Consider the following 71,732-nt stretch of genomic DNA (forward strand, 5'->3'; position numbering starts at 1 on the left):
TAGCAGAGCTAGGTAGTGATATACACACAAATGCATATATACACACACGTCTGTTTTTCTAGGTGGGACAGCAGTCGGATGCACGGAGCTGTGTATCTAGAGCTATGTCTCTGGGCATGCCTAGCCCGTGTGTGCACACAGAGACATGTAGAGCTAGTGTACGCAGACACAGGTACTTGCTCACTTGCACAGAGTTCTTGTGCACTATGGTGCTTGCTAGCAGCACACACTCATGTATACTTAACTTGCTACACCAGCACATGTGCTACACAGACACTCATGTACGGTCTCTACTGATGTACATGTGCCTACAAGCATAAGACTTGTTTGCATGTAGAGTTTTGAGCACACTAATGTGTGCAGTGTTATAGATATTAATATATATACGTCTCACACATAGCTATGCTCACACTAGCAGAACCTGTGTATACTCACAAACACAGAGCTGTGCACAGACCCACTCATACTTGAGAGTGTGTGATTTAACATGTGCAAACAGCAGTGCACACATCGTGGGTATATTTTAATGCATCTGTGTGAATAGTGCTGTGCACACCAGTACACATGTATGTGGCAGCAGCTCTCTGGCCACAGAGACCAGGCACAGGCCTTCCCAGGCATTTTCCCTGGGGAAGGCTGCAAGAAGCTGTGAGAAAGCTCAGAGAAAGAATTAAAACAATTCTTATCTCCACTTTCTGCACCTGTTACTAGGCAAATGTGGAATGCATTATGGAGATTTGTTTACCAAAGGGTGGTGGTGTTTTGGTTGGTTGACCAATGAGGTCAAAGCTGTATTGGACAGGCTGGAAGGGGTTATGGGTTTCTTAAGAATATAGTTGTTGTGGTTTGTGTTTGGTTTGTTCCGTTCTCCCCTCTCCTAGCTTGGCAAGTTGGTCTGGCTCAAACCCCCAGTTATGTCAATCACGGTTTTCCCCTCCTCATTTTCCCTCATTATCCCTTATTTGTCCTTGTATCCCCTCCCCAGGCCTTCTGCCAATCACCGGCACCCCGCCCCAAGTTCCAGAATCTTCCAGCTAGGGTGTCGAGTGATTGGCTGGTAGGCCTGGGCTCCTCCCCTGACCTATCCCCATTGATTCACACCACCCATCAGTCTTCAATGTATGCAAATTTTCGTTCTATGATTGGTTTCTTGTGTACCCACCCCTTCCCTGTAAAACCCGGTCCCCGGAGGGGCTCGGGGCTCCTCCTCCGCTCGCCACCTTTGGGTGGCCACCCTGTACTTCCCCTACCCTGGATTAAACCAAGTTAATTCACCCAGCAGAGGAGGGCCGTCTCTTTTCTTCACTCCTGCGGCGTGGTTGCTTCAATATCGGTGACTGTTTCCTCTCGCCCCACCCACGGTCGGCACATGCCACTGGCTTCGTGCCAGGGGAGTGCCGGTGTAACTGAAGGTGGCTGGACTCTCTAAATCCCTTCAGCCGGGCCCCCCTTAAAAACAGCCACAGCTTCAGTTGCTGGTGCCCACGTGGGGCCCCTCTGCATCGATTGCCTGCTCCTGGTTGGCCGGATTCGGGACCAGTAGAGCCTGGACTTACAATCTTCGCAAGGACCCTACGGATTTTGGACTCCGTCCTTTGGACGCAGCAGCACCCCGAGGTGAGCAGGCCCTCTGAGGCAGCGCTCCCCGGGGACCGGACGGGACCTCGAGGACCCCGAGCCGTCCGGCCGCAGGACCCGCTTCGCCGCGCTTTCCTTTGATCGCCCACCGGACACGTGAGTGTTTCGCCGCTCTCCCTGTCGTCCTCCCCAGTCCCCAGGGTGTTCTGCCGCCCTCCCTTGATTTTACAGGCAGGGGCCGGTGGGTGGTCACCTTTTAGTTTTCGTTTTTCCTTTTGCGTGGCAGATTGGGCTCGAAGTTCGTAGTAGTGGACATTTGACTTCGTGGGAAGTCTCTACTAGCTATGGGTGCTAAGCTGTCCACTGCCCAAAAGAGACTTATTATCCAAGTTGAGGGAATCCTTGTTGGGGGGGGAATTGTTTATGAAAAACCTGTTGTTGAATAAAATGGGTCTCTTCTGAGTTCCCGGAGGTTTCGCCTGACCTGATCAAAGATCCGGTCTTTTGGCGGAGGGTCAAAACTCGACTCTCGGAGTTGTTCAGGCCAGGCGACGCTTCCCTCATACAATTGGCCAGGCTTGTTGCCCAAATTAGAAAAATATTAAAAGAAGAAGGGAGCTCAGAACAGGCCACAGTTCGAGTTAAACGTTGCCCCAGTTCGGTTTCGCACCCCAGTTTGGTTTCCTCACTCTCTGTCCCGAATACCCCTTCCCGTACGCCCAAACTTAAAACCGGGATTCTGAAGGGGGCACCCCCCCAGACCAGCCAGGCGCAGGGCGTTCCATCATCCCCTGGCCCTCTCCAGAATACCCGGTCCCCCCGCCCCGAGAGTTCTGGCCAAACTCTCGGGGGCTCCTCGACTTGTCCTGCCTCCCCTGCTCCTGTCCCCAAACCCCAGAGTTATGTACCCCAGTTCGTTGAATCCCCAGTTTGCCCCGGGTCGCCTCTGGTTTCACAAGATGGCCGCGGCGTGGCCCAAAATGGAGGCGACCGCATGGTCGAGATGGCGGGAAAACCCCCATCCTCATCCCAGAATCCTTTTCTTCCAAGTTCCAACCCCTTCCTGCCTCTCGGCCACTCCCCTTTCCCCGCCCCTTCCCTCCCGACCTCCCCCCAGCTCCACCCTCTATCTGACCCCTCCCATCTCATTTCCCCGCCTCCCTTTCCCATGATAGCTCCTCCCATCGTTCCTCCCACAATCCCGCCCCTTTCCCCGCCCACCGCTTGCCACTGTGCCCCGCCTCCTGCTCCCGCCTCCGGGGACGGCCCCTCGTCATCGGGCCACCCAGTCTCCCGCCACGCCCCCTCCTCCCCTTCTTCCGGTTTCCACGCCCCTCCCTCCGGTTCCCACGGGTCGGGGTCCGGGGGGGGGGGGGGCCAAGGGCCGGGAACCGGAGCCGGCCATAGTACCATCGGCGGCTCCGGTTGTTTACCAGCCAGAAGCGGGTGGGGGAGTGCGTCGCCAATGGGTCCCATTGAGTCATTCACAAATTAAGGAACTGGTCAAAGCCCAAAAGGAGTACGGCCGGGAGAGTGAATACTTCCGGGGAGTGTTGGAAGCAACACTCTCCGAAGCAGAGATCACCCCCTTCGATGTCCGGCGGCTTTTCACTTGCCTGCTGAATCCATCCGAGCGGGTAATGTGGGAAGCCGCCTGGAGGAGGGGGGTGACTGAAGCCCTCCCGAGCCTGTGGAGTCAACCCCAATCGGGAGTTGATTTCACAGGTCGCCCTTTGGCCATCGACCAGCTCCTGGGGACCGGGGACTGGGAAGATGGGCACTCCCAGGCGAGTACCCTTCCCCGGGAGGCTCTTAAAGCGTCGGCAGCTGCCGCAGAAAAAGCCTTTTTGTTGCTGCCGGGGGGCGCGCCCCCAACTGCCTTTTCTAGAATCTTTCAGGGTCCAGACGAGACCTTCCTCGACTTCGTGGAGAAGTTGAGGAAGGCCATTGAACATCAGGTGTCGGACGAAGGAGCTAGAAGCACCATCTTGCGGGAGGTGGCGTCCTCAAATGCCAACCAGGCATGCAGGGATGCCATCCTCAGCCTGCCCCTCCACCCGGCACCGCAGATGGCTGATATGTTGGAAGTGTGCGCGCGCAAGGTCCTGCTATTGACCACCAGGGACAGCGAAAAGAGGAGGACTCAACCTCCCCGGGTCGCCGCGGCAGAAGAGCCCTCCACCGAGCAGGGTGTTGCAGCAGCTGTTTCGTCGAAGTCCTCCGCACCCTGCCATTTGTGTGGGAGGACTGGACATTGGATGCCGGACTGCCCCCTACGGGCAGAATTTTACAAATTTAAAAGGGAGCAGGGACAGTTGGGGGCCAACCCCCCAAAAAACTAAAATCGGAGCGCAGTGCCCCCCTGCGCGCTGACAAAAATCAGGCGGGCCATTTATCATCATCGCGTAGGGGGAAGGGAGATCAGGGACCGCCGCCAACTAAATGTGACCAATACTTACTGGACTTGACTTCTGTTTTACCAATTCAAACAAGACCTGTGCTAACGACCGCTTCTGCTTTTGCACCCTATAGGTTGCGGCTCTCGGAGGCTCTCCACCTGAGGACCTCCGACTTTCAACTCGTTGCTGTCGACCCGGAGTGCCCAGGTAACTGGGGACGGATTCGCTGCAAGTATGTTGTGGTCGGTGACACTAAGCACACCCCACCGACGGTGAACATTATCCCGGGCCTCTTACCATCGGACCCGGGGGTGTTCGCCGTCGGCCTGCACTGTGTCCAGCCCCCCATCTTTTTGCCTAAGGGGCAGATTGTAGCTCAGGCAATCCCAGTGCCTGAAATAACCTGGGATTTACATCAAACACCAGGAAACTCCACGCCAACCATCGCTTGGGCCCAGGTTTTGGGGCACGAAAGACCTCGCCTCGACTGTTATATTACAAAAGGGGGGGAAGGCAAACAACTAAAAGGCTTGTTGGACACTGGGGCGGATGTCACGGTCATTCCTTCTCGGGAGTGGCCGTCGCATTGGGAGTTACAAACCGCGCCTGGACACGTCCGTGGTGTTGGGGGTTTACAATTGGCCAGACAATCTAAGAGCATCGTGCAAATCACGGGGCCGGATGGGCAATTGGCTTCTATACGCCCATTCGTTTTAGATTATACGGAGCCCCTGTGGGGGAGAGACCTCCTAGCCCAGTGGGGAGCCCGAATTGACCTTCCAGCGGCTCCCCAGGTTTTTCGGGCGGCGGCCACTGATGAGCGCCCTACCTGGAAGCTCAATTGGAAATCAGATAAGCCTGTCCAGGTAGTGCAGTGGCCGCTCAACAAACAGAAATTGGTGGCGCTCAAGGGGCTCGTTGAGGAGCAGCTACTTAAGGGCAATATCGTGGAGACCACGTCGCCGTGGAATTCTCCCGTGTTTGTCATCAAAAAGCCCAATAAGGACAAGTGGCGGCTTCTCCACGACCTCCGCCAGATCAACAACATTATAGAAGATATGGGGCCTCTCCAACCAGGGATGCCCTCCCCAACGATGCTCCCACAAAATTGGGAATTGGCTGTGATTGATATAAAGGATTGCTTTTTTCAAATTCCCCTCCACCCGGACGATGCCCCGCGTTTTGCGTTCACGGTTCCTTCCATCAACCGTGAGTCCCCAAGCAAGCGCTACCATTGGCGGGTTCTTCCGCAAGGCATGAAGTGCAGCCCAGTGATCTGCCAATGGTACGTCGCTTCCTTGCTGTCCCCAATACGTGCAGTGGTAAACGATGCCATCATTTACCATTACATGGATGACATCCTGGTGTGTGCCCCGACCGCCGACATACTTGGCCACGCCCTTGACCTGACAGTCGATGCGCTGGTTGCTGCAGGGTTTGAGCTCCAGCAGGAAAAAATTCAAAGGGTGCCGCCTTGGAAGTATCTGGGCCTGGAGATTACTAAGAGGACCATTGTTCCTCAGAAATTGGCTATCATAACAACTATTAAAACCTTGGCGGATGTCCACCAGCTGTGTGGATCTTTGAATTGGGTAAGACCTTGGCTGGGCATACCAACAGAAGACCTGGCCCCCCTTTTCAATTTATTGAAAGGGGGAGAGGAGCTAAGTTCTCCCAGGACCCTTACCCCAGAGGCGAGGATTGCACTAGAGAAAATTCAGAGACTCATCTCGGCTAGGCAGGCCCACCGTTGTCATCCGGGCCTGCCATTTAAATTCATTATTTGCGGCAAACTACCACACCTCCACGGGGTGATTTTTCAGTGGGACAACACCGTTAAAGGCAGGGACCGAGGCTCGAGCGACCCCCTCTTAATCATAGAGTGGGTGTTCCTCAGCCACCATCGGTCCAAGAGAATGACACAGCCCGCCGAACTGGTGGCAGAGTTGATCCGAAAAGCTAGGCTGAGGATCAGAGAGCTGGCAGGTGTTGATCTTGCGTGCATACATATTCCTCTTAAATTAAATTCGGGCCACCTAAAACAAAAGGTAATTGACAGCTTCCTGCAAACGAATACAGCTTTGCAGTTCGCTCTGGATAGCTACTCCGGCCAAATTAGTGTTGATCGGCCGGCCCATAAATTATTCAATCAGGAGTTCGTATTATCTATAAAATCGATCCAGAGCAGAACCCCTCTAAAGGCAATGACCATTTTTACTGACGCGTCCGGAAGATCCCACAAGTCAGTCATGACTTGGAGAAATCCCCAAACTCGGGAGTGGGAGTCTGATGTCACCGAGGTTGAAGGTTCACCTCAAATTGCCGAGTTGGACGCAGTCGTCAGAGCCTTTGAGAGGTTCCCTGGACCTTTCAATTTGGTAACAGATTCGGCTTATGTAGCGGGAGTAGTATCCAGAGCTGAAAATGCTGTGTTGCAGGAGGTGTCAAACCTGACACTGTATAACTTGCTCTCCAAATTAGTTCAATTGGTCTCCCACTGAGAGCAACCCTTTTATGTCATGCACGTGAGATCACACACCGATTTGCCGGGGTTCATAGTGGAGGGCAACCGGCGTGCCGATGCCCTTGCTGCCCCTGTTCAAGTGGCCCCGCTCCCTGATCTCTTCAGTCAAGCCAAGATCAGCCACCAGTTGTTCCATCAGAATGCGCCTGGCCTGGTTCGGCAGTTCCATCTGACGCCTGAACAGGCCAAGGCCATTGTGGCTACATGTCCTCACTGCCAGTCCCACCAGCTCCCTTCCGTCCCTCTCGGAGCTAACCCCCGTGGTTTGTCCAGCTGTGAGGTGTGGCAGATGGACGTAACCCATTATCCGTCATTCGGCCGCTTTAAGTTTGTACATGTCTCGGTGGATACTTTCTCTAGTGCTGTCTTTGCCTCTGCCCACACAGGTGAGAGGGCTGCAGATTGCAGGAAGCATATGCTTCAGGCATTCGCGGTCCTGGGCATCCCTAAGGTAATCAAAACAGATAACGGCCCAGCTTACAAATCCAAGGAACTGCGGAGCTTCCTGCAGCAATGGGGAATAGAACACAAGACCGGCATCCCCTATTCCCCGACAGGCCAAGCCGTGGTGGAGAGGACCCACCAGAGCCTTAAAAGGGTTTTGGAGCAACAGCATTCGGCAGTGAAGGTGGAGTCCCCTCACATCCGTCTCGCACGGGCGTTGTATACTATCAACTTTCTAAATTGCTCCTTTGAAAATCTCAACTCGCCCATAGTGCGACACTTCGGGAAGCACGAGGAGCTGCGACCTAGGGCCAGGCCCCCGGTCCTCATTAAGGATCCGGAGACCTGGAAAACGGAAGGGCCATTTGATCTCGTGACCTGGGGTAGGGGATACGCTTGCGTGTCCACTCCCTCAGGTCCGAGATGGATTCCATCAAAGTGGGTCAAGCCCTTCCGCCCTAAGCGGGGTGCAAGACCAGAACCGGTCCCACAGGTAGCAGAGGCGTGTTGGCGGCGGAAACGGAGGAACTGGTGGGCGAGCCACCATTGACCACGGTCCTGACCCCCCCCCCCCTCGAGCCAGACCTTCTTAATTTATATTTCTGTTTCTTTTTAGTTGATCTCCCGCCTACATGGACCCGATGACCATCATTACCCTCCTGACAGTCCTCCTTATCGAGACTCTACCACCACCTGCGAACCCCTGGATAGTTCCCCAGCCAAAGGCGAACGTGTGGAGGACCCTCGCTCAAGCCATGGGGCAGGAGCACATCTGCCTGGACCTTGGCTCTGCTGAAGACCCGATGTCGTCCTGCCTAGTGGGGATCCCTCTCCCTCCTTTTAAGTTTCCTTACCCCTTTAATGTTACTTACAATCCGCCCCTCATGGTAGACGCCCAGAACGCCTGGAGGGATGGGCTCAGGAAATTGACCCCCCTGCAGTCCGACCCCCCAGAGCTCCATCTAGTCGGCTCCGCTAGAGCATCGGCTTGTATCTGGTTTCAGTATTCCCCCCTTTTCGGTTCCTCGAGGTACTCCAACATCGGGCCGCCTAGCCCGGAGTACCAAGCAGCACAGTGGTGCAATTTCACCATCCGGTTGCCATTTGCATCTACCTCAGACACCAAACCGCTGGCGCTGCCCCGAGGAACATTTTTCATTTGCGGAGACCGGGCGTGGGCTGGCATCCCCCCTCGTCTGGCCGGAGGCGTCTGTATGTTTGGCAAGCTGACGCTGCTTAACCCCAACGTCACTCAAATTAGGGATTGGAAATATAAGAGATCGCAGTCTAAATTGGCAATATCCAAAAGAGATCTTCGTGATTTCGACCCGGACTGCGACTCCAAAATTGAACATTGGGCCAAACCAAAATCGGTCGCGCTCACTCTCTTTTTGCCGTGGGTGTCGATCGCGAAGTCTCTGGGTGAATTGGGCCGCCTGGAGTGTTGGGTGGCAAAGCAAGCAAATTTTACCTCGGCTGCCTTGACTGACCTCCTCGCAGACGAGGAAACAACTAGGAAGGCGACCTTGCAAAATCGGGCGGCCATCGACTTCCTCCTGCTACTCCACCACCACAGCTGTGAGGAATTCAAGGGCCTGTGCTGTTTAAATCTGTCATCCAAGGCAGAAGATGCGAGGGTCTCCATACGCAAGATGAAAGAGCTCGTCCACGAGGTTAAGAGTGAGACATCGGACTGGCTGGGGAACCTGTTCAAGGGCTGGGGACTGTCAGGATTGGCCGGGTCCATAGTGTGGTCTGTCTTATATTTTGTTTTGGTTATATTCATAATTGTCATCGCCTGCTCCCTACTGTGGGGATTGGTTAAGAGACTTCTGCTGAATGCCTCAGCGGCCAACATAAACCATCTGGAGCTTTCAGATGTCGAGGAGGACCCTGCCTCGACTTCAGACTCTGAAAGCGTGAGCAGTGGAAGCCTGGACTTTAAAACAGCACAAGAGACAACTGCCGCCTGATTATAAGGGACTGTTTGTTTTCTCCCTTCCTTTTCTTTTTAAAACAAAAAAGGGGGAGATGTTGTGGTTTGTGTTTGGTTTGTTCCGTTCTCCCCTCTCCTAGCTTGGCAAGTTGGTCTGGCTCAAACCCCCAGTTATGTCAATCACGGTTTTCCCCTCCTCATTTTCCCTCATTATCCCTTATTTGTCCTTGTATCCCCTCCCCAGGCCTTCTGCCAATCACCGGCACCCCGCCCCAAGTTCCAGAATCTTCCAGCTAGGGTGTCGAGTGATTGGCTGGTAGGCCTGGGTTCCTCCCCTGACCTATCCCCATTGATCCACACCACCCATCAGTCTTCAATGTATGCAAATTTTCGTTCTATGATTGGTTTCTTGTGTACCCACCCCCTTCCCTGTAAAACCCGGTCCCCGGAGGGGCTCGGGGCTCCTCCTCCGCTCGCCACCTTTGGGTGGCCACCCTGTACTTCCCCTACCCTGGATTAAACCAAGTTAATTCACCCAGCAGAGGAGGGCCGTCTCTTTTCTTCACTCCTGCGGCGTGGTTGCTTCAATATCCGTGACTGTTTCCTCTCGCCCCACCCACGGTCGGCACATGCCACTGGCTTCGTGCCAGGGGAGTGCCGGTGTAACTGAAGGTGGCTGGACTCTCTAAATCCCTTCAGCCGGGCCCCCCTTAAAAACAGCCACAGCTTCATATAGTATTAATATAGAGGAATAAAGCAATGGTTCAGCCTTCTGAATCATGGAGTCAGTGCTAATTACACCCGTGTCAGGGGGACCCCTGCCTCAACACATGTACACTGTGCAAAGCAGGATGTGTACACTCACATCTGGGCACACTAGAAAAACACGTGCACACAGAGCTGTACATACTGGTACACACGTGTACAGCACTCTGTCAGAGCTCTCCTGGCCCTGATGCCCCTGTGGGTCTCTCATATGGTGAGGATGGGGATAGGAGAGTGTGGGTGGGACATTGTGGTTCAGTTTAAAGAGCACCTCTTGTGCCTTTGGGGTGGGAGCAGAGAGGCTTGTCATCTCGGACTGAAGGAAAGAAAGGTATCATCTGTGTCTAAGCTTTTGACACTTAAGCTCTTCTCTTTGGCAACTAGGACATGAAAAGTCTGAAGACTAAGGAAAAAGAAAAGCCTAGAGGTTTAGTAGCTCAGAGGAGGGCAAGAGAAGAGGGGAGAGTGTTAGGTCGCACATGGAGGTGGGGGGGGGGTGAGGCACAAGGAGACAGAGACACAACTCACCCCCAGATGTTCATGTGGCACCAAGAGCTTTATTTTGCCAGGCTACCTTTTATAAAGACTTTTGAAAGACCCGATCTGGATATTCTCATTGGTCTGAACTCCACACCCCCTCAGGATCTGGCCAGTGAAATGCTTGCAGCTTCATAAGAGATATGACTGGGAGAAGCCCCTGTCAGTTAATCCTAGGGCTTGGTAGCTAGCTCATATATGATATCTGGTAACAGGAGAGGGTCCTCCTTTTCTCCTTGGGAAATTTTTAATTGGCAAACTACAAGTCCGTTCAGTAAATCTCACCTTCCCAATTAGCTAGAAGGAGAAAGAACAAAAACAGGTGAAGAAAGGAAGAGCTCAGGGGTTGGCTGTACTCAGCTCTGCTCTTCTACCTGCCCCACAGCAGGGTGAGGACATTGCTCAGAGACACTCAGGTGTGTCCATACTCTGGTTATGCTGAAAAATGAGGAAGATAAGGTGGAGCAGCAGGGCAAAGCTTGGGGGTTCCAGCCAGTTCCCTGACTGCCCAGGAGGGACTAGCTGTTACTTGTTCATCTTGGGTATCAAAGAGGAAATAACAGCTAAATATTGTAGTGTTAATGTTGGGGCTAAAAAACAGGGCTGGGATTTATTAGCTTCAGTTAGTATTTAGAACTAGAGTCAATATTTCTATGAGCTGCAAATATTCTGGTAGCTAAGCCTGTGTGCTCCTGTGTGGTCCTTGGCTGTCAGCCCACAGCAGGACTAGTGCTTTCAGTACAGATGGGGTCTGGTCAGAGCTCAGGAGGTTGTGTGCTGCACTGAGGCAGATCATTGCGGCAACTCTAAAGGTAGGGTCTCCCCTGGCAAACTAAGAGACTTCTAGAAAAACACTGAGCAGGTGTTGCCCAGGGAGGTTGTGGTTGCCTCATCCCTGGAATTGTTAAAGGTCAGGTTGGACAGGGCTTGGAGAACCTTGGGATAGAGGAAGGCTTCCCTGCCCATGGCTGAGTGCCCATGGCAGGGGGTGGAACAAGATAAGCTTCAAGGCCCCTTATAACCCAAACTATTCTGTGGTTCTGTGTGAAGGCATTAGCACAGAGGGGAGAGACTTCCCAGCACTATCACAGACAGACATGATTGGGTGGGGTTCCCTGTGCCTTGGGGAGTAAGAACTGGATGAAGAACAATCCTGTGATTGGGAAAGGAGCTATTCACTAGTTCTGTAATAGTTTGACTCTATGGTGCTTCTCAGTTTGGAGCAACTGCCAAAGACCACCCACACGGGCCCCTGAGACCCCCCCATTAATACAGCCTCCTGCTGGGTTCAGGGTGTCTCCAGCAGGCCCACAGGTCCGGATTGCACAGTCCTCTCCGGGACAGACTGCCCGAGTACCCTAGCAGTTCTCAGCCACTGGCAACCTTAGCAAGCTTAAGTGATATCAGCTCTTTAGTGATTATCAGCTCATTGTGATCTCAGCTCTTAGCTTGCTAGGTGCCGCAGGCAGGCAGACACAGGGGAGAGAGGAGAAGACCGTTTGGAGTTCCATAGTGATGTGTGGAGAGCTTTTTGGATAATTGGCTAGCTGAGAAAGGCCACTTCGATGTGATACCGTTGGATAAGAATAGGGGAAACAAGCTGGGGATTAAGCAACCAGTGTCCAATCACTGACAAAGGTCATAGTGACCTTCGCTGAAACAGGAAGATGGGGGAGAAAATCGCTTGCCAGAAAATGAAGATAGCCTAGGTAGAGTAGCTATAAGAATGTAAACATAGAAACAAAATAATCATTAGAGCATAGAAGTAGGTGTGGTTGATCTAAGTGTGCTTTAACCAATAATGAGCTCAGCTTTTGCAATATGTATAAGCTTCATTAACACCAATATAAATATGTGTGAGCTATCAATAAACTTTGGGATTTGCTGTTCACGCATATTGTGTGAGGCAATTCCTCCGCCGATCACGACAGTGATGTCTTTATTGAGTCTTCTGAGAAGGGTTCCAGTAACAGCTCTTCTCCCAGAACCAGGCTAAAAAAGCCCTTTATATAGGATACACGGGGATCAGAAATTGTCCAATAGCAAGGGTTAAAGGAAAGTAACCTACAGGGTTACAGAGAGATAAGCAGGGGTCCAAAGGCAGAAAAGGGTCTTTCCAGCCCATTCACCATGACTTGGCATTTCCTATCTTTAGGCTTCTGCTCGCCACGGGGCCCTTGCAGGCCCTGTGCCAGCTACAACTCCACTTTTTGTTTTTAGAAAAAAGGCGTTCCCTATAGTTCTTTTGAAACAATGAACAAGGCATGAGAACATAGCTAATACAATGACAATTAAAAGGAAAATCCACAACATTTCCTTAACCAAAGATGCAACCCATCCTGTTAATCCCCACTGACCGAAAAGGTTATTGACCCAGTCTGGGGTTTTTCTATTTTCAAGTCTTTCATGAGTTCATTCAGTTTCTGGATGTTTGGGTGGATGGATTCCGAGCGTGAAGAGAGATTGAAGCAGCACATCCCTTTGAAGACTTCACAGCCATGTCCATGGGCAAGCAGCAGGAAGTCAATCGCTGCTTGATTTTGGAGTGATGCATGTCTTGTGGTTTCTTCCTTTAAGAGATCACTCAGGGCAGCTGATGTAGCATTGGCTTGTTTACTGAGCCAGCACCTGAGGTGATTTATTTCACCGAGAGCTTTAGCTGCAGCTACCCATGGTAAGAATAGGGAGACAGCGATCTTTTTTGGCTTGTTCCAATCGTATAATTTAGGATTGCAATTTTCATCAAATTCAGTGTATGACCTTTTGTGGTGTTTTAATTTACTTTCTTTTTTCCAGTTATGTAACAAGGTGATATTTGAAGTGAGGGTAGAAAGTTTCCCAAGGGTACAGGGACCTCCCTGGAGTCGGGAGGGAATCCCAGCCCATACTCAGTCACCACAGATGAGAAACATTCCCTTGGGTAATACTTTGAGGTGGAAAGAGGACACAGAGATCACACGAGCGGTGTAATTGCACCAATCGTGATAGTTATAGGCTTTGTTAATGGGTGATATGTCTTTTCTGTATGTGTTTTTGGTCTGGTCAGTATCTGCCCAATTATTTTTTGGACATCTAAAGTAAAATTTGACACAGTATGTGGCCTTGGAGGACCTCAACAGGTCCAGTTCTTGGGGTTCCTCTAGAGCATTGGGCAGCATTTTTGTCCACTCGTCCCAAGTATCTACCAGGTTGAGTCTATTACCTGTGGTGCGGCGGAGCTCTGAGTTATAGACAGGCCAGTCATCTGCTACAAGGGGAATTCCTACTAGGCATGTGGAAAGTGGGTAGTCAATGCTTCCCATGGATAAGCACATGTTATCCTGTTTTAATGTCTTTGCTAAGGTTACCCAAACATTATGGCTAGGCTGTGGGCTAATCCAGCCGAAGGCACGCAGTACGGTGAGGAACATCCAGGCAGCAGTGAGGACAGCATCAACGGAGATATTTTTCATCTTTGGACTGGAATGGGGCTTCTGATAGGAAATACAAACAAAATTTGTTATTTTATGATGGGAGGGGAGGGTTTTCTCCCTTGTTCCTTTCCTCTGTTCCTTCCCTTCCTCCTCTCCTCCCCCCTCCCTTTTTTTTTTCTTTTTCTTCTAAGCTAACGGAGGAGGAGTGGGTATAAGGTTGAGGGATTTTGGTAAGAGTTGAGAAGAGGGGATAATAGGGTTTTTTAGGGTAAAAGGGGGTAACAACCTATAATTCAGAGAACAGTTTTGTGTTCAGGCTATCTTTGGCTTATGGTTGGATGCAGCAGAATGTTATTCAGCTTTCTATTTTGTCTGCTGTCATGTGGTGGGACGGTCTGTTCTTCTGCTTGTGGGTATTCGGCAATGTCTTCGTCTCCAGGCAGAACTGTCTTGGTTTTGAGGAGGTCTATGTGTTTGACTTAGGGGAGATCTTGTCACCGTTTGTAGGAGCGGTGTTTGCAGTGCCTAGGTATGGCTTTATGTTTTTTCCTGGGTACCATCTTCGACCAGATGGTAGTAGCACGCATGCATATCCTCTACCCCAGGTAGTCAACTGGAAAGGCCCAGAAATTTGGTGTGTTTCAGGGTCCTTCACGAGCACAGGTGGTTTCTCAGTGAGCTTTGCTTGGGTGGTATTTGCAAAGTGGCAAAGTATTGGGGGGTCAGGCTCTGATGCTGTACAGTTCAGGGAGTTGATGATGTAGAGAGCCTTGCAAGGTCTTTCCACTAGAGATGTGATTCTCGTGTCTATGTTCTGTTGATTGAGGACTCTTTTGAGGGTTTGATGTGTCTTTTCCACAATGGATTGTCCTGTGGGCTTTACAGGTATGCTGGTCTTGTGTGCTATTCCCCATTCACTGAAGAACTCCTTTAACTTGCGAGAGGCATAGGCAGGTCCATGATCTGTTTTAATCTCCTTTGGTATTCCCAGGGTGACAAAGGCGAGGAGGAAGTGTTTTATTGTGTACTGTGTGGTTTCTCCTGCATGTGCTAATGCAAATACTGCTCCTGAAAATGTGACAACCGATACATGCACGTATTTTGACCTTCCAAAAGGTGTGAAGTGAGTCACATCTGTCTGCCACAGCTGGCAGCTGTTCAGACCTCGGGGATTGACTCCCATCCCCATAGATGGTATCTGATAGTTTTGACAGTTCGGACATGTAGCAACAATGGCTTTTGCCTGATCTTTTGAAAGCTTGAACATTCTGATAAGGGCAGGTACATTTTGATGAAAAAATGCATGTGACAACTTTGCCTGGGCAAAGATGTTAGGAACATTAGCAGTTTCTGCTGCCATTGCTAATGCATCCGCTTTCCTGTTACCTTCTGCGATGATACCTGGGAGGTCAGTGTGTGACCTCACATGCCTTATATGGTAAGGTTGGTTTCTGTGGGAGATTAAGTGCATTAATTTAGAAAGTAATTGGTGTAACTTTGCATTTGAAACCTCTTTGAGAAGAGCATGTTCTGCTCTCATAGCTATACCAGCAACATAAGCTGAATCTATGACCAGATTAAAGGGTTCGTCTTTGAATTTCTCAAAGGCTCTGGCAACAGCTTCTAACTCTGCGATCTGTGGAGATCCCTGCACTATTTGGATGTCAGATTCCCATTTTTGGGTCTGAGGGTCATTCCATGTCATTACAGACTTGTGGGATGACCCTGAGCCATCTGTAAAGATGGTTAGAGCTTTGAGAGGTGTTTTACTTTGGACTAATTTTGGGGTCAAATTTGGGGTTACATCAGGGTTAAAAAGTTTGTGTTTTGGGATCTGAACTGAAATTGACCTGTATAGCTATCCAGGGCAAACTGGAGATTTTCATTGGTCTGGAGCAAATCCTCCAAGTCCCCAGTGGTCAGTGGCAAGGATATGCATGTGGACTCACACCCTGCAAGGGAGCAGAGGCGAGTTCTAGCCTTTTTTATTAGATGTGCCATGATTTCCCGGAAGGTGGTAATTGTCTTTGTAGGTTGGTTGTTTGTAAAAATCCATTCCAGTATCAGCAAAGGGTCTCAAAGCGGAGTGTCCCATTGAAAAATCAGTCCATAGAATCGAGGTGCTTTTCCCAGAATGACAAACTGGAAAGGCGGTCTGGGCTCGAAGCGATGGGCTTTGAGTGAAGACAGGGCTTCTTGGACCTTGGTGATGGCATCTCGGGCTTCTGTTGTGAGAGTGCATGGAGAGTCCAGGTCTTTGTTGCCACAAAGAAGATTGAACAGGGGAGCAAGGTCCTCTGTTGTAATTCCTAGCAGTGGACGTACCCAGTTGATGGATCCGCACAGGCTGTGTAAGTCTCTCAGGGTTTTTGGGTCGTCTTTTATGGTGAGCTGCTGGGATACAATGGTCCTTTCCCGGATCTGGACTCCAAGGTAAGTCCATGGGTTGGTGTACTGTATTTTGTCCTCATGGATCTCAAATCCTGCCTTTTCTATGGTTTACAATGGTCTTTTTAACTGCTTTGTCTAAGTAAGCTTTTTCTGATGCACAAACCAGGATATCATCCATATAGTGGTTGATGATAGCATTTGGAAATAATTTCCGAACAGGAGACAGGATGTGGGCCACATACCACTGGCATATAGTAGGACTGTTTTTTAGACCTTGGGGCAAAAAATGCCAATGATATATTTTGAGTGGGGCCTCTCTGTTAAGAGAGGGAATGGAGAAAGCAAACCGTGGAGCGTCCTGAGGGTGCAGTGGAATGCTGAAGAAACAGTCCTTAATATCTCTGATAGCAAGTTTCCAGTTCCTATGCAGCATCGATGGGGAGGGCAGGCCAGGCTGGAGGGGGCCTATGTCCTCGATGACCTCGTTGGTTTTGCAAAGGTCGTGGAGGAGCCTCCACCTGTCCGTTCCAGGCTTTGGCAGTACAAAGACTGGAGAGTTCCAAGGGCTGGTGGTCTCAACCATGTGGCTTTTGGCGAGCTGTTCTTCCACAAGGGTTTGTAGCATGTGCAACTTTACTTTAGAGAGGGGCCACTGTTCAAGCCAGATTGGGTCATGGCATTTCCAGGTGAGACAAGGTGTATCTGGCAGTGCGCGCTCCTCAGTGGCCCCGATTAGAAATCCCGAGTGGGAATATGTAGGGAAGCCCTCCACTGGGATAGAACGTCTCTGTCCCAAAGGGTGATGGGGGCCCTTACCACAAATGGGCGGATGGTTGCCAGCTTGCCTTCAGGCCCTTTGACGAGGATGTTGTTCTTGCTTTGCATGGATACTGTAGCTCCACCAATCCCAGAAATCATGCCTGCAACAGGTTGTAGATCCCCATGTGCTGACCATTCTGACCGAGCGATGATGGTCATGTCAGCACCGGTGTCCAGCATCCCCGGTAGGTGGATCTTCTATCCTCTGCAGGTAAGACCGCACTCGATGGTAGGCTTGCTTGGTCCCACAACTCGTACCCATATTGCTGTAGGGTTGAGAGGAATCTGCTCCCTGTGATTCTTTGGGAGTTGAAAGGCTTGTGCGATTGGAGTTCCCTTTGAAAGGAAAAATGGTAAGTCCATGCAGTACACCTGGAAAAAATCTCTTGTCCCAGGTGCACTGTTTGTACTTCTGGAACAACAAAGATTTTCTTTGGGCTATGGAGAGTGTCACCTATAATTAAGATGTCCAAAGGACCACCTTTTGGCCCATATTTGCCTGTGGGAGCACAATAAACATTCTCATTATTAAAGTCAGTGGACAGAGCAGTTACCAGCTGATGCCGGGTTCCCATTGGTATCGCGCCATGTGTTAAATCCTCATTTGTGGTCCGGAATCTCCTGGGATGGTGTGTGGCTGTATCTGGACGGCTTTTGGTTTGTTGTCATAGTGCAGGGCTCCAGCACGGTCCACAAAGTGTTTCCCGAACGCGGTTGGCAGTGCTGCTGACTCTGGGGTCTTTGATAGGTGTTATGGGGGTTTCAGGTAGGTGACCTGTCTGGACAGTTCCTTGTAAAATGTCCAAAATCTCGCAGTGAAAGCAGCGGCCCTGGTCTTTAGAAGCCATTACTGCATATGCACCAGAAACTCCTTCAGCAATACCCTTAGCAACTGCTTGGGCCACTTTTTTTCAGTGGACATGTGACGTGTACAGCTTTCCAGCGTTTGCTCTGTGGTACGTTCTGTATCCGAGGGTAGAGCCCTCAGAATTCTTTTGCATTGTTCGTTTGAGTTACTCATGGCAAGCTTACACCACAGTTCTTTCTTTCCTTGCCTCTGTGCTCTCTATCTGTTTTTCCAGAGCATCTTTAATTCTGTCCACAAATTTTATAAAGCTTTCATTTATACCTTGTTTAATATTAGAAAAGTGTAGGGTAGGGATAGAGTCATCTCAGGTAAGAAGTAAGGAGGTTTTTGCTGCAAGTGCCACACCTTGTAATGCTTCCTTAGGTAAGGTGTCAGCTTGGTCACAGGGTTTCTGTAAATCCCTTCCCCAGCCAGCTGTTCGACTGTAAAATCTGGCCTATCTGCATTTGTAGAATATGAGTCTGATAATGTTTTTAATTGTCTTTTCCAATGCCTTTCCCATAACATATATTCTGCTGGGGAAAGAAGGCAGTGGGCAATATTTTTAATATCGTGGGGTACTAAAACATGTGCTGAGAACATAGCTTCTAGGAAATTTCTAAAATATGTGAACTTCTGCCATGTTCTTTGGCTATATTTCTTAGTTGTATGCGTTCCTTATTTGAGTTAGGTTCCCTCGTCTTTCTAGTAGTGGCCCAACCTCTTTTTCCCTTTTTATAATCTACTGGGAAGGCATTAATTTTTTGTGCCATCTGCCAGTCTCCCGCCTTGGTTGGTTCTATCTTAATTAAAGCTCATGGATCAATGTCCTCTGTATCAGAATGAGAGTCACTGTCACTGCTGTCCTCAGAGAAGGAGTGAGATAGAGCAGTCAGTGCCCTATGCTTTTACGGCGTGTTGGAGCGACATTTGGCAGGGGTTTAGGGGGCTGAAGGGAATGTGAGGAAGCACATGGCAGAGCTTGGCCAGAGGGAGGCAGCAGTGGAGCTGGAATAGCAGCACCACGAGTGGCACAGCATGCACAGGATTGAACGCGTGGGGAAGTGGGGTGGTTCTGTGGGGGGGTCTCTGAGGTTCCATTCAGGTGACACTGAGGGTGGGTGTGTGCTGGAAAGCCTGGGGGTGGGGGTAAGGGAGAAGCGGGGAAGAGGAGGCAGTGGGATCGGCATAGGCTGACGCGGGTACAGCGTGGTGTGCTGGGGCTGTGATGTGCCGGCACTCAGGGAGACCTCCTGCTGTGGCAGGCAGGCAGAAAGGGATGGGGGTAGGGATAAACGCGGGGGTGGAGGAGGGGGGCAGCAGCAGGGGTGAGGGTTGGGATTGAGGGATTGGCGGCGGGGGGGGATGGACCGGGATGGGGGGAGCTGCGGCAGGGGTGGGGGGAGCCACAGCGGGGGGAGCCGCAGCGGGGGGGCCGCGGTAGGGATAGGAGAAGTGGCAGGTAGGGTGGGGGGGCCGACCCGACGGAAACAGGCACAGTTGCACTCGCAGATAACACACAGGATGCCACAGAATTCGTGCTTGCCATGTCCGAGAGGGGGGGCGGGGGACAGGTGGACCGCGCAAACCCCGTGGGCGCGGAGGGGTCAGGGGGGAGCGGTGCGAGCTCCGTCTCAGGGAGAGAGGCAGAGGGTAGAACAGCAGCACAGGCAGCAGTAGGACCCGGAGCCGGAGGGCTGAATTCCAGGATCGACAAGGGAAGATTGTTATCAGCGTGATTAGCATTTGAAGGGAGGTTGTCTGTCCCTGGTGGGGGAGGCTGCAGAGAATTTGAGCTATCTGTGTTGGCTTTTTCTACAGCTTTAGTTATAATGTGGAACATAGGAATAAACCGAGTTACAGAAAAATCTTGGTTAGTTTGGAGGGAATATATCATGGTCCCAACTATGTCCCAAAAGGAATCTTTAGAAATGGTGTGTGTGTTAGTATCTGGAAACTGAGAAAGAATCCATTTTATAAATTTTTTCAGGTTAGTTTTTGAAAGATTACCTTTAGAAAGGGAAAAGTTGTTAGAAGATAGGATTTCTAGGATTAGTAAATATAAATCTCTCTCGTTCTGGAATAGTTTCAATGTACTAAGTTTCGATCCCATTTTTCCCCGTTCCCTGCCAAGCAGACAAAAAAGAGAAAAAAAAGGAAAAAAAAAAACCAAAAAAGGACCCGAGGAAAATTGCACGCAGTAAGAGGCTGTTTTAAAACTTACACGTCTTCAGCCGGGTGTGGGTCAAGGGTCTGCTGGAGGTGGTCTTGCCTGTGTCAGTCTCCTCGAACGCTCATCCAGATGTCAGCTCTGAGGGTCGGTTGACACCCCTGCAGAAGAGTCCTGCTATAACATAAGGCTTTTCTTCGGGGGTCTTAGCGGTCCGAAGGCAGTAACGATTTCAAGAAGAAATGCTGCTCCAGAGTTGTATTCAGTTTGGTGCGCCAAGTAATGCGGCCTTTTCTGGGGTTCGGGGTGTCCCCAGCAGGCTGCAATGGGGTCCGGATAGCTCTGACCTGCTCAGAACAGACTGTCCGAGCTCCCAAGCAGTTCTTAGCCGCAGGCCTCCTTAGCAAGCTTAAGTGATATCAGCTCTTTAGTGATTATCAGCTCATAGTGATTTCAGCTCTCAGCTTGCTAGGCGCCTAGGCAGGCAGACGAAGAGAGAGAGAGGAGAAGGCTGTGTGGGGTTCCGCAGGAGCGTCTTTATTGAATGTTCTGCAAAGGTTCCCAGTGACAGCTCTTCTGCCTGAGCTGGGCAAAAGCAGATCTTTATATGGGGTTCAGGGGTTTTAGGAATTGTCCAATAGCAAGGGTTAAAGGAAAGTGACCTATAGTCTTACAGAGAGATAAGCAAGGGGTCCGAAGACAGAAGAAAGGGGCTTCTAAGGTTCCAGTCACCATGTCTTGGCATTTCCTATCTTTGGCTTCTGGCCACCAGGGAAGTCTTGCAGGCTCTGGGCCTGCTACAGTACCCATACTAAAGCTTGCAAAATAAATAATCTTGATTAGGAGTCAAATGTAACTTACCACCAAAATGACAATAATGTGAACAGATTCCTTTCACTTAACCTCCAGGGAAGTAACTGCAGAGCAGGTGTCCCTACTTACGGTAGAAAGTCCACACATTTCCAGGAAAATGTATAGAAACTTTCTGCTTTGTGAAAGTTTGTTGTGGGTATTATAGTTTGTAAAATGAGTATCTGTCAGTTAGAAATCCAACTTATCTTAACAGATCTCACTTCCGCAGTAAGATGTTTCTTGGCAATTGGGACATGCCAGACCACTGTTAACCCCATGGCGCCAGAGTATCTCACTACAAGAGAGCTTGTCCTCTTTGAGTTATCTGACCGGTTAACAAGCAACAGATAAACTCTTGTGGGGGGACGAGATGCCCTACTACAATGATTCTGTGATTCAAGACTCCAAATGCAATAGGTTCCATTTCAGTACTTCTTACTCCTTTAAAAATAAGGTCCAAAGGAGGACCAAGTTATTTACAGGCCCATTTTCTTACTTCAGTGCCTGGGAAAGTAGTGGAACAAGTCCTCCTGGAAACTATTACAATACAAATGGAACAGGTGATTGGGAAAAGCCAGCAAAAAAGATGTGGAAAGACAGGAATAGGTCCAAAGGAAGGCAACGATGATAATCAAATGGCTGGAAAACCTGCCCTATGAAGAAAGATTGAAGTAGTTAGGTCTTTTCCCCCTGGAGAAGGCTCAGAAGGGACCTCATCACAATGTTCCAGTACTTAAAGAGCACCCACAAAGAGGACAGAGGCTGTGTCTTCACAAGGAGCTGCGTGGAGAAGACAAGGGACGAGTTCAAGTTGTACCAGGAGAAGTTTCATCTCAATTTTGGAAAGAAATTTTTTACACTGAGAACAATCACTCACTGAAACAACCTCCCCATGGATGTGGCAGTCTTCCATCACTGGAGGTTTTCAAGATGTGATTGGACAGGACATTACATAATCTCATCTAGATCCCCTTTCCCACATCAGGTTGGATCAGATGATCTTGCAAGGTTCCTTCCAACCTGGGCTGTTTTATGACTCTATGAAATATTCTACTCAACCAACAGTGTTCAGAAAGTGGAAATAAAACTCCTTTAAAATTAAAAACTGTTATAGATACGTATTATATTGGCTTTGCAAATATTAAAATGGATTTTATATGTGTGATGTTAAAGTAACTTTGTTATAAAGATATAGTTTTTATTTCTGTTGTTAATTAAGTTTAGACATAATAGTGAAATAGCCATGCTCGTGTTAAAATGCCTGCTTGGATGGGATAACATCCACTGAACATAGGATGAGGACACCTGCTACATATATGCCAACTATCACCACTCACCGTCTGAAGAAAGTATGGACCAAGGCCCAAAGTGGAAATGATAAAGAGAAGGAGCCAAAACCACAGCCAAGAAACACGCATGTTCTAAAAAGGCTGACCCAAGGAGGGGCCATGTAAAACAGTTCCTGGAATATGTAAACTAGTTTATGGATATGCATAAGGGTCTATGAATATGCAACAGGCTGATGTAATGGAAAAGGTGTTTAAGGGGTATCCCCGAAGATAACAGTGTGGTCTTGGCTCAGTGCCAAGATGCACCCAGCCTTAATAACCTTTGTTCTATGGTCCTTGTCTCCTATTGTCCTTTATTAAATTTTTACAGGAGAGGGAATGTGTTTTTCACAAAAACCATTAAAGGGACAATAAAATAGGAAGAAAATAAATATTTGGTGGACTGAGAAAAATCGTAAAAAATGGATAAGTGTAGAGATGCTTTAAAACATGATAGTCTTTATGTGAAGCAAAAGGGTTCTCTCAGGGTTAGAGGGGCAGTTCAGGAAGACAGTTATTTGTTTGGGGTTAGGTGTTTTTTTCTTTTTTCTTCTTTTTCTCAGGGAATTTTGTTCTTCTATCTGCTACCCGAAAGAAAGATGGGGGGGGGGGGGGGGGAGGAGTTGCCAGGAACACAAGTAGAGGTAATTAGGAAACAAAAGAAATGGCCACTCCCACATACCATGGTAAATGGCCCAGCCAGAGAAACAAAAGTTTGGGAGTGAGGCCTGAGGGGAAGCAGGGTGGTTTCAGCAGTTTCTTAGCTGGGGGTAGGGCAGCCTTTGCCAGGCCTGGTCGGGAACAAAGACCGCTAGTGTGGGGCTTCTTCGCCTTGGACCTCTCATGCACAGGGATTTTTTTTCAACACTGCGGTGGAGCCCTGACTGCTGCCGGCTTTTGGGCCCATTTCTTACAAGAGAGTAGCACCAAGAGACCAACGCAGTCCATCTGGGTGACTGGGGGCATCATCCCTTCCCCCCTCCTCCCCCAGAGCCACCACCTGGAGGGCTGCCCATTGGACCTCTTCTCTGCACGGTAGTGAGACATTGATAAAACCCTTCCTCCCTTCCCAGCATGTACCAGCTGCTGTTAGCAGTGCTGAAGACCGATCACCACTCCCATGGGGGCTGTGAGAGTCAACCTTTTTTCTCTCTCATATGACCCGCCATCACCATCGGGAGGTCCTGATCTTGCATCGGTGCGCCCCTGCAGCCACAGGGCAGTCACTGCATCATATCTGCCTCAACGTGAGCCAAAAGCACCCCCTGCTGGTTGTGATTGTAACAACACTGTCCTGGGGTGACTTTATGATTCTTGTATCCCCATTTTGGTATTTAATCTGGTAAGCTTCTTTTAGATAGTCTGCAGCTTGTCTAGAATGAGGGCTGAGATGTCCAGAGGAGCTGATGAGACCCCTGACCCAGGAGTAAACCCAGGCATGGAAAATCCTGAGTGGTGTGGAGAATGGGAGAGAATGGGTCGAACCCTGAAGGAATTTTCTGATCCCCCAGCCTGGGACTTTTCACATCAACAAATTCAGAACCCAGACGAGGTGGGAAAATACCTGGAAGAGAACTGCCATGTTGACTCTAAGGAGAAAAAAAATCATTGCAATAAGCTGGGCCCTGGTCTATGCTTATCACACGCTGCTAGATACTGTAGGGCAGAAGATAGAGGCAGGGGGGCAGGGAGATCAATCAGCAGCTACCCCAGTCACTCAGGCTGCAGCCAAAATCCCAGCTACTCAGGTTGTAGCTAAATCAGACAGTAACCCAAGCCAGTAGCTAAACCAGACAGTGAGCCTGAGCCAGTAGCTAAACCAGACAGTGAGCCTGAGCCTGCAGCTAAACCAGACAGTGAACCTCAACCAATGGCTATCGCTTCTACCATGAGAGGCGGGAAACACACAGCCAAAACCGATTGGACAGTGGACAATGATGATGATCCGGGGGAAGGACCCTCAAAGCCAATTACTGACACAAAATCACAAGTCACTATTGAGTCCTTTTCCCTGAAGGACCTTCATGACCTAAGAAAGGATTACACTTGATGACCTGATGAATCTATAATTAGTTGGTTAGTCCATCAGGCGAGGCTACAATTCTGGACTGTACTGAAGCAAAGCATTTGGGATCCCTGTCACATGATCTGGTTATCGACCAAGGAATGATGAAGGGGGCTAGCCCTCACAGTCTCTGGGCACAGGTCCTGGGAAATGTGGCACAAAGATATCTGTGTGAAGATGATCTCTATATGCAGCAAACCCAGTGGAAGACCATAGAACAAAGAATTCAAAGCTTGAGAGAAATGGCAGTAGCAGAGATTGTCTTCTCAATTGACCTAAACACTAGGTATCCAGACTTGGTACCATGTCCGTGATGTGGCGAAAACTTGTACGACTTGGGCCACAAGAACACGCTTCTGCTTTAGCAATAATGAGGCAGGATGACAGGGAGGAGATCATGCTTGATACAGCAAAGAAGCTTCAAGCATATGCAGATGCTGTGCACAGCCCAACACATGCCAGAATCACAGCTTTGGAAACACATCTGCAGAAATTAGAGGACAAGACAGAGGAGAAACAAGAAACTCAGGGAGGAGATTAAAGAGGACCTTCTCCAAATCTCAGCAATGCAGATCAGAAGTTCTGGTACCAAAGGCAGACATCCCCCAGATAGGGAGAGAAGGTACACCCCACAAGCTGAGCTGTGGTTCTTCCTGCATGATTGTGGACGAAACATGAGGAGATGGGATGGAAAATCTACTGCTCTGGCACAATGGGTGCTTGAATTGAAAGACAGCAATACTCAGAGAGGAAGTTCCGCCAAGAAGAATGCAGCTCCAGCAGCCCGTAGCCGAACTGCCAGGTATGATGATGATATGTCTGATCCCCTTGAAAGAACATCCAAGACATATGCCCAGGGAAAGAAGGATAACCAAGCTTAGAGAAGCCCTGCCTCTAGTCAGGTAGAGGCTAGGGAAAACTGTGTTTTCTGGACTGTGTGGATTTGTTGGCCTGGCACATCGGAACCACAAAAATACGAGGCCTTGGTTGACACTGGTGCGCGGTGCACATTAATCCCATCAAGACGTGGGGGCACAATCTGTTTCTATTCCTGGCGTGACAAGGGGATCACAGGATTTGACTTTGGTGGAAGCTGATGTGAGCCTGACTGGAAATGAGTGGAAAAAACACCCTATTGTGACTGGCCCAGAGGCCCCATGCATTTTGGGCATAGACTTCCTCCGAAGCAGGTATTTCAAAGACCCAAAGGGACTCAGATGGGCATTTGGAATAGTGGTTGTGGAGACAAAGGGTGTCAAGCAGCTGAACACCTTGCCTGGACTATCAGAGAACCCATCTGCAGTAGGACTTCCGAGGGTGGAAGAACAACGAGTACCAATTGCCACCTTGACAGTGCACCACTGACAATACAGAACAACTCAAGATCCTGTGATTCCCATCCACATGATCCTTGAGCTGGCGAGCCAAGGGGCGGTCAGTAAAACCCACTCACCCTTCAACAGCCCCATTTGGCCTGTGCATAAATCTGAAGGAGAATGGACATTGACTATGGACTATCATGCCTTGAATGAAGTGACTCCACCATTGAGCACTGCTGTGCTGGATATGCTGGAACTCCAGTACGAGCTGGAGTCCAAGGCAGCAAAGTGGTATGCGACTATTGACATTGTCAACGCATTTTTCTCCATTCTTCTGGCAGCAGAATGCAGGCCTCAGTTTTCCTTCACCTGGAGGGGCGTGCAGTATACCTGCAACTGACTGCCCCAAGGGTGGAAGCACAGTCTTACCATCTGCAATGGACTGATCCAGGCTGCACTGGAAAAGGGTGAGGCTCCAGAACATCTGCAGTACATTGATGACATCATTGTATGGGGGAACATGGCAGCAGAAGTGTTTGAGAAAGGAGAGAAAATTATCCAGATTTTCCTGAAAGCCAGTTTCACCATCAAGAAGATCAAAGTTAAGGGACCTGTTCAAGAGATCCAGTTCCTGGGAGTGAAGTGGCAAGATGGACAGTGTCAGATTCCCACCAATGTCATAAACAAGATCACAGCCATGTGTCCACTGACAAAGAAGGAAACACAAACCTTCCTAGGCACCATAGGCTTTTAGAGAATGTATATTCCTGAGTACAGCCAGATTGTGGGCCCTCTCTACTTGGTCACCCACAAGAACACTTTTCAGTGGGGCCCTGAACAGCAGCAAGCCTTTGCCCAGATCAAGCAGAAGATCACTCATGCGGCAGCCCTTGGCGCAGTCAGGATGGAACCAGATGTGAAGAACGTGCTCTACTGTGCTACTGGGAGCCATGGTCTGTCCTGGAGCCTTTGGCAGAAGGTGCCTGGTCAGACTCGAGGTCAACCACTAAGATTTTAGAGTCAAAATTACAAAGGGTCTGAAGCCAACTATACTCCAACAGAGAAGGAAATTTTAGCAGTCTATGAAGGAGTCCAGGCTGCCTCAGAGGTAATCAGCACTGAAGCACAACTCCTCCTGGCACCCGGACTACTGGTGCTGGGGTGGATGTTCAAAGCAAAGGCTCCCTCTACCCACCATGCCACCAATGCCATTATGGAGCAAGTGGCTTGCTCTCATGATATAGCGTGCCCATATTGGAAAACGGCACCTGGCCTGCTGGAACTGGATGAGCTCCATCTCTCTGTTAAGGGCAGAAGGGCAGAAGGTTTTTATCTCATGTACTGGCAGAACATTTTGAGAGGGCTTTAAACTAGTTTTGAAGGGGGTAGGGGATGCAGCTGGGTTGTCCGGAAGCAGGCCCAAGGGTGGTAAGCCTGAGTTAGGGGTGAAATCAGTAGCCCAGCTGAGGTGCATGTATACCAATGCATGTAGCATGGGTAACAAACAAGAAGAGCTGGAAGCCATCATGCAACAGCAAAGCTGTGATGTAATTGCCATCACAGAAATTTGATGGGATAACTCACATAGCTGGAGCACTGCACTGGATGTCTACAAGCTCTTCAGAATAGGCAGGAACGGGAGAAGAGGTGGGGGGGTGGCACTTTATATTAGGGAAGCTTTTGAAGCCATGGGTATTTAAACTAATGACAATGAGGTTGAATGCCTTTGGGTTAGAATTAACGGGAAGGCCAACAAGACTGACATCCTACTGGGAGTCTGTTATTGTCCACCCAACCAGGAAGAAGAGGTGGACAACTAATTCTATAAACAGCAAGAGAATGTTCCAGGTTCATCAGCCCTTGTTCTGGTAGGTGACTTCAACCTTCCAGACATCTGCTGGGAACTTAATACAGCAGAAAAGAGGTAGTCCAGGAAATTTTTAGAGTGTGTGGATGACAACTTTTTGTCGCTGCTGATAAGCGAGCCCACCAAGGGAGGGACTATGTTAGATCTGTTGCTTGCAAATAGAGATGGGCTGGTGGGAGATGTGGTGGTTGGAGGCCGCTTGGGGCATAGTGATAATGAAATTATAGCATTCTCAATATTTGGTGAAATCAGAAGGAACGTCAATAAGACTTTTACATTGGAGTTCCAGAGGGCAGACTTTGGCCTATTTAGGAGATTTACTCAGAGAGTTCCTTGGGAAGCAGCCCTTAAAAACAAAGGAGTCACGGAAAGATGGGCGTGCTTCAAAACAGAGATCTTGAGGGCACAGGAACAGACTGTCCCTGTGTCCTGAAAGACAAGTCGACGCAGCAAACGTCCAGCCTGGATGGGCAAGGAGGTTTTGGAGGAAGTTAGGAAAAATAAGAGGATGTATCATCTTTGGAAGGAGGGTCAGGCTTCTCAGGAAGTATTTCAGGGGGTTGCTGGAGCATGTAGGAAAAAATTAGGGAGGCCAAAGCTCAGTTTGAACTCAAAATGGTGACTTCTGTAAAGGATAATAAAAAATGTTTTTACAAATATATTAGCATCAAAAAGAAGGGCAAGAACAACCTTCGTTCTTTATTAGATGCGGGAGGGAACATAGTGACTGCGGATGAGGAGAAGGCAGAGGTGCTTAACACCTTCTTTGCCTCAGTTTGTAGTGGGAAGACAATTTGCCTCAGGACAACTGTCCTCTTGGGTGGGTTGATGGTATAAGGGACCAGAATGGTCCCCCCTGTTATCCAGGAGGAGGCAGTCAGAGAACTGCTGCAATGCTTGGATGTTCATAAATCTATGGGACCAGATGGGATCTATCCCAGCGTGATGAGAGAGCTTGCAGATGAGATTGCAAAGCTGATCTTCATCATTTACCAACAGTCCTGGCTCACTGGTGAGGTTCTGGATGACTGGAAGCTGGCCAATGTGACACCCATTCACATAAAAGGTGGGAAGGAGGATCCTAGTAATTATAGGCCAATCAGCCTGACCTCAGTACCAGGTAAGGTAATGGAGCAGTTTATACTGAGTGTCATCACGCAGCACTTACAGGATGGCCAGGGTATTAGACCTAGCGAGTCTCGGGTTAGGAGGGGTAGGTCGTGTTTGACCAACCTGGCCTCTTTTTATGACCAAGTGACCTGCCTGGTGGATGGGGGAAAGGCTGTGGATGTTTTCTATCTGGACTTCAGCAAGGCCTTTGACACTGTCTCCCACAGCATACTCCTGGAAAAACTGGTACCCCACAGCTTGGACAGGAACACTCTTTGCTGGGTTAAGAACTGGCTGGATGGCCTGGCCCAGAAAGTGGTGGTGAACCGTGCTGCGTCTAGCTGGCGGCCAGTCACTAGTGATGTCCCCCAGAAGTCTGTGCTGGGGCCAATTCTGTTCAATATTTTTATTGATGACATGGATGAAGGGATTGAGTCTTTCATTAGTAAATTTGCAGATGACACTAAGCTGGGAGCGTGTGTCGATCTATTGGAGGAGAGAAGGGCTCTGCAGAGAGACCTGGAATGGTTGGATGGATGGGCAGAGTCCAATAAGATGACATTTATTAAGTCCAAGTGCCAAGTCCTGCATTTTGGCCACAATAACCCCCTACAGCGTTATAGGCTGGGGATGGTGTGGCTGGACAGTGCCCAGGCAGAAAGGGGCCTAGAGGTACTGTTTGGCAGCCGACTGAACATGAACCAGCAGTGTGCTCTGGAGGCCAAGAAGGCCAACAGCATCCTGGCCTGTATCAGGAATAGTGCGGCCATCAGGACCAGGGAGGTCATTCTTCCCCCACACTCGGCACTGGTGAGGCCACACCTTGAGTACTGTGTCCAGTACTGGGCCACTCAGTTTAGGAAGGATGTTGAGATGCTTGAGCACATCCAGAGGAGGGCAACAAGGCTGGTGAGCGGCTTGGAACACAAGCCCTATGAGGAATGACTGAGGGAGCTGGGGTTGTTTAGCCTGGAGAAAAGGAGACTCAGAGGTGATCTTATCATTCTCTGCAACTTCCTGAAAGGAGGTTATAGTCAGGTGGGGGTTGGTCTCTTTCTCCAAGTACCAACTGACAGAACGAGAAGACACAGTCTCAAGCTGCGTCAAGGGAAATATCGGTTGGATATTAGGAAAAAGTTTATTATGGAAAGAGTGACAAAGTAATGGAATGGCCTGCCTGGGGAGGTGGTGGAGTCACCATCTCTGGATGTGTTTAAGAAAAGACTGGATGTGGCACTCAGTGCCATGGTTTAGTTGAGGTTTTTGGGCATGGCTTGAACTTGATGATCTTGAAGGTCTCTTCCAACCTAGTCATTCTGTGAATTCTGTGAAGTGGAAAAAGGATAATTGGCAGCGTAGGTGAAAACCAATTTGGGCTGCTGAAGAGTGGAAAGAAAACACTGCCAGGGTAGAGAAATTATCTGTGAAGTCCGCCATGTAGATGCCCATGTCCCCAAGAGTAGAGCTAATGAAGAGCACCAAAACAATCAGCAGGTAAATCAAGCTGCAAAGATAGACATGTCAAAGAGAGATTTAGATTGGCAACACAAGGGAGAGTTGTTCCTAGCTCAATGCTCCCATGATGCCTCAGGTGATCAGGGTAGAGATGCTACCTATAAGTGGGCACAAGACCAAGGGGTGGATTTAACCATGGACAGTATTTCTCAGGTTATCCATGACTGTGAGACATGTGCTGCCATCAAGCAGGCCAAGTGGTTGAAACTCCTATAGTATGGGGGGTGGTGGTCCAAATATTAGTATGGAGGGGCCTGGCAGATTGACTACATCATACTGCCCCAGACACGCCACGGTAAACACTATGTGCTCACAATGGTAGAAGCCACCACAGGATGGTTGGAAACCTACCCTGTGCCTCACACTACAGCCCATAACACCATCCTAGGCCTGGAAAAGCAAGTCCTATGGAGGCATGGTACCCCTGAGAGAATTGAGTCAGACAACAGGACTCATTTCAAGAATAGCTGACACGGGCAGTCGCTTGGTGATCCTCCGGCTAGCCCCCACCTCCTTGCCCGTGCCAAGAGTGGCTGCCCCCTATCTGCCCCTTGGGTTGGTCTGGGTGGCAGTAGAGCAGGGCTGGCCAACACCCAGAGGCAGCAAAGCTGCTCTGTACAGCTGCTGATAGGAATCCCGAGTCGAGGAAGCCAGAACAAAGGAGACAAGAGGGGCCACTTGTATAAGTTCTCAAGAGGGTTTAATCTCCAAGAAAGTCCAAAGACAAGTGACAAAGCTCCAACAGGGTAACAGCAACTTAAGAACAGGGGAGGGTACTAGGGGAGGATAACCAATAGTAGAACAGCAGGGGAGGAATGTAGGGGGGGGGGGGGGATCAGATTCTAGGTAACCAATAGGGAATAACATGGGAGGGGATCAGGCTTGGCATGCCAATAGAATTTCGAAGGAAGGGTGATAGACACGGAAGGCTCTAGAGAAAGGGGTGGGGTTACATTTGATGAACAAGGCAAGAGGAGTGTATTTCCAGGATTGGCAGGGAAGGGTCTGGAAATCGGGGAGGTGCAAGGGAGATTGACATGGGGACTGACATAAGATTGGGTGGGAAAATAGTAGTAAATAACTTCAGGGCAAAACCATTGGGGAAACCGAACAGGGTACATGGAACAAACCACTATAAACTCACAATAAGGAACACCTTAAGATTACAACAGAAAAACAATCTACCACAAACAGCCTTATCAACACCTAGGCTAGGGAACATGGCATTGAGTGGGTGTACCATATCCCCTACCATGTACCCGCTGCAGGCAAAGTAGAGAGGTACAATGGACTGTTAAAAACCACCTTGAAAGCATTGGGTGGGGGATCTTTCAAGAATTGGGAGCAGCATCTAGCAAAGGCCACCTGGTTAGTTACCACCTGAGGTTCCACCAACTGAGCAGGCCCTGCCCAATCTGAGCCCCTGCATACAGTAGACAAAGTCCCAGTGGTGCATTTCAAAAGTCTGTTAGGGAAGACAGTTTGGATCAATTCTGCCTCGAGTGCAGACAAACCTATTCGTGGGATTGTCTTTGCTCAGGGACCAGGTTGCACATGGTGGATAATACAGAAAGATGGAACAATAATAAAGCCTCTCTGATTTGGCCTTATTATAAAGCAGAGCAATAGGGCTCAGGAGCTCAGTCCCTGAGTAGGGACCGGGTGCCCGAAGCTAGCTCGCTCATGCCAAGGCCGCGGGGCTACCATCTAGCAAGCATGGTGATTATCAGCTCTATAGTGATTGCAAGCTCTTAGGATTTCAGCTTTGCTTGCTAGGTAGTGGTACCCCGGGCTTGAGGCTGCAGCAGACGGAGAGAGAGGAGAAGGAGAAGGCGCAGGCTGTTCCACGGAGATGGCTTTATTTGGGGAGGTCCGTGAAGGGTCTCTGCTCTTCTTCTTTCTCTCCTAATGGGGTACAGTATGCTTCTTTTATAGGGTTGGAAAGGATCCAAGCTTGACCAATAGTAAGGGGTTAACATGACATTGCCTTATAGGGTTACAGAGATAGGTTAAGGGTGGAGGACAGGGAAACAGGAATTTTCTTTTGCTGTTTCAGCATTCCTATTGTTCATATTCTCCATGGTGCTTTTCCTAAATCCATGGGGTTTACTACAGAACAACATGATGTGTACCTCAGGGATATCTGATTGTTGGGCGGGAACCATATGTACATATCATTGTTTGCTGAATGTCACTGCCATTGTCTGTACATAGCTGTATACTGTTTGTATATATATATGTATGTATAGTCGTGGTATTCACATGCCCTCTGAATAGAGGGAAGCTATGAGAAAAGCAAATAAAAGAATGATCAAAACAATTCTTATCTCATTTGCTGCTCCTGTGTTTGTGCCCATGTGGAATGTGTTCTGGAGATTGTTTACCCAAGGTGATTGCTTGATTGGATTCTGGTGATGGTTGTTTGGATTCATTGACCAATTGGATCCGTGTGTGTGTTGGGACTCTTGGGCAGAGAGTCACAGGTTTGCTAGTTAGTTAGTAGTAAGTATGATATAGTATAGTATAGTATAGTATCTCTCTTTAATATAGTTGTAATATAGTATAGTTTTAATAGTGTTCAGCATTCTGAAACCTTGGAGTCAGATGCCAATCATTCCCGTGACGGGGGTGCCCTGCAATTACTATTTATAGTGTGTTTGTAGAGTTAGAATATATATTAGTTTTGGTAGTAAGCTGACAATATGGGGATAAGGGATGGAATGTCCTGAGGTGAGTTTATGATGCTTGTATCCCCATTCATCTGTTTAGCCCAGAAATAAGTTTTGCACCTTTAAGGCTACTTCCAAGAGCGAAGTGAGGGAGAGAAGAAGTGCGGAGATTGTTATCAGAAACTGCATTCACTCCTCCACATTCCTTCTCCTGGACTGTGTTGTCTGCAGCATAGATGGCGAGAGAGAGAGCTCTCCTTTGCTTTTTAGTTAGTTTTAGCTAGCTGAGGCAGAGAAGTTCCCCAGACTGTGTTTTTTCTTTTTCTTGGAACTGTTTAAACCTGCTCTGGACTGAAAACCAAGAAGAGCACCAGCAGCTTGCACCTGTGGCCCACTGAGCCTGGCCTGGGCTGTGGCATTTCCAGCGCCGGAGGGAGTGATAACAGACTGGGTGAGCCAAGCTACAGCCCACAAGAAGGACTTTCTGAGTTTGTCATCTCTTCAGATTGGCAAGAAGTTTTATTCTTTAATATTTTTCATTTTTTGTGCTATTGAACACTTTGCCTGTTAAATAAACAGGTTTTTTCCACTTTACTCCAATGAAATATTTTCCTGAACCAGTTGGGGGAGGGGCCACTTGAATTTGCCTTCTATAGGAGCCCCTTTGGAGGTTTTCTCCCAAATTTGCCCTAAACCAAGACAGACACCAAAGGGAAAATTGCATGATGGGCAGGAAAAGGCTGTTATTGGGTTTTTTGTTTTGTGTTGTTACAGTTTTTATTGTTTGTCTGTCTTGTTATATATTTTTTTTTCTAGTAAGGAACTGTTATTCCTTTCCCCATAGCTTTGCCTGACAGCTCTGTAATTTTAAAGTTTTAATAATTTGGAGGGAGAGGGTAATCATCTTTTTATTCCAGGAAGCTTCCTGCCTTCCTTAGCAGCCGCCTGTCATTTAAACCAGGACATTATTGTAGAGAAGCTCAATTTTGTCTATATTAGTAATCTGAAAATAGCTACAAAATTTCTTAAAACTCATCCTATTATATGTCTTAACTGAAATTATTATAGTGAAGAAGAAGAGGTCTAGCTAACCATTTTAAGCAGGGACAAGCTGTCAAAAGGAGAGGTCATTATTTACGTTCCAAACTGAATGTGAACTTAAAAGTGAATGGTTTGCATATCATCAACACTGACAACTCTAGGAGCTAACTAGACCCAGCAGAACTTAAGTAAAATAGACAAGCTTAAATCAAGTTGTGGTGGTTGTTTTTGATCAAATTGTCTTTACCTGTTTATTACTATTACTGCATTAACAAGTTAAAAGATGAGGCATCTCTATGCGGGATAGCAGAGCTGATTTGTACTCCAGACATTTAACGATTTTTTCTACAGCTATGTAAGCATGCACCTGGTAGGAATGAAGTGTACATGCTGATCTAGAACTCTATATGACATCTATTTACTATCAAATGTGGATTCCATTGATGTAAAATCTATGCTTATCTTTTTTAAAAAGGTCTTTGGATCACTCATTCATGTGTTTATATCCTAAATCTATCAAAGCAAAATGCCTGTGTTGAATATTATAACAAAATAGGAACTTCCTCTTTCTCCTGAAGTAAACATTTCCTCCTTTTTCTGATATAACTTCTGTGGTTGCTTTAGCATTAGTATTTAAAGTATCTTGATGTTGCTAAAATATGCTTTATTAAAAATGCTCAGGTGGGCAATTAAGTTTCTGCATTATGAAGGCAGTAGATTCTATAATTATACTTATTTAATTTCATGGTGTTTTGATCTAGTCTGTTAAGTCTCCCTCTCCAATGTTAGCTGAAGCAAATTTTGGAATTTCAATATGGGAAGCAGATCACTCATCTGAGGGTTTTTTTGTTTACATTGGCACAGAGTGAAGATAGTTCAAGTCCCAAGAAACAACGCCTTTCTCATTCAGTCTTTGACCATACAACAGCATCACCAATGCAACCATTGGAGATGGGATCAAATAGGCACCCTCCTTTGTCTCGGTCCAACCAACATCAGTTCTCTGGGGAACGCTGCAGCACACCTGCACAAAGTAGGAAGTAAGTAAGCTATTTAGGTTAGGGACCAGTTTCTTATTCTCTCTATTGTCATCTCAGGGGAAACCTATTTGAGGCAACATTGAATTGTAGTTATTATATGATCAATACTCTATTACTTCTTTTGACTTTTTTAAAACTAATTTTTAAGTACAACAGAAAACTATTGAAAGTGATTCAAGTTTGAAATAGGAGTGTCCTTAAGCCAGGTCTCATAAGCTCTTGGAGATCTATTTCACACCCAAGATAGCTTAGCTACCTTAGAAGGCATAAAATCAGAAGGATGGCTTCTGTGGCAGTGTTGGAAACAAAAAGGTTTTATTAAAAGGCAAAATAACAAACTCTTTACAGAGAAAATCCGATCCAGGTGCAAGAGGCCCTCCTGCCCCTGGTAAAACACCTCACAAAAGCGATTAGTTTCTTTGTTCTCTTCTTTCTCTAGTAAATTGCCCAGGCAGGACTTTTTGGCTCCTGTCCAATTAGCTATCCTTAAGTTTGAGGTGAAGTCCCCCAGGTCCTATGAGATGCCTTTTTCACCTAATCGAGGAGAGAAACTTCTGGGCTTATTTCCTTTTTAAGGGGACAAAGGATAGTTTTTTGTCACTCTGTCAACAGGGGGCACATTCCTATATAAGTTCTTGCATCTTCCAATGATTTGTGAGAGTAGAGAGAAATTGGAGAAGGGAATGTTTATTAACATTTTTTGTTATGAGCTGAATACTTTCTCATTCTGTACTGAAGAAATGAGTATTTTTAAAATGGGCAGGAGTGAATTGTACATTGACTTTACTAGGTGCCAGGTGCTCACCTAGCCACTCTCACTTCACCTGCTCAATAGGACAGGGGAAGAAAAATATGTCTAAAAGGTTGTGGTAAAAATTAAGACAGGGAGACTTGCTCACCAGTTCTTGTCACAGGCAAAACAGACTAGACTTGGTGAAATTAATTTAATTTATTGCCAACTAATAACAGAGTAGGATAGTGAGAAATAAAACAAAAATAAATACACCTTCCCCCCATGTCTCCCTTCTTCCCAGACTCAACTTCATTCCCAAATCTTCTACCTCCTTCCCCCTGAGTAGCACAAGGGGATGGGGAATGGGGGTTGTAGTCTGTTCATAATGCTTTATGTCTGCTGATCCTTCATCCTCATGCTCTTTCCCTGCTCCAGAATGGGGTCCCACCCACAGGAGACAGTCCTTCATGAACTTTTCCAACTTGGATCCATCCCATGGGCTTCAGCCCTTCAAGAACTGCTTCAGCATGGGTCCTTTCCACAGGGTCACAGGTCCTGCCAAGCTCTCTACAGGCTGCAACTTTATTCTGGTCAAATCCATATGCTCTGTTGTAGGGTCCTCCACAGGCTTCAGGGTAGGTCTCTGCTCCACTGTGGATGTCCATAGGCAGCAGGGGAACAACCTGCATCACCATGGCCTTCACCACGGGCTCTAGGGGAATCACAGCTTCGGTGCCTGCAGCACATCCTCCTTCTTCACTGACCTTGCTGTCTGCAGGGTTATTTCTCTTACATAGTCTCACTCTTCTCTCTCATTTGCTGTTGTGCAGAATTTTTTACCCTTTTGTTGGAACCGTGATTGCTGAGAATTTTAGACTTTCTGTGCTGACAGGCACTGACCCCCAAGAGAACACTGCATTTGACCTGAGGCCATGAAGAAGGCTTCCAAAATTGAATGATAGAGCTGGGATTATGGGTGTGTAGTTTGAATAGAAGTGTGTAATATCATATGGTGGAAAACTTAGAGTTTAAGGTTTTAGAATATAGTTATATATATATATATATATAGCAAGATGGAGGTTTTAGGGCGGTGGCTGGTCCTTCTTCACCTTCTTCTTCATGGGTTTGGGTAGTATTGTGTAATCGGATAAAGAAGTCCACATTGTGGGCCACGGGTGGTTGGTTATTGGGTTAAAAGTAAAAATAATTTAGGTGTCATTTCTTAATTAGACAGTTTATCCTTAAAAGGCCTTGTAGAGAGACAGATACTGCTCCATTTTTAGTTTGTTAGCATGAAGTGCTGTAGAACTCATGGTTTATGAGAATGTAATATAGATAAGAACTAATAAACATCTGAGTCCAAACAAGAAATACCGTCTCGTGCATTTAATCCCAACCCTGGGGAAAAGAAGATAAAACTCCCACACGCTTTCTTAAAAATATTTGAAGTGTTGCTGATTGGCTCAACTTTGGCCAGCCTTGGAGCTGGCTAGAACTGTCTCTCTGATATGGGGGCAGCTTCTGCCATCTTCTCACAGAAGCCACCTCTGCAGCCCCTCTGCTACCAATGTTGCATGCAATTTTTGGAATTCCTAATAATAGTGCTTGATTATATAACTCGTTCCACCTCTGATTTTTAGGTGAATGATCTGTAAGTCCTGGTTCCCATGAATAGCTAGTTTGTCTGACATTATGGCCAGTGTGTTTGGTATCACCATGGAAATCACTCCATCCCATCTCTTGTACATGATTTATGATATTATGCATTAGTGTTGCCCAGGTGGTGATTTCCCTAGGGTTTAAGGCTGAAGTCACACCTCTAACCAATTGTACTTTAAAGGCTGCATCTCTTTTGATTTCATCTCATTTTGCGATAGGGAAGGGTTTGGAGTATGGTGAGGCCCCCTTAATTAGCAGCTTTAACATATTATAGTCCATGGCTGCAGTAATAGGAGCATCAATAGGTTGATGCTCGTGCATGGCTTGGACTCAGGCAGCTTTTGTAATAACAGGGGAGAGCTCAGACAAAGAAATAATAAATATTGCCAGAGGTTCTCCCCTCTCCTGCACATCCATTTCACCAGCCCAGTATGCCACCCTACATGTTATTGAGTGTGGATCATTTGGGGAAAAAGGACCACAAGATAAAATAACACCAGGACCCCAGAACCTGTTGGCCTCTTCACTGTTAATAGGATTCAGTCTCCTCCAGTTAAATAAACATTCCTCAAATATTCAATTTCAGTTTCACTTGCCTTACGGCCATAGCATTCTTGTAAATTTGTCATGTGAATTGGATTAAATGGCAGGGGTTTTTGTTATGATTTCCCTGTCCACCCTGAGGTCCAGTGGTCACCTCAGTTTTTATGATGGGTCTAGCTATGCACATAGGGGAATTATTAGGAGGTAAAAAATCATCCTCCCCTGGTTCATTATCACTGGGACCACCCCATATGTTACCATCCCAAACTTCAGGAGATGCAAATAATTTCCTAATTTGCACAACGTTAGGAGGTTTTGGAGTCCACATAAGCATTAGCTCAGCTTTTTCGCCCAGCTTTTGTTACCCTTTCTGTTCCTCCTGTAATTGTATCTGCAGATGTTAGATGTTTTATTTGCAAGGACAATAACTCGGTCACTTTCCTAGTTCCCAGTTCAGTTTTTAATTCTTGTTTCTCTTTAATATTATCTTTTTGGTATTGGCAGGAAGCTTCTAGACAGGTGCCTAGCATTTTTCAAATAATTATTTTCTCTCTTGCATCCCTTAAATGGCCACTAGCAACATTTAAATGTTCTTCCACAGCTAAATTGTTACATTTCTCCTATGGTGTGGGGTTCACAGAGATGACAAATGGCTTCTTTCCGATCTCTGCTGAGTCATCAATGTCCATGGAAGATCTCCAGCCCCAAATAAATCACTGCTTCCTTGGCAATCTGTGCTTTCTCTTTTGAAACTCTATACCTACTTAGTCCCAAAAAGTTTAACAGACTTAGAGTGAGTTGGATGCAGTCATCTTGATCTTTGGCAGGAATTAGTATATCATCCACATATTATAAGAAACACTCCTCCTGGCTGTTGCCTTCTCCAGTCCTCCAATTCCTTTGCCAGCTGATTTCCAAGTATAGTTGGGCTATTCTTGAAACCCTGGGGTAGGATGCTCCAGGTGAGTTGGCTTCTCCCTGTTTCGTGAATGTCCCAATCAAAAGCAAAAAGTTCTTGACTGCTCTTATTCACAGGAATACAGAAAAAGGAAACTTTAGGATCTAGCACAGTGAACCACCCTAAATCATCTGTCAATGTGGTCAAAAGGATATATGGATTGGCCACTACTGGGTGAATATCGTGTTATTTTGTTAACTGCCCTTAAATCTTGCACCAGTCGGTATTTTTTATCATCAGCCTTTTTTACTGGCAGGATGGTCGTGTTTTATTTGGATTCACATTCTACTGATAACCCAAATTTAAGGAACTTCTCAATTATAGGGGCTAACCCTCTACAACTTTCTAACTTCAAAGGGTATTGGTTTTGTCTTACAGGTGGGGCTCCAGGTTCAATTGCTCTGGTTACAGGTTTGTACTAGTTTGAACGCAAACCAGTGGAAGATCCCAAGTCAGAACTACCATTTAATAGGAAAATTAAAATAAATGCAATAGTACAAAAACACTGACAGAGTCAGAATACAACCTGACACCCTGTCAGTCAGGGTGGTGGTGGCTGTCCAATTAAATAGTGGCTGCAGTCCTCTTGGAGTGACAGATGTATTTCTGTTGAAACAGTGATCCTATAGAAGGGTGTGGTCTTCCTCTGAAGGTCCAGTGGTGGTGTAGAAGGGTCTGGTCTTCCTCTGGGAATCCAGTAGATAAGGCTGCTTGTGGTGTTCCAAACCTCAGATTATAACTAGGTAGGAATGCTTGGTTCCTCCCCCTGGGTAGAGCATCTCACAGCGAGATGATGAATTTTTATGAGTCATGCAGTGAGACTCGATGGCCCATTAACAGAAGATATTCCCCTGGAGGGAGGATGGGTGATGGAAGAGATAAAGAACACTGCCCCACCTGGTTTTAACAGATGGTAATAGAATACATACTCTTGGTTACATCTTAGATTGTAACCTAAGACAAGGTTCTGCACATTTGGACCTCCCAGGAAAATCACTGGCCCACACTACTGGAATGAACGCATTTTCAGCTTTTCCTGTAAAATGAGTTTCCCTATCTGAGTCTATTGCTTCCACAATCCCATATCTTGGAATTATTTGTTCCAAAAATACTTTAATAACTGATCCTGTAGTTGCTGAAACAACTGGAAATGCTTCTGGCCACCCTGTTAACTGACATACTATTACCAGAAGATATTTAAATCTTGCCACTCGGGGCATTTCAGTAAAATCCACCTGGCATCTCTGGAAGGGATGTACAGCCCAAGGCCTCCCTCCCCTGGCAAGTTTCTTTGTAACTCTGTTACTGATTTTAGCACAAATCAAACAAACCTCAATAGCTCGCTTAGCCAGAATAAAAAGACCCACAGCAGCATACATTTTGAGGAAGGCTTCTGCCAGTCCTCAGGAGCCCCAATGACTCCCTTCATGAAGTTGTCTTAACAATTGTAAGGTCAGAGCTCTTGGTATCCACTGCTTACCATCCATTGTAAACCAATTATCCCCTCTGTGAAAAACGTCATTCACTTGTGTTAAAATTTTAGAAGTTTAATAGTAATAAAAATAGTAATAAAAATTAGGGCAATAAGAATTTGGACAATCAAAGTTAGGACAATAAAAGACAATAAAAAGCAAAGAATTACGGACATCTGGGTGCTTTTGCTCTGCCACAAAAGCACATTTTGCTAACAAAGGATTAACCCTTAAAAGCAATAGCCTATTGCATATTCTTATATCTCATACATGATTCAAACATTCCTTTCAAAACTAAGGGTATTTCTGCTTTGATGCCCAAAATGGCCCCCAGCCCCTAGGGGGTCCACAAGATGGAGGATGCCACGTGGCACCATCCCAAACCTGGTCATCTTCTTCCCAAGATCCCCTTAAGCATCCCAAAATTCCTTCCCCATCTCCCTCCCCTCCTGTTCCTCGTGACACCTTCCCTCCCCCTCCCTTACCTGCTGTACCCTCAGCTCCGCCCCTCTACTCCTCCCGGCTCAGCAGCGCGGCGTGCTCGGCTCTCGGTGCGGGGAGGGAGGGGCAGGCAGAGCTGTCCTGCTCCTCCGAGCTGGCGCCGCCAATTCCAAAAACGGCAAAAACATGCCGCAGTGGGCTAAAGCCTAACAGGGTATCGCTTTTGCTCTACAGGGCTGCGCAGCCTAAATGCAAGAGCAAAACGGAACAGAACTCACGGCAGAGATGGTTTATTGAGCTTCTACCCCCCCAAGGAGCAGAAATAATCACCGAAATTGAAGCTGTTGCTGGCAAAGTCAGGCAGGCTGGTCTCTTCACTTGAATAGGGCCCCACGGGCAGGAGGGGCTCCCCTATTCTCCCCTGGAAAATTCGCTCACCAGAAAGGAGCTGCACTTTCCAAAGGCACAGAGCGTTCTGCGAGGCTTCTTGTGGGTTCAGTCCCAAAGTCTCTCTGGAGAGCTATGCAGCCAAAGCTCTACCAGTGGACGCTAAACTGCCTAAGTCTTTCCGAGGTTCTGAGATGACTTCTTGGGGCTGCAGATTCGATCAGCCTCCCGTTGGGCGCCAAAAATTGGAATAAAATCCCAATATTACCAGGTGGAACGTGCCTGGGCTCGTCTGACCCATGCTGCTGGGCCAAAGGCGGCAGCTATGGTACTTCACCTCCGAGACACCTTTGGCTGGCTGGAAGTTGCAGTTAGGCACTCGGAACAAGTCCAGGCATAGTAGAAACTCAGTTTACCTCTTATGGAAAGGCTCCAGGCTAGGTGAAGAGGAAAAGGAGACGGATTCTGCCGGAGGGTTAATCCAGAGTTTTATTCCAAAGTCACATGTGTCTGAATCTTGGTAACAGCTCCACAGAATCCCGACCGCATGGTCTCCATGTCTTTTAAGCTCGGGGGCAGGGGGAGGGAAGGAACAGGTGAGCCACCAACCAGGTGGGAGGGGGGGAAGGCTCAGGGGACAATGACACTTGGACGAGCCAATGACCCCAGGGCTGAGGGGCATCTTTTGAACTTTTGCCAATCACATGACGCCCCTGCTGGAATGATAAGATTGACTGACAGCACTTAGCAAGGAGGCAAGGGGGAGGGGAAGGGAGAAGGTATTGCCACACCCGGGAAACTACTGGGATAGCTGGAACAGGAAATGGCATCACACTGCAACACTGCTTAATGTCTACTTCCCCCCCTCATCTTGTAAATCAATCGCCTTGGTCCCTTGAAGTCTGGGCCATCCCAATAAGGAGGCAATAATTCTTCTCTTGGGGATTTTGGTGTCTTGTTGCTGTTATCTCTATGCAAAGAATTTCTTGATTATCTTATCCATTCCTTGAGCTAGTTACAAAAAGTATCTTACAGAGTTTCTATTTTAATATTATGCTATAGCCTAAAAACTATATTTACCACACTACTTAAAAGAGATTAATACAGCATAACTTTCCAACATAACACATATAGTATTCATTTTAATATTTGTGAAGAAACAATCATATAATATGCATTTTTCACAATCCCCCCTCTTATTATTTATAAATAATTTGGCTTGAGCAATATTTCTTGTTCACCTGCATTTTTTGGACTATGCTGCTAATCAAATAAAATGAGATTACACAAGAAAGAAATATCAAAACAGTTGTAACACATAAAAGTAAGAATCCTAATTTCTTCCACCATCCTATCTCTAATACATTACCCCACCAGCTAGGTTTTAACATTGTTTTCTAATTTTGGACTGGTACCTGGGCTATTTTTCTCATACCTTTTGCTTTTTCCAGAATGACATCCTCGTTGTCATCTATTTTCAACAATCTCATATATTAAACTTTCCACAAACACCCACTTTATTAGCCAATAGTCTAAAGCCAACCTATTCAGATACACTACAGTTTTTGTTTGGCTTTGCTGACTTGATATCAACTCCAATGCCTGAGCAGCTTTGTTTGTTATCATCTCTATAACTGCTTTGAGTCTTATAATACGATTCAGCATATAATTTAGGGGCAATACAGAGTTAGATTTCTGTGCTGGTTTTGCCTTTTTGTTTACTAGTTGTTTTTTTACCGAATCTTGGACTATATCTCTAAGACTAAATGTAAAACAAATCCATCTCTTTCCTTCCAGACATTTAATTCCCCGTCTATTACGACTTTTTCCTAAGTTTCTTGCAATCCAATATTTTTCCCTGTTTTGCCTGCAGGTACTTAATTTGGATGGGTTATAACAGTGGCTGTTGACATGGATGTATGTAATAAAAGAGGAACTTTGGTTTCTTTCTATGTAATGCTTTCGGTAGCATTTGTGACACGATCTTGCCGGTATCCCTAAAGGGAAAAGACAACAAATGAGTGACAGAAACAGGAATAACAGAGGTTTGATATGGCTTATACCCCCACCTTCCCTGCCTATGGGGTTGCAACCCGTAGCAGGTGTATATGATCTTCTCGGTTGCGAGTACAGTGGTCAACCCAGGCTTGCCCTCTTTTTCCCTTGTCACTTCCTTTTTACTAATTTCTAGGCCAATCGTTTTTGACACTCCTTAACTGTGGTTTCCCACCATTCCTCAGGTATGTCTTATTCAGCAGGCACTAATAATTTCCATCCACAAAACTAAGTTATTATTTAAGTTGTTTTGAGTTCTATCTGGATAGGGAATAGATTCAGTACTCAACACTTCTTGCAATAGCATAGATTTTGTAAACTACAATACCAATTATTCCCACAATTTAAACATTAACCTATAACCCAGCTAGCATGTCTGATATTGGGATGAATCAAACAGAGTATACAGTATGTCACTGATGGAAATTGTAATTCCCACTCTTCCCTGTTCAAGCCACAGGCTAAGACCAGAATATAAGAACTCTTTGACCAAAACTGTCCTAATCCTCCTGTTTGAAGTGGAAGTATTCCTCCCCAAGGAAGTGTCAGAAGCGTCTCTGGGCTTATTCAGGCAGTGCTTAAAACCAGTGATGTATGCTTGGCCTTATTTCACAATTAGGTGTGGTTCTTTGTACATTCCTTGGATCATTTGGGTCTTCCCAAACCATTACCACCCAGTCCCCGTTTGAAAGTCAATTTGGTATCACCCGGTTCAAATGTGATAGTCCATTCCTCAAGTTCTTTCATAAGTCCTTTGATTCTGCTGGCATGAATTCACCCTCTTTCCATCATTTGGATTGCTTTTTCAGTAGTACCTGAAAAGGACTTTTTAATAGCATAGGGACAGTGACAAAAGGAAGACAATACCATAGCAGCTTTCTCTAAAACTTTCTGGGTTAACAAAAAGCTTTTTTCCACAGCAGCCTCTTCTTCTTGTATCCAGCTGTGCTAACAGCTGCAGAGGCAAATTCTTCTTTCTGTGAGCCTCAATTAGTTAAACAATGAAAGGCCAGGCCAATTTTACCATGAGATGTTTCACATCTATTGCTTTTTACTCTTTGGGCAACATTTAACTGTTTTAGCATTACAGACTCATTCATCAGAACAAAAGTCTCCTCTTCTTAACAGCAAGAAAACAGAAAGAAAAAAGAAAGAAATAAAACATCTTGCTTTAAAAAATAAACAACTTTGTGAGGCTTGGAGAGCCAGCAAGAGATTAAGGCTATCTCTGTCTTGATCTTATCTCTTCTGCTGGCCCCTCTTCCTCTTTTCACAGCAGCTCTTTCAGCTGTCTCTCGCCCTTCCCCTGCTGACACCACTTTACTGCAGCCACCCTGGCCAGGGTGGACCCTGCCCTAGCGGGGGGGGGAGGGGGGGGGGACTCGCAGACAGCTACCAGGACCCTGGGGGGGGCATGCCCCGACTCCCTTTCGCCCTCTCTCTCTCTCTCTTTTTTTTCTCTCTCTCTCTTGACCCACTTTGTGGCAGTGGGGGTTTGAAGTTTTGTCTTTCCCTGACTGTGGCAGTGGGGTTTGGAAGATTATATGTTTAGTTTCTGTCTAAAGTTGTTTACCACCTGTCTTCCCGCTTTTTCTCCATGGCAGTTATGATAATTCCAGATTCTTCCTTGTCTGTCCTCAAAAATCCTGCCCCTGCAGCTTGTCTGTCATAATTTCCTACACCCATTTATCCAGAAGATTCACTGTCAGTTATGATATTTCCCTTCTGTCACTGGTATGTACCTTTCCCACTGCATTTTATGTTTACATTTGTCCCCCCAGACCCCTCTTATCTAGCCCTTGATTCATTAGACAATCTCCTTCTGGGAATCCACCCCCCCTTCATAAAAGCCGCTGTTTTTCTTTGTTTCCTGCTCTTTGCCACTGCTCCCTCTTTGAACCATGCGGCTTCTGCACCCCGCCTGTACCTGCGTGGCGCTGCAGTTTGCAGTCTCCGTGCTGCTCTCTGCCATGAGAAAGAATAGCACCCGCGCGGCACTGGGTCACCTGCCCCGCCTTGGCGCTGCTCCTGCCACGAGAAAAAAAACCACCCACGTGGTGCTGTAGTTCCTGCTCTGCTTCTGCGCAGCGTTGAAGCTTCGGTGCTGCTCGCGCCGCAGGAAAGAATAACACCTGCGCGGCGCTGCTGGTCCCGCACGGCACTGCCCTGGCACCACTACTGCACAGGGAAGAATAAAGGCAGCTTGGAGAAGCAAGCAAAAAGTCCTTCCTTTCTCTTTTACTCCAGCCTTAGATGTGGGTCCATGTTTATCAGCTGCTCCTGGCAGTCCGGGACCCCAGCCAGTGGCCGAACTGTGATCCTGCCTGCCGGCAGCAGAGGCGGGGCACAGCCACTCCTGACGCGCATGTCAAAAGCGAAAGGAGGTCAGGGGGCACGGGTAACCGGCACAACTGTTCCTCCTGTGACCAGGATGCAACAGCAGCTTGGCGCCCAACTGTGGGGCCAGCGCAAGCAAAACCCCACGGAAAGAAATGTCTCCAGGGTGTGTGGATGCCCCTGTGAAGTTTGTGGACTGTCAAGCGCCTGCGGGCGAAATCACGCACTTTTTGAGTGCTGTGGCTCCCGGCGGGTGGGAAAGTTAACCCCCTCTGTTCCGGTTCCAGACGTGAGAGGAACTTTCCACTGGATCGAAAACCACCTCCGAGACTTTTGTTTCAAAGAATCTTTGGTTTTGTGAGTATTCCAGTGGCCAGGAAGGACCCGACTGGGGTACCCTGGGTGTTTGGTGGGGTCACTCGCGGGATTAGGGGAGGCGTAGCGCACAACATTAACCTCCCCCCCCCCCCCGCACCGGGGATTCTCAGGTGTTTTTCCTTTAGTTTTCTTTTACCTCGGAGAGTGGGTGGAAAAGAACATAGCAGATAGTCTCAGTCACAATGGGTGCAAGACTGTCTACTAGGGAGAGGGAAGTTTATAACCAAGTTGTGGGTTCCCTGGTGGGAGGCGGGTTTCATTTATCTAAGGGAAAAGTTAAGAGATTTATTAAGTGGATTTTTTTTTTGTTTTCCAACTACTACCCCTGATGAAGTAAAAACACTAAAATTTAGGGACAAAATCAGAACTAAATTTGGAAAAGATGCAATGACAGATGGTGAATAAAAAAAGTGATTTTTAACCTCTCTTTAGAAAATTGAAAACTATCACATTAGAAATAGAAAAGATAGTGAAAAAAATTCAAATAAATCTTCCCCAGTTCCTCCTGAAACCCCTGCTCCAGTCCCCCTTGTTCCTCACCCGCAGCATCCCTAACCAAGTGATCTGAGGGGAGCAAACCACCTGCAGCAGGTGCACAGCTGCCCCCACATTGTGGGTCTCCCTAGCTCCCCACATCTTCCCTGGTTCCCCTCTGGCTCTGGCAGGACTAATCACCCTGTCTGTTGCCTTCTTGGGAAGGCAGCGGCGACCTGGTTTCGGAGTCCAGCACGGCGATCCCCTCCTGGGATCCCTCGGGGCCAGTAACGGACGCTAACACCAATGTGGTGGACGGTTAAAGGCGTTTATTAAAGGGGTCTCAAGGGTATTTATGGACTAAGGGGTTTCTCTACGTCAGAAAGGGGTTTGGCTATACTTTCTAGGGTTAGTATGGAGTGGAAAGTTACTGGCATCTATAGGTTAGGGGGGCTACATGTTTGGCTACATTCCAAGGGTGATCCTTATCTCTGGGGAGAGGGGCAGAAGGAGTCCTGTAATTTTCCGTCACAGCCTGAAATCTTCCGAACGCCTGTCCCTTACCTACCACACTTCCCCCCCCTCTTTCACAAATGAATGAGGTAGTCCTATACATAGGCACTGAAATGAGGTAGGAGGTTGAGATCTGACTAGGGAAAAGGGTCTTGGGAAACCTGAGTAAGTTTCTGCCAGGCAAGTCTCTCGTGACTGGCAGTGTTCCCTGTTGAATTCACAGTAATTTTTGGTGTCCCACGAACAGGATGCTAGCCCGTTCTAGGCGGGCCTGAACGAATGAGACTAGCTTGTTCAGCAGGCATGGCCCGAAGGTAATAGCTAAAAGCAGCATTGCCAATGGACCTATTAGGGTAGAAATTAGGGTGGTTAGCCATGGTGATCGATTGAACCAGGATTCGAACCAGCCCTGTTGGGCTTCCCTGTCTTTCTGTCTCTGAGCCAGTCTGTTTCGGAGTTCTGCCATGGAGTCTCTAACGACTCCTGTGTGGTCAGCGTAGAAACAACATTCCTCTTTCAAGGCGGCACACAGGCCTCCTTGCTGCATGAGCAGGAGATCCAGTCCTCGCCTGTTCTGCAGGACCTCTTCTGAGAGCGAGGAGACTGCCTTTTCTAGAAAGGAAATGGATTTCTCGATCCTCTGCAGGTCCTCATCGATGGTCATCTGCAGCTGGGACAGTCCTTGGTGTTGAGTTGCTAGGGCTGAGACACCTGTTGCCGTTCCAGCCGCCCCTAGGCCGAGCAGCATTGCGATAGTTATACCTGTTAATATTTCTCTCTTGTGGAGACGGCTGTTTTCTTCGAAAAGGTGGTACACCTCTTCGTCTGAGTGGTACAGGACCCTAGGGACGATCAGAACTTGAACACAAAAGTCGTTAGAGTTATCGAATTTGGCAAGAAACACGCAGGGACTCACTCCAGATCTCTGGCAAACCCACATCCCAGATGCGGATGGGACTACCCACTTATTATTCTTCCTGTCGGGCTCAACTACTTCGGTGCAGACGTCGCCTTTCCGCTTAGCTAGGGTTGCATTGCCAAAGCATCTGCCCTGACCTGTGACTTGACTCAGGGTAATTCCTTTGCGGGGTGTGTCCCATCTGCACTGGCGAGGGGCATCGGCTGTGGAATAGCTGAAGGGGGTATCTAAAGCGACTCCTTCGTAAAAGGGGGGTTTAACATCGTAGCAAAGCCAGCAGGAGTCGGTTAGGTTAGGGTTAGATTCATTCAGGGATAGAAAGGTAGCTTCTAACATGCGAAGGATTGGGTCCGAGCCTGACCTGGCTGAGCGGCCTATCTGGAAGGCTTCCTCATCGCCAGTCGGGACGTCGGTGACCCTTGTGGGCAAGGCTTTGGGGTAGGTCATGTTTCTCCCTTTCTGTGTGCTTTTGATCACTTTGTTGGGCCCAACTGCTCTGGGTGCTGACGGTTGGAGTCTGGTAATTCGCACATTCACCCACTTTTCTGACCCTTGAAGGACTATTGTCCATGCTTTGCCCATGGCCCAGCTAGGGTGATTCGGCTGCAAAACTGTATCAAGCCCGCCCCATCAAAAAGCATACGGCTTATTTGCACTATATCAAAAGGGAGTAAATCATCATTGCTAAAAAGACCATCCACGAGAGTGGAAACCACCCCTGAGTTAATTCCTTTTTCTGAAATAGCTTTTACTATTGTCTGAATGTCTTTAGTATTAACGCGAGTATACGTTCTTTGCTGGTTCCCCTGGGGTCCTGTAATTCTCACCGGGAAGGCATGCACCGACGCTGCGGGCGCCCATCCCGCGCATTCGATTTTGATTTTACCCCAATCGGTGAGTTCGTATTGGGGCTGGTTCCCGACCGTGTTAAAAGTTTTATTTGGTTTCGTCCGAAACCGCATTGATTCTGTTTTCTCTGCTTCCGAGTCGCTGCTGGACTCGGTCGGCTCCACAGGGCGGTCTGGGGAGATGTGATTCCCTTCAGAGTCGGAAGTCGACTGCCAATAAACTTCCGGTTTCCCCTGCCGTTTTGTTCGGCTTCGGCCCCGCTCCTCCCCTCGGGGGCGGTGCCGCTCCCGCCCCCTGGGCTCGCCCTGCCTCCCGCAGGGAGGGATCTCTCCCATATGTGGTGGCAGCAGTGGGCGCGGCTCCCGAGCGAGTGCCCGCCCTCTGTCGCACCCCCACGCATGCATGTCTGCTGGGATCCACAGCTCCCGGCCGGGCACGGGCTCAGCGCTGGTTTCCTGTGCACGCGTGTCTGCGGCTGGCCGCGTTTCCGGGATCTTCCCGCCGCGGGCCGACAGGCTCCACCCCTCTTCCCGGCCACCCGCGCCGTGTTCAAACGGGTGAGGCGGCGGATCCCCTCCGCCGCCCGCCCGCGCACTTGCCTTCTCGATATTTCGGGCTTCTGCTGCCAATCCCTCCCAAAAGGACTGCGCGCGTCCCTCCGCTTCTTGCGCTAAGTCGGCTATCGGCGGGGAAGGGATAGGCCAGGGGCCCGCAGGCACCCCGGGGGGCTCCGGAGGGGGTCTGGGCCCTGGCGGGTCCCCCGAAAGGGTCAGGGGGTCCCCCGGGGGCTCCGGGGGCTCTGGGCTCGGGGAGGGATGGGATGCACCCGGCCCCCGCGTCTCCCCACTTTCAATCGGGTCGCCACCAGGGGGGGTTCGCATTATCGCCCCCTCCCCCAGCTGTGGCGTGATTAACAAACAGGAACGCGCAGTGTTCCACGTCTCCCGTTCTTCTAATGCTTTGCGTAGGGCTGCTTCTGCCTTCCCCCACGCTTTCAGACTTTTGCTGCTGCCCGTGGCTTTTGTGTCTTCTGCTAACGCGACAGTGCATTTCTGCCACACCTCAGAATGCAATATATCTATGGGTCGGTCAATGACCCCGAGCTCGAGGAGTCTCGTTAAGGCGAGATTAAAATTCCTGAGCTCACATTTGATTCCCCATTGCATATGTATAGAACTTACGACCTTCGCTATCGCTTCCATACGAATCGCGGGTCTCTGGGGCGTCCCCCTGCTTCGCCACAGTCGTTCCCGCAGCTGTGGACGCTGTCCCCTGGCCAGGAGTATCCCCGTCGCCCGGACTTGTCGTCCCGGGTCTCGGCACCACTATGTTGCCTTCTTGGGAAGGCAGCGGCGACCTGGTTTCGGAGTCCAGCACGGCGATCCCCTCCTGGGATCCCTCGGGGCCAGTAACGGACGCTAACACCAATGTGGTGGACGGTTAAAGGCGTTTATTAAAGGGGTCTCAAGGGTATTTATGGACTAAGGGGTTTTTCTACGTCAGAAAGGGGTTTGGCTATACTTTCTAGGGTTAGTATGGAGTGGAAAGTTACTGGCATCTATAGGTTAGGGGGGCTACATGTTTGGCTACATTCCAAGGGTGATCTTTATCTCTGGGGAGAGGGGCAGAAGGAGTCCTGTAATTTTCCGTCACAGCCCGAAATCTTCCGAACGCCTGTCCCTTACCTACCACACCTGTCAGAGCTCCTTCCCTAGCCCCTAATCACCCTGTCAGAGCTCCTTCCCTAGACCCTAATACCTCACCTCTTTTACCTGTAGAAAAACCTGTAGGTCGTCTCCCAGATTCCTCATCTCACCCAGATTCACGGAATGGAGGATGCCACATGGCTTGGCCTTCATTTTGTGGTTCTTCTTCCCATAATCCCTTTCTCCCTTGTTCCCTTCCCCTGTCCCAAGACCCTCAATTGTGCTCTAGTGTTTTCTCTTCCCATCCTCAAAATATCCTGGCTTTGCCCCCTGTATCTCCCTCTGCTCCACCCTCTGGCCAAACCACCGCCCCTCTCGGTGCTTCTGCTCCCAGCCTTAGCTCTGCTTCATACCCTTTGGGGCCGTCCCTCCACCTCTGGTTTCCCACGCTGCTCCTTCCAGTTCCCACAGTACTGTGGAAAAAGGGAAGGATGAAGTAGAAGAGCGGATGTTGGACGATGGCAACCCAGTCATCTTCGTAGTGCCTGTGTCTTACAGTGCTAGGGGAAAGCATCCCAAGTGGGCATCTTTTCCCTACAACAACATCAAAGAATTATTCAAAACCCAGAAGGAGATTGATCGGTCAAGTGAATACTTTAAAGGCTTTCTAAGGACCACCCTTTCGGCAAATGTCCTAGTTCCCGGGGACCTTAAAGAAATATTTTCCAGCCTATGTAGTCCATCAAAATATAGGCTGTGGATGAAAGCCTGGTGGGAACCGCTCGTCAACCTGCTTCCAACTTTATGGAAGTTATCTCATGGATGAGGGTGAGTGGGAGCAACCCACAACTCAGGCCGAAAAATTCCTAAGGCAGTCTTAGCAATGATTAAAGTAGAGGCAGAAAAAGCTTTTAACCTTCTACCCACTAAAGATCTTTTGCTCAGTCTTGTCTCTTTAAAGCAGAGACCCGATTAAGTGTTTCTAGATTTTGTAGACAGGGTCCAAAAAGTTGTGGGAAGGAAGATTCCTAGATCAGACATCCAAGATGACATCATTATAGACCTCATAACCGAAGGTGCAAATGAAGACTGCAAAAGAGTCATTCTCAGCCTTCCTTCATCACCACCACCATCAGTGGACCTAATTATGGAGGAATGCACCAGGAAAGCAAGACTTCCTCAAGGAGAAGTGACGAAAAAAGTCACCATCAGAGAACGGGCGACAGCAGTGGCAGACACTCAACTACCTCCCATCTCACCATGAGTGTCAAGACTATATCCCTGCTTTCACTGCAGGCAGAAGGGACATTTTATAATGGACTGTCCCTATCTAGGGAAAGCCCCCCCCAATTCCACCAAGAAGGGGGGAGGGAAAGGAGCATGAGGAAAATAGCCAAAATAGCCAACAAAAAAACTACTGCGTGAGCGTGATACTCCTCCGCGTGAGGAAATAAATGGGGCAGGGCATGGGGACAATGATTGTGAACCATATCATATTAATAGCCCCTTTGGCTTGTTTTCCACACAGGACGTGACTGAGCCTTTTAGGCTACACCTTACCCAATCTGTGACATTTACTGACTCGAACTGGAAAGAACTTTACTGTAGCAGACTCCATGGAATTGGCTAGGGCTCCATGGAGGGCCGAGGCTTAATGATAGGAATTGCTGAGTCATCATGAGATAGCAAAATAAGTCCCTGTGTTCCGCCTTTTGGACCCTAGCTTATCTCTGTAACCCCATAGGTCACTTTCCCCTAACCCCTACTATTGGACAAGTTTGGATCCCTTTGTACCCTATAAAAAGGGGCTGGTTTAGCCCATTCAGCAGAAGAAGAGCCATCACTGGAAGCCTTCACAGACCCCTCAATAAAGCCATCGCTGTGAAACGACCAGGACCTTTTCTTCTCCTCTCACGTCTGCTTCCCCAATAGCCTGCCAGGCACCTTAGCAAGCAAAGAGCTGGAATTTTAAGAAAGCTGATAATCACTAAAGAGCTGATATCCACTAAGCTTGCTTAAGGCAGCCACCGATACGAGCGGCCTGGGTATTCGGACACCCTGTCCCCAGGAGGGATTGAGCTATCCGGCTTCTGCTACCTGCTCAGGGGCAAAGCTAGCCCTGCAGGCTGAGGGGCATACGTGGCGCATCGAACAAGAAGAGAAGAGCCTCAGGAGAGCAGGGTTTTCCTTGGAAAACAGTAACTGCCGTCAAAACCCCGAGTCCTCTTGTGGAGAGGTCTTTTTGTTTTAGAAGATCTTCTCTGCAGGGGGTGTCAGTTCGCCACTGAGAAATTTACATCCGAACGAAATTGTTCGAGGAGACTGACGAAAGCAGACTACCTTCCAGCAGACCTCGGACCCCACACGGCTGAAAAAGTGTAAGTTTTAAATCAGCCTCTATTGCGCGCTTTTTTTTCCTTTGGGTCCTAATTCCCTTTTTGTTTTTTTGGTTTTTTTTCCTCGTTTTTATCTTCTGGAAGGGACACGTTAATATAGGATCAAAACTTAGTACTTCGAAACGATCCCAGAATGAGAGAGATTTATACTTAGTAATCCTAGAAATCTTATCTTCTAACAACTTTTCTTTCTCTAACGGCAAACTCTCTAAGACTGTGAAAAATGCATGTATTTTGTGATTGGCTTTTCGCAAATATTAAAATGAATATTATATGTGTTGTGTTAGAAAGTAATGCTGTATTAATTCTCTAAAGTACTGTGTTAAATATAGTTTTAGGTTATAAAAATTGTTAAAATAGAAACGATGCTATGTAGGATACTTTTTTTTAAAAAGAAAGGACTCGCAGCGAGATAGCAGCCACAGGACACCTAAATCTTTCAGAGAAGAAGAATTTATGGCCCTCTTATCAGAAGAAACGAACTTCTTCCCTCCTCGAAGGCGCTGTTAGGATTTGGAGGAAGAAGTTGACGATGACCAGACAGAATCCTGTATTTGAATGGAATTTATGCATCATGTATGAAGTGTATGCATATGCAACAGACTATTGTTTTTAAGGGTTAATCCTTTGTTAACGGGTGTCCTTTTTCGGGCTCGTGCTGCCCAGAAAAAGGTACCCGGACGTCCGTAACTCTTTGTCTTTATTGTCTCATATTGTCCTAATTCAACTTGTCCAAATTATTATTACTCTAATTGTATTACTATTTTTATAACCATTTTATTACTATTAAATTTTTAAAATTTTGAAAACAAGTGATTGGCGTTTTTAACAAGACTAATCTAAAAAAAATTTATAAAATGGATTCTTTCACAATATCCCGATACTGATAAAGAAATTATCACTAAAAATTTATTTTGGGACAAAATTGGAACTACAATATATAACTTGCAAGCTAACCAAGACTTCTCTGTAACTCAGTATATGCCTTTGTTTCACATAATAAGTAAAACCGTAGAGCAGGTTAACAGAGATAAAACAAATGCCAGGCAATCTTTCACAACACACACACACACAATATCCCTTCAAATGCTAATTACACTGATAACACTCCATTTGAGGAATCTGGGTCCCGGGTTCCCTGGGTCCTAGTGCCGCAGCTGCCCCTGCACCTCTCAATGCAAAGGCTGTGCCGTCTACCTCCACCCCTCCACCTCCACCCCCCCCCTCCCCGTGCCTGTGAGGTCTGCGCCGTCCTTTCTTCCCCTGCCTAACCCCCTGAACGCGGCCTCTCCCTTATCTACAAGCGCAGCCATGCCCTTTCCCGCCGGCTCGGGTTCCCACCCCCCTCCCCCCCAACCCTATCATCGTTTCCCCTGCCCCCGCGGTGGCTCTGCCTCCCTCCACCGCGGCTTCCCCCACCCCCCCTCCCGCCCCCCCATCCCCTCCCCAGTCCTCCCCACCCCCACCGCCGCTTTACCGATCCCAGCCCCAACCCCTGCTGCTGCCACTCTCATGCCCGCGTGTACCTCCGCCCCCACCCCTTCCAGCCTGCCCACCACATCAGGCTTTCCCCCTGTGTGCCATCACGCCCCAGCCCCAGCACAACACCCTGTACCCGCGGCACCCCAGACCGGTCTCACTGCCCCCTCACCCCCGCTCCCCCCTTGCCCCTACCCCCAGACTTCCCAGCCCCCCACCCACTCTCAATGTCACCCAAGCAGAATCCCAGAGAACCCCCACGGTACCACCCCTCTTCCCCAGTCCTGTGCATGCTGTGCGGCCATCCTAGCCCCAATGGTGCCTCCCTCTGGCCAAGCTATGCCATGTGCCTCCTCACAGCCCCCTAAGCCCTTGAAAAATCCCGCTTCAACATGCCGTAAAAAGCATAGGACACGGACTGCTCCCTCCCACTCCTCAGAGGACGACAGCAGTTCCAGTGACTCTGATTTTAATACAGTGGACATTGATCCATGGGCTCTATTTAAGATAGAAGCGACTAAGGCGGGTGATTGGCAGATGGCACAGAAAATTAATGCTTTCCCCGTAGAGTATAGACAGGGAAGAAATGGCGGGGAATCTGCTATAAAGACATGGAAACCAAACTCAAATAAGGAACTCGTACAATTAAGAAATATAGCCAAAGAACATGGTAGAGGCTCACGTATTTTTAGAAATTTCTTAGAAGCTACGTTCTCAGCACGTTTTACTTCCCCATGATATTAAAAATATTTCCCATTGCCTCCTGTCCCCAGCAGAATATATGTTATGGGAAAGGCATTATAAAAAACAATTAAAAACATTATCAGACTCATATTCTACAAATGCTGATAAGACAAATTTTACAGTAGAACAGCTGGCTGGGGAAGGGGATTTACAGAAACCTGGGAACCAAATGGAAAATTTGAACAAAGAGGCACTGCAAGATGTGGCACTTGCAGCAAAAACCTCCTTACTTCTCATACATGACGACTCAATGCTGACAATGCATTTTTCTACTATTAAACAAGGTATAGAGGAAAGCTTTATCAAATTTGTGGACAGAATTAAAGATGTTTTGGAAAAACATAGAGAGCTCAGAGGCAAGAAAGGAACTCTTATGTAAGCTTGCCATGAGTAACTCAAACAAACAATGCAAAACGATTTTGAGGTCTCTACCCTTGGATACAGACCCTACCATGGAGCAAATGCTGGAATGCTGTACACGTCACATGTCCACTGAAAATACAGTGGCCCAAGCAGTTGCTAAGGGTATTGATGAAGGAGTTTCTGGTGCATATACAGTAATAGCTTCTAAAGACCAGACCCGCTGCTATCACTGTGAAGATTTTGGACATTTTATAAAGGACTGTCCAGACAGGTCACCTACCCGACACACTCGTAACACCTATCAAAGACCCCAGAATCAGCAGCGCTACCAGCAGCGTCTGGGAAACGCCTCGCGCAGCCCGGTGGAGCCCTGGGCTATGACAACAAATCAAAGGCCACCCAGACCCAACCACGCACCATCCCAGGAGGTTCCGGACCACAAGAAGAAGATCCAACAGATGGGGCGATACAGATGGGAACCCGCCGCCTACTGGTAACTGCTCTGTCCATTGACTTTAATAATGAGAATGTTTATTGTGCTCCCACAGGCAAATATGGGCCAAAAGGTGGTCCTTTGGACATCTTAATTATAGGTGACTGTGACTGTGGTCACAAGGGTTTTCAGGATGAAGAAGAGACGAGAATGTTGACTCCATGATCAGAAGGCTTGATTTATTATTTTATGATATATGTTACATTAAGACTATACTAAAAAGCAATAGAAAGGAAAAGTTTCTTCAGCAGCTAGCTAAGCTAAGAATAGAAAAGAAAGAATAAAAAGGATCTGTGTCTCAGACAGAGCAAGAGCCAGCTCTGCCATGAGTGGTCAAGAAATCCAAACACCCACAGGAGACCAATCACCTGTTGCATTCCACAGCAGCAGATAACCATTGTTTACTTTGGTTGCTGAACTGCAGCTTGTCACAAGGAAAAATCCTAAGAAAGGATTTTTCATGAAAGATGTCTGCGACATGTCACCCTTTTTTTATTTAGTTAAATTAAAAGGAAAAAGTGTTTGTAATTTTTCTCTGCTGTACTCATGCCGAAGAAAAAGACAAACACTTGACAGGTTATCTGTTGCCAATCAAACTCCACTCAAGTGCTCCTGTGGAATGCACTGGGAATTTCTTCACCTGTAGAACATAAAATTCTATCATATTACTAAAACAATTCTATAATATAAGAAAATGCAAAAACAATGCAAAGAAAATTCAAGTCCAAGCAGCTGAGTTTCAGGAAAAGTCCATGGCTTGAAGATGTTCCTCTTTGCCATATCTGAAAGTTTCTTTTGGTCCTGAAACAGGCTTGCTACAGAAAGGTCCATCAATATTTATCAAAAGTCCATTGACAGTCTTCAAACAATTTTGAGAAAATTAGAAAATTTCTGAAATGTCTTGCCACAGCCCTTCATTGAACAACTTGGGCTGAAGCCAATCCCTGGCTCCTCAATGCCTCTGAGCTGCTGCCAGCTCTTTCACCCTTTTTTATTCAATTTAATTTTTTTTTTTTTTTTTTTTGTCTTGTCGGAAAGAGCAGCAGCAGCAGCAGAGGAGCCAGAGAGAGGCCCTTGGGGGCCCTGGCCCATGTGGAAGGATCAGAAACCCCAGACCTGTCCCACAGAAAGGTGGCCCAGGACCAGAAGGGGGAAGCAACGCCCCCAAACCCAACAGGAGGCCGGGAGGTGGCCCTGGCCCAAGCAACCAAGGCAGACAGCCCAGGCCCAGCCCCCGAGGCAGGCTCTGTATTGGCACAGACCCGCACCCTGCTGCCAGTACAATGGCAGACGGGGTGACCAAACGCTTCTTTTCCCCAAAACCACCGAGGCATGCCGGCAATGGGAAGACAGAAGCTGTCCCGAGAAACTTCGTCTCGGGTCTGGGGATGTCCTTTCCCCACAGCAGACAAGCGATGCTCGCTTCCTGCTGTGCCCTCTGCCTCTGCAATGCAAATGCACCAGGTGTTCCTCCCATCTGCCTCACGGCACCACCGCCACCCGCTCTGGGCTGGGGACCAGGGGCAGAACTTTCGGGACCCACCTCCCCCTCGCCGCTGGGGCGCGCGAGGGGCGGCAGAGAGATTCGCATCCCCCAGGGGGAAACCCCGGACCAAACACCCCCCAACCCACCAAGTATGCTGATCTTGAAAACAGGCAGCCGCGCTGCGCCCACAGCCAGCTGTCGGGCCATGCCTCCTCCACGGAAGGACAGGCTGACGCCCTCTTCCCCTGTCCCAGCTCCCCCCGTAGGGGCAGCCCCGGGACAACCCGAAAAACTCGGGGAGGAAGTCACGCTGGATGCAGGAGGCGCCTCTGCTGCTGCCGCCGGCTCCAAGGCAGCCTCTGACGCAGACATGGAGAACGGAGTCCCCGCAGGGGCGGGCAGCGGGGCCGCCTGGGGAGGCGGCGGGGGCGGCGGGGGTGGCACGGGGTCGGCAGCTTCTTCTGCGCCGGACTCTGACATCGGCCGCGGAACCGCAGTCGCAGAAGGCGGCGGGACGGCCGGGGGGAGCGGTGGATCGCTGTTGCCCAGCAACATCGGCGCAGCCGCGGGAAGCGGTGTCTCTGAGATAGATGCAGGCAGGGAAGCCGGCGGAACTACGGCCGGAGCGCCCACAGGCTCCCCCGGAGGGGCGGCCGCGGGACGGGCCGCGCGGGGAACCGCCCGCACCCGCGGGGCAGGTTGGGGCGGTGCCCGTGGCGCTGGCCGGGGCGGTGCCCGTGGCGCTGGCCGGGGCAGCGCCGCCCACTCCCATCCCCCCTGAGAGCAACGGGAGGGGGGAACAAACGGCTCCGTCTGAGCATGCTCCGAAGACGCGGTAAAAAAAACTTCGGCTGCGGGCGAAACTTCGCCCCCCCACTGTGGTTCAGGGGGGCTGGAAAGCAGAAGAGCGTCCCCCTCCAAAGGGTCTTCCCCCGGAATTGGGGGGAACGGGGCTTTGCCCTTGCAGTTAGCAATCCAGGGAAAAACAGCTGCTCTCCGTTTCAAGACTAGAAAGAGCTTCAAAAAGGTTGGATAAATCGAGGGGCATCCGAACCCCCGGTATAAAAAGAATTGGAAAATGGAGCCCATACACTCCCAGACAAACATATCGAGGGCATATAGCACATTCGTAAAAAAACCAAAGAGCTTTGCCCATCGAAAAAACTCATAGAGATCTGCCTCCAACAGGAGAATTCTGTCCTCTTCACCCCATTTTTGCCAGAGGGCAATAAGTTTCTCCTCTGAAGGGGAGAATGGAACCTCATCCTCTAGGGGAGGAGTCCTCCAGATGAGCAGCCACAAACTGCGAATGGCCTCATCTTTAGGAGGGGAAAAACCAACAGTACCTTGTGACAGTGTCCAGGACTCTCTGGCTATCTGCATGGTTCTGCTGAGCTTTCCGAACATCTTCCTGGAGGCTTTTCAGAAGGTTCTCTTTGTGGTCAGCCTTGCTGTGAACTCTGTCCAAATTCGGATCTTCAGTTCTTCAGCTCCTGGCTAGAATCCACTTCTGTGGTCACTTGTGAAGCAACCATCAATGCCACACATTCAGGGTTTACCCAGTGCAGCAATGCTCCTCTGGTGGTCTCACCAAGTGATGATTGTCCTCCTCAGTCGGGGGTCACCAATTGTGACTGTGGTCACAAGGGTTTTCAGGATGAAGAAGAGACGAGAATGTTGACTCCATGATCAGAAGGCTTGATTTATTATTTTATGATATATGTTACATTAAGACTATACTAAAAAGCAATAGAAAGGAAAAGTTTCTTCAGCAGCTAGCTAAGCTAAGAATAGAAAAGAAAGAATAACAAGGATCTGTGTCTCAGACAGAGCAAGAGCCAGCTCTGCCATGAGTGGTCAAGAAATCCAAACACCCACAGGAGACCAATCACCTGTTGCATTCCACAGCAGCAGATAACCATTGTTTACTTTGGTTGCTGAACTGCAGCTTGTCACAAGGAAAAATCCTAAGAAAGGATTTTTCATGAAAGATGTCTGCGACAGGTGACTCTCTCCATAGCCCAAAGGAAATTTTCGTTGTTCCAGAAGTGCAAACAGTGCGCCCAGGACAAGAGATTCTTGTCCAGGTGTACTGCATGGACTCACCATTTTTCCTTTCAAAGGGAACTCCAATCGCACAAGCCTTTCTACTCCCAAAGAATCACAGGGAACAGATTCCTCCCAACCCTACAGCAATGTGGGCACAAGTTGTGGGACGAAGCAAGCCTACCATTGAGTGCAGTCTTACCTGCAGAGGGGAGAAGACCCACCTACCGAGGATGCTGGACACCGGAGCTGACATGACCATCATCGCTCGGTCAGAATGGTCAGCACATGGGGATCTACAACCTGTTGCAGGCATGATTTCTGGGATTGGTGGAGCTACGGTATCCATGCAAAGCAAGAACAACATCCTCGTCAAAGGGCCTGAAGGCAAGCTGAAAACCATCCGCCCATTTGTGGTAAGGGCCCCCATCACTCTTAGGGACAGAGACGTTCTATCCCAGTGGGGGGCTTCCCTACATATTCCCACTCGGGATTTCTAATCGGGGCCACTGAGGAGCGCGCACTGCCAGATACACCTTGTCTCACCTGGAAATGCCATGACCCAACCTGGATTGAACAGTGGCCCCTCTCTAAAGCCAAGCTGCGCGCACTACAAACCCTTGTGGAAGAACAGCTCGCAAAAGGCCACATCGTTGAGTCCTCCAGCCCTTGGAACTCTCCAGTCTTCGTACTACCAAAACCTGGAATGAACAGGTGGAGGCTCTTCCACGACCTTCACAAAATCAACGAGGTCATTGAGGACATGGGCCCCCTCCATCCTGGCCTGCCCTCCCCATCGATGCTGCCAAGACACTGGACACACTCTATCACAGATATTGAGAACTGTTTCTTCAGCATTCCACTGCACCCTCAGGACGCTCCACGGTTTGCTTTCTCCATTCCCTCTCTTAACAGAGAGGCCCCACTCAAAATATATCATTGGCATTTTTTGCCCCAAGGTCTAAAAAACAGTCCTACTATATGCCAGTGGTATGTGGCCCACATCCTGTCTCCTGTTCGGAAATTATTTCCAAATGCTATCATCAACCACTATATGGATGATATCCTGGTTTGTGCATCAGAAAAAGCTTACTTAGACAAAGCAGTTAAAAAGACCATTGTAAACCATAGAAAAGGCAGGATTTGAGATCCATGAGGACAAAATACAGTACACCAACCCATGGACTTACCTTGGAGTCCAGATCCGGGAAAGGACCATTGTATCCCAGCAGCTCACCATAAAAGACGACCCAAAAACCCTGAGAGACTTACACAGCCTGTGCGGATCCATCAACTGGGTACGTCCACTGCTAGGAATTACAACAGAGGACCTTGCTCCCCTGTTCAATCTTCTTTGTGGCAACAAAGACCTGGACTCTCCATGCACTCTCACAACAGAAGCCCGAGATGCCATCACCAAGGTCCAAGAAGCCCTGTCTTCACTCAAAGCCCATCGCTTCGAGCCCAGACCGCCTTTCCAGTTTGTCATTCTGGGAAAAGCACCTCGATTCTATGGACTGATTTTTCAATGGGACACTCCGCTTTGAGACCCTTTGCTGATACTGGAATGGATTTTTACAAACAACCAACCTACAAAGACAATTACCACCTTCCGGGAAATCATGGCACATCTAATAAAAAAGGCTAGAACTCGCCTCTGCTCCCTTGCAGGGTGTGAGTCCACATGCATATCCTTGCCACTGACCACTGGGGACTTGGAGGATTTGCTCCAGACCAATGAAAATCTCCAGTTTGCCCTGGATAGCTATACAGGCCAATTTCAGTTCAGATCCCAAAACACAAACTTTTTAACCCTGATGTAACCCCAAATCTGACCCCAAAATTAGTCCAAAGTAAAACACCTCTCAAAGCTCTAACCATCTTTACAGATGGCTCAGGGTCATCCCACAAGTCTGTAATGACATGGAATGACCCTCAGACCCAAAAATGGGAATCTGACATCCAAATAGTGCAGGGATCTCCACAGATCGCAGAGTTAGAAGCTGTTGCCAGAGCCTTTGAGAAATTCAAAGACGAACCCTTTAATCTGGTCACAGATTCAGCTTATGTTGCTGGTATAGCTATGAGAGCAGAACATGCTCTTCTCAAAGAGGTTTCAAATGCAAAGTTACACCAATTACTTTCTAAATTAATGCACTTAATCTCCCACAGAAACCAACCTTACCATATAAGGCATGTGAGGTCACACACTGACCTCCCAGGTATCATCGCAGAAGGTAACAGGAAAGCGGATGCATTAGCAATGGCAGCAGAAACTGCTAATGTTCCTAACATCTTTGCCCAGGCAAAGTTGTCACATGCATTTTTTCATCAAAATGTACCTGCCCTTATCAGAATGTTCAAGCTTTCAAAAGATCAGGCAAAAGCCATTGTTGCTACATGTCCGAACTGTCAAAACTATCAGATACCATCTATGGGGATGGGAGTCAATCCCCGAGGTCTGAACAGCTGCCAGCTGTGGCAGACAGATGTGACTCACTTCACACCTTTTGGAAGGTCAAAATACGTGCATGTATCGGTTGTCACATTTTCAGGAGCAGTATTTGCATTAGCACATGCAGGAGAAACCACACAGTACACAATAAAACACTTCCTCCTCGCCTTTGTCACCCTGGGAATACCAAAGGAGATTAAAACAGATCATGGACCTGCCTATACCTCTCGCAAGTTAAAGGAGTTCTTCAGTGAATGGGGAATAGCACACAAGACCAGCATACCTGTAAAGCCCACAGGACAATCCATTGTGGAAAAGACACATCAAACCCTCAAAAGAGTCCTCAATCAACAGAACATAGACACGAGAATCACATCTCTAGTGGAAAGACCTTGCAAGGCTCTCTACATCATCAACTCCCTGAACTGTACAGCATCAGAGCCTGACCCCCCAATACTTTGCCACTTTGCAAATACCACCCAAGCAAAGCTCACTGAGAAACCACCTGTGCTCGTGAAGGACCCTGAAACACACCAAATTTCTGGGCCTTTCCAGTTGACTACCTGGGGTAGAGGATATGCATGCGTGCTACTACCATCTGGTCAAAGCAAGATCTCCCCTAAGTCAAACACAAGACCTCCTCAAAACCAAACCAGCTCTGCCTGGAGATGAAGACGTCACCGAATACCCACAAGCAGAAGAACAGACCGCCCCATCACGTGACAGCAGACAAAATTGAAAGCTAAATAACATTCTGCTGCATCAAACCATAGATAGCCTGAACACAAAAATGTTCTCTGAATTATATGTTGTTACCTCTTCTTTTTTTACCTCAAAAAACCCTATTATTCCCTTTTCCTAGCTCTTTTTAAAACCCCTAACCTTATACCCACTCCCCCTCCCTTAGCTTAGCTTAGAAATAAAACGAAAAAAGGGGGGGGGGAGGGGAACAGAGAAAAGAACAAGGGAGAAAATCCTCCCATCATAAAGATAACAAATTTTGTTTGTATTTCCTATCAGAAGCCCCATTCCAGTCCAAAGATGAAAAATATCTCCGTTGATGCTGTCCTCACTGCTGCCTGGATGTTCTTCACCGTACCGCGTGCCTTTGGCTGGATTAGCCCACAGCCTAGCCATAATGTTTGGGTAACCTTAGCAAAGACATTAAAACAGGATAACATGTGCTTGTCCATGGGAAGCATTGATAACCCACTTTCCACATGCCTAGTAGGAATTCCCCTTGTAGCTTATGACTGGCCTGTCTATAACTCAGAGCTCCTCCGCACCACAGGTAAGAGACCCAACCTGGTAGATACTTGGGACGAGTGGACAAAAATGCTGCCCAATGCTCTAGAGGAACCCCAAGAACTGGACCTGTTGGGGTCCTCCAAGGCCACATACTGTGTCAAATTTTACTTTAGATGTCCAAAAAATAATTGGGCAGATACTGACCAGACCAAAAACACATACAGAAAAGACATATCACCCATTAACAAAGCCTATAACTATCACGATTGGTGCAATTACACCGCTCGTGTGATCTCTGTGTCCTCTTTCCACCTCAAAGTATTACCCAAGGGAATGTTTCTCATCTGTGGTGACTGAGTATGGGCTGGGATTCCCTCCCGACTCCAGGGAGGTCCCTGTACCCTTGGGAAACTTTCTACCTTCACTTCAAATATCACCTTGTTACATAACTGGAAAAAAGAAAGTAAATTAAAACACCACAGAAGGTCCTACACTGAATTTGATGAAAATTGCGATCCCAAATTATACGATTGGAACAAGCCAAAAAAGATCGCTGTCTCCCTATTCTTACCATGGGTAGCTGCAGCCAAAGCCCTTGGTGAAATAAATCACCTCGCGTGCTGGCTCAGTAAACAAGCTAACGCTACATCTGCTGCCCTGAGCGATCTCTTAAAGGAAGAAGAAACCACCAGACATGCATCGCTCCAAAATTGAGCAGCAATCTACTTCCTGCTGCTCGCCCATGGACATGGCTGTGAAGACTTCGAAGGTATGTGCTGCTTCAATCTCTCTTTACGCTCGGAATCCATCGATGCAAACATCCAGAAACTGAAAGAACTCATGAAGGACTTGAAAGTAGAAAAAACCCCAGACTGGGTCAATGACCTTTTCAGTCAATGGGGATTAACAGGATGGGTTGCATCTTTGGTTAAGGGAATGTTGTGGATTCTCCTTGTAGTTGTTATTGTATTAGCTATGTTCTCGTGTCTTGTTCACTGTTTCAAAAGAACTATAGGGAATGCCTTTTTTGTAAAAACAGAAAGTGGAGTTGTAGCAGACTCCATGGAGGGCCGAGGCTTAATGATAGGAATTGCTGAGTCATCATGAGATAGCAAAATAAGCCCCTGTGTTCCGCCTTTCAGCCACTAGCTTATCTCTGTAACCCCATAGGTCACTTTCCCCTAACCCCTACTATTGGACAAGTTTGGATCCCTTTGTACCCTATAAAAAGGGGCTGGTTTAGCCCATTCAGCAGAAGAGCCATCACTGGAAGCCTTCACAGACCCCTCAATAAAGCCATCGCTGTGGAACGACCAGGACCTTTTCTTCTCCTCTCACGTCTGCTTCCCCAATAGCCTGCCAGGCACCTTAGCAAGCAAAGAGCTGGAATTTTAAGAGAGCTGATAATCACTAAAGAGCTGATATCCACTAAGCTTGCTTAAGGCAGCCACCGATACGAGCGGCCTGGGTATTCGGACACCCTGTCCCCAGGAGGGATTGAGCTATCCGGCTTCTGCTACCTGCTCAGGGGCAAAGCTAGCCCTGCAGGCTGAGGGGCATACTTTAGGTGGATCCAGAGCTAGAAATCACATTCTGCAAACGGGTCCAGTCTCTCTACCGGGAGGGATGTGAGTACCTAGTCGTAGGGGACTCAAAGCATACATCCTGTGAGATCGAGATTGCACCAGGACTTCTACCACCTATTCCAGAGCATCTCGTTCTCATGGCGTGCTGTGTCCATTCCCCCCCTCTTCCTACCAAAGGGCCAGGTCGTTGCCCAGGCCATTCCAGTGCCACAAAGTTTATGGGATGACCTGGACCTTTCAGTTTGCTATAATGAAGTGGTGGGAGAGGAGAACCCCCTTATATGGTGCGGCCTTAAGAGCAAGGGACATGACGTCCAATTTCAAGGGATGATGGACATGGGGGCAGACGTGACGGTCATTCCACCGCACAAATGGCTGTCACAATGGGAACTGCAGGACGTAGACTGCAAGGTTTTAGGTTTAGGGGGGCACACAATTTGGAAAACAATCTAGGAACATCATACAAATTATGGGGCCCAATGGGCAATTAGCAAATATACGCCCATTCGTATTGAACACCAAGTTTACCCTATGGGGGAGAGACTGCATGTCCCAATGAGGGGGCCAAATTAGAGCTGCCAGCCCCTCAAGATTTTTAACAGCAGCCACTGAGAAAGAGCACCCTACTCAGAAGTTAAATTGGCTAACTTAAACACCAGTCTGGATAGATCGGTGGCCACTCAGTAAACAGAAATTAAAAGTGCTCAATCAACTCGTGGAGGAACAGTTGGTCAAAGAACACATCATAGAGACCAACAACCCTTGGAACTCCCCAGTATTCGTTATCAAAAAGCCGGGGAAAGACAAGTGGCGGCTCCTTCATGACTTAAGAAAAATTAATGATGTAATTGAAGACATGGGGTCTCTCCAGCCGGGTATGCCATCCCCATCAATGCTCCCTCAAAACTGGAAATTGACAGTCATTGATATCAAAGATTGCTTTTTTCCAAATTCCCCTACACCCAGCCAATGCACCACATTTTGCCTTCTCAGTTCCTTCCATCAACCGAGAAGCCCCAATGCGACGTTACCATTGGTGTGTTCTTCCTCAGTGGTGACGAATTCACCGACCATCTGCCAATGGTACGTCACCAGAGTCTTGTCCCTAGTGTGTGCCAAAGCAGGAGAGTGCATCATCTATCATTACATAGATGATGTACTTGTAGGCGCCCCCGACAACAACACAATCACACAGGTTCTTGATGATACTGTTATTGCTTTGTCGGCAGCAGGATTTGAGTTAAATCATGAAAAAGTGCAGAGGCTGCTGCCCTGGAGATATTTAGGCCTCAAAATCACCAACTGCACGGTAACACCACAGCGGTTGGTGATCAAAGATGAGCCCAAAACCCTGCGAGATCTCCAACAGCTGTGTGGAACCTTACACTGGGTGAGGCCTTGGTTAGGCCTAACCACGGGTGATCCATCTCCTCTTTTCTATTTGTCAAAAGGGGGGGAGGAGATGGATGCCTGAGCACATTGACCCAGGAGGCACGGGCTGCGTTTGAAAGGATCCAATTAGTGTTGGAAAGCCGACAGGCCCACCACTGCAGGCCCGAACTCCCTTTCAATTTCATAATTTTAGGGAAACTGCTGCACTTGCATGGGTTGATTTTTCAGTGAAACAGAGGTCAGAGGGACCCCCTCTTGATTATAGAGTGGGTGTTCCTTGGCCACAGTCTGTCCAAAAGCATCACTCAGCTGCAAGAACTGATGGCCCAGCTGATTTGTAAGGCTAGGGCACGCATGCGGTTGCTTGCGGGGTGTGATTTTACATGCATTCATCTACCAATTCGGCGTCCACCGGAAGATTAAATGAGACTTTAGAACATCTACTGAAAGAGAATGACAACCTCCAGTTTGCCCTAGACAGTTACCCTGGGAAATGGACTATTCACCAACCTGGTCATAAATTGTTTAATAGTGAATTCCATCTGGTGCCAAAAGAAATTCCAAGTCGTAAGCCCCTTAAGGCTCTAACCATTTTCATGGATATGTCCGGGGGTTCCCACAAGTCTGTAATGACTTGGAAGGACCCCCAAACTCAGTGGTGGGAAACCAATGTTAAGATCGTTGAAGGGTCCCCTCAAGTAGCTGAGTTAGATGCTGTCATTAAAGTCTTTGAAAAATTTCCGGAACCTATTAACATCGTAACTGATTCAGCTTATGTAGCAGGGGTAATGTCTAGGGCTGAGCACATGGTGCTCAAACAAGTCTCAAACCCGGTCATTTATAAGTTGCTCTTAAGATTAGTACAGCTGGTTTCCCACCAAGAGCAACCTTTTTACATCATGCATGTGAGATCACACTCTGATCTCCCAGGTTTCATCGCAGAGGGCAACCACAGAGCTGATGCCTTGGCTGCACCGTTACAGCTGGCTGGCCAAGGCAATGCCTTCCTTCGAGCGAGACTTAGCCATCAGCAGTTCCATCAGAATGTGCCTGGTCTGGTCTGTCAATTCCATCTACCACATGATCAGGCCAGAGCAATCGTGGCCACATGCCCACAATGCCAGGGGTCCGCATTACCATCACTGGGAGCAGGGGTAAACCCCAGAGGTCTCCAAAGTTGTGAAATCTGGCAGACTGATGTAACCCATGTGCTCCAATTTGGCAGATATAAATAAGTTCATGTCAGTGTGGATACCTTTTCTGGTGCAGTCTATGCCTCAGCCCACACAGGGGAAAAGGCAACGGATGCACAGAAACACCTAATACAAGCCTTCTCTGTGTTGGGGATTCCAAAAGTCATTAAGACTGACAACGGGCCAGCCTATGTCTCCAGGGCCTTCGGTAATTTCCTGCTTGAATGGGGAATTGAACATCAAACTGGAATTCCATACTCCCCCACCTGCCAAGCAATGATAGAGAGGACTTATCAGAACCTGAAACGGACCCTAGAACATCAGAGGGCCAATGCCAAAGTGTTATCCCCCCAGCTCAGGCTGTCAAAGGCACTGTTCACCCTCAACTTCTTGGACTGTTCCTTTGAAAGTCTAAACCCACCAGTAGTGAGACACTTTAACCAAAACTACATGTTAAAGTTCAAAGAAAAACCACCAGTGTTAATAAAAGATCCCGAGTCGCAGCAAATCCAAGGGCCTTTCGACTTAATCACTTGGGGGCGTGGGCAAGCTTGTGTGTCCGTGCCCTCTGGTCCATAGTGCATCCTGCGCAAATGGGTCAGGCCGTACCTGTTAGCTGAGAAAGAAAAAGACCGCCAAACTATCACCCCGTCACCGGTGGAGGACCCAGCCAATGTGGCTCTAGCCTCCAACTGAAAGAAGATAAAAGAACAAGAAGACTCAGCACTCCCATATTTGTTTTCTTTATTTTCTGATGGAAGTTATTGTTAAGTTTCCCTAATGTGTTGCAGCAGTGTCTCTCAATTGTCAGCGTCCGGCTAGCTCCAGCACTGCTAGCAGCACGAGGGGGCACTTCTCCCGAGAGCTGGCTTCAGGATAGCGCCTAAGGCAGTGCCCAGCTTGCGGCTGTAGGCACACCTTGTGCAGGACGGAGTCTAGTAAAGGCTGCAACCAGCGGAAAGAAGACGGCGGACTCCAACTGTGGCTTAATCCAGGCTTTAATGAATCCCGGAGGGACCGACAGGAGAAGACGGGGGGGGGGGGGGGGGGCTGACAACAGGTTTTAAGGGGTAGGGAGGTGCCAGGCATTGGGCCAATGGGGGTGCAGTGGGGAGTGGGGTCCAAGGGATTGACACGTGGGTAACTCCAACGAGAAACATTCTGGGGAGGGGCCCCGGTTCCTCAGCCAACCATCGAACTCCCCTGCTGGAACATTCTAGCAGTAAGGGTGGGGAGTGAGAGTGATTGGCGGGGTACCGGGGAGGGATCAGAAGAAAAAATACAGGGGTTTCCAGGGAAACCAGGGCGGAGTTTAGGGGATACATTGTTGGCTGGGGTGGAGCCAGGAAGACAGACAGCTCCAAAGGCGGGAAGGGAGAACTGGGGCAGAACCATTTTCAGACAGGAGGGGATTGGAATAAACCAACCTAATAACTTAACAAAACACACTACAACAATGTGTTTTCCTTCTTTTATGTTGAAGTGCCATCCGTACCAGAACACATGTGGAAACAGCTGATCACGTTACTCCTTGGTGCTCCTCCAGTCCCGGATTTTCGAGGCGTGGATTTGTCCCTCAACCCAGGCAAAATGGTTACCCTTGCTCGTGTGCTACAGCAAGACCATCTATGTCTATCAATGGCCTCAGCTGATGAACTGATGTCAACCTGCCTAGTAGGGGTCCCACTTTCATTAGATCAGTACCCTTCACATCTCCGGTCCCTTGTAAACAGTACAAACCAAAACCCTCCCCTGAATCTCAAGAAATATCTCCCTATCAACAATTCTTTAGTTTTGTGGAACAAATGGTCCTCTAGTTTTCCCCAACTGGAAAGAGAGCCCATAGAATTTGAGTTGTTAGGTTTGACGATAGCCCCTTTTTGCATTCATTTCCCCCATAAGCCCCATTTTCACCCTGAAACTTATATTTCTGTTAAGATTTATCGTAAAGAATTTCAAACAGCCTCATGGTGTAAATCTATTATCCAGCTACCTCTCTTCTATTCCAGTGGGTGCCTCGCACCCCTGAAACTCCCAAAAGGAATTTTCTTTATTTGTGGGCAAAAGCCTGGGCAAGGATCCCCTCTCGTCTTATAGGAGGTCCTTGTAGTCTTGGTCAGCTGTCCCTGTTTTCCCCCAACCAGCCTCAAATTGTTAATTGGAAATCTAAATTAAATAATTCGGCCCCTCAAAAGGTTAAACACAGCACAATACAATTAGATAAAAACTGTGATCCTAAAGTAGAAACCTGGTCCAAATCAACAAAGACATCTGTGTCTATTTTTTTACTGTGGGTAGCAGCTGCAAAAGCACTCGGGGAATTGGGACATCTTGAGTGCTGGGTGGTAAAACAGGCCAACTTAACATTGACAGCAATCAGCAACCTCCTAGAAGAAGAAGAAGCAACTAGGAAGGCGACTTTACAAAATTGGGCAGCCATTGATTTTTTATTGCTGGCACATGGGCATGGGTGCCAAGAGTTTGAGGGCCTGTGTTACTTCAACATCACCAACAGAAGCCAAAGCATCCATGCCTCGATCGATAAAATGAGAGACCTTGTGCAAGAGATAAGAGGACACCGGAGACTGGTTTTCTAACATCTTTAAAGAATGGGGTTTGTCCGGATTGATGTCATCTGTCATCAAAGACATTTGTTTAGTTGTTTAAATTATGTTTTTAATTTCTATTGTTACTGGCCTTTGTAAAAAACTGTTTGTTAAAACTGTCACCAGCTCCAGCAAAAAACCCTTTCCTCCTCAGTGATGGTGGGAAGAATCTGAAGTTTAATTAACTGCCACTGCCATCATCCCCTCAACACTATCATAAAAATTAAACAAAAAAGGAGGAATTGTGGCAGTGGGAGTTTGAAGTTTAGTCTCTCCCTGACTGTGGCAGTGGGGTTTGGAAGATTATATGTTTAGTTTCTGTCTAAAGTTGTTTACCACCTGTCTTCCCGCTTTTTCTCCATGGCAGTTATGATAATTCCAGATTCTCCCTTGTCTATCCTCAAAAATCCTGCCCCTGCAGCTTGTCTGTCATAATTTCCTACACCCATTTATCCAGAAGATTCGCTGTCAGTTATGATATTTCCCTTCTGTCATTGGTATGTACCTTTCCCGCTGCATTTTATGTTTACATTTGTCCCCCCAGACCCCTCTTATCTAGCCCTTGATTCGTTAGACAATCTCCTTCTGGGAATCCACCCCCCCTTCATAAAAGCCGCTGTTTTTCTTTGTTTCCTGCTCTTTGCCGCTGCTCCCTCTTCGAGCCGTGCAGCTTCTGTGCCCTGCCCGTACCTGTGCAGCGCTGCAGTTTGCAGCCTCGGCGCCGCTCTCCGCCGCAAGAAAGAATAGCACCCGTGTGGTGCTGGGTCACCTGCCCTGCCTTGGTGCCAGAGGCGGGGCACAGCCACTCCTGGCATGCATGCCGAATACGAAAGGAGGTCGAGGTAGGCAGGCAACCGGCGCAACCATTCCTCCCACTACCAGGACGCAACGTCACCACTTGCCAGGGCCGAGGCTGCCATCCTGGGCTTGGAACCCCCGGCAGGCTGAGAGCCACCCCCAGCATCTCCGCCACTGAGCCAGCCCGCTCCTCAGCGGCCACCCACGCAATCCACACCCAGCACTGCTGCCGGGCTGGTGAGTGCATCCTGCAACCCCTCACCCTCTGGGACCCTAGCACAACCAAGCCATACCCCAAACCCTAGCAGCGCCCCATGCAAACTGCACCCTGTGCCGCCTCCACTGGGTGGGCGATCACTGGGAGTTGCCGCGCTAGGTCAGCCCCATGAATCAGCCCCTGCCACAGCCCCCGAGACCCTGCTGCTTGTACAAGAGCCGCCAAACACCTCCCAACCTTGACAACCCCAAACCTGGGGTCCCCAGGTGCTCCTGACATTCTTTTTCCTTAGTCAACATATCCTCTTTTCCCTGCAAGGATGGCCCATTCTGCTAACCCTTCCTGGACCCCAGTTCGGCATTGAACAACCTCCAAACAACCATGTGTTAAGACATTTCCCTGCCCTTCATACAGAAACTGCATTCAAACTCCTGTCCTCCTCCAGCACCAAGACATCATCATTCCACATTCCAACATCCTGGAGTCTGCCAATCATCCCTCCCCCTTCTTCAGCTTCTCTCTTCCTTCCCTTCTCACTTTCTTTTCTTTTTCCTATCTTTTCCTCTTTTCTCTGATTCAACACACCTTGGTCTGTACAAGGTGTGCACACCACTAGTTTACTTCTAAAAGTAAGCTTACGACTTTCTTTTACTAGGATTGCAGTAGCTGCTATAGCTTGAATACATACTGGCCAGCCATGGCTCACTGGGTCCAACATCTTTGATAAATAAGCTACTGGTCTCGTTACTCCTCCCCGCTCCTGAACCAGAACTCCACGAGCTACCCCCTTTTCCACATTTGAGTACAGATGAAAGGGTTCTTCTAATGAGGGTAAGCTTAAAGCAGGTACTGAGGCCAGTTTTAACTTCAGCTCTCCTAATTTAACATCATCTTCCTTGGTCCACTTTATATCATCTGTAAGTCTCTTCCTAATAAGCTGCTACCTGCCCCAGGGACCAATAAGACATCCCCCATCCAAATTCTATTTTCTCCCTCAATTACCACATCTTTAATGACAGGAACTGTGAAACTCTCTTCTTTTGCTCCTGTTACCTTTTACAGTCTTTTCTTACACTATAACCTTTTGGAATATTTAATAGACCGGGTTATTTTTCTGTCCCTGTGTCTACCACAAATTCTAATTTTTCTTCATGGGGACCTAATTTTAAGTTATCATAGACTCTAGATGGTATCCGTCTTCTAAGATATAGAGCTTATGACTTCTCTATTCCTCCTC

The 71,732-nt window shown here is 48.1% G+C and overlaps 1 protein-coding gene across 2 annotated transcripts; it reads left to right on the forward strand.

Moving 5' to 3' along the window:
• Window positions 1-1,688: 1,688 nt before the first annotated feature.
• LOC136568562 (uncharacterized) lies at window positions 1,689-9,422 on the forward strand. Of its 2 annotated transcripts, none has more exons than XM_066568580.1 (2): window positions 1,689-1,734; window positions 7,562-9,422. In XM_066568580.1, the coding sequence occupies exon 2, from the start codon at window positions 7,578-7,580 to the stop codon at window positions 8,916-8,918; it is 1,341 nt and encodes a 446-aa protein (XP_066424677.1). In that variant the 5' UTR covers window positions 1,689-1,734; window positions 7,562-7,577; the 3' UTR covers window positions 8,919-9,422. The 2 variants fall into 2 exon arrangements, with proteins under 2 accessions (XP_066424677.1, XP_066424676.1); XM_066568579.1 differs by lacking the exon at window positions 1,689-1,734 and adding an exon at window positions 6,398-7,129 and having other exon boundaries at window positions 7,218-9,422.
• The last annotated feature ends 62,310 nt before the right edge of the window (window positions 9,423-71,732 follow it).

Source organism: Molothrus aeneus, chromosome W, assembly GCF_037042795.1.
Source record: "Molothrus aeneus isolate 106 chromosome W, BPBGC_Maene_1.0, whole genome shotgun sequence".
In the NCBI taxonomy this organism is placed as follows: Eukaryota; Metazoa; Chordata; class Aves; order Passeriformes; family Icteridae; genus Molothrus; species Molothrus aeneus.

Excerpts from the sequence above, each read along its gene's own strand:
- LOC136568562 (XM_066568580.1), top strand. The coding sequence starts at position 7,578 with ATGGACCCGATGACCATCATTACCCTCCTGACAGTCCTCCTTATCGAG.